This window comes from Eublepharis macularius, chromosome 5 (assembly GCF_028583425.1).
Source record: "Eublepharis macularius isolate TG4126 chromosome 5, MPM_Emac_v1.0, whole genome shotgun sequence".
Taxonomy (NCBI): Eukaryota; Metazoa; Chordata; class Lepidosauria; order Squamata; family Eublepharidae; genus Eublepharis; species Eublepharis macularius.
Window position 1 is genome coordinate 83,949,268 of NC_072794.1, and position 72,089 is coordinate 84,021,356.

The 72,089-nt window shown below is 43.2% G+C and overlaps 2 protein-coding genes across 2 annotated transcripts in view; both read right to left on the reverse strand.

Moving 5' to 3' along the window:
• Positions 1-560: 560 nt before the first annotated feature.
• Positions 561-46,641, reverse strand: PCSK9 (proprotein convertase subtilisin/kexin type 9). The gene is made up of 12 exons (XM_054980757.1): positions 46,249-46,641; positions 40,235-40,426; positions 35,983-36,106; positions 19,393-19,526; positions 17,664-17,805; positions 13,556-13,752; positions 11,768-11,951; positions 5,277-5,447; positions 4,834-4,982; positions 4,529-4,709; positions 3,210-3,391; positions 561-2,824 (listed from the first exon to the last, which is right to left on the reverse strand). Exons 1-12 carry the CDS (start codon positions 46,429-46,431, stop codon positions 2,624-2,626), a joined length of 2,040 nt encoding a protein of 679 aa, XP_054836732.1. The 5' UTR covers positions 46,432-46,641; the 3' UTR covers positions 561-2,623.
• A 25,274-nt stretch (positions 46,642-71,915) lies between these two features.
• BSND (barttin CLCNK type accessory subunit beta) overlaps positions 71,916-72,089 on the reverse strand; it is a 13,418-nt gene continuing 13,244 nt past the window's right edge. Inside the window, exon 4 of the mRNA XM_054981629.1 lies at positions 71,916-72,089. This exon is cut by the window's right edge and continues 467 nt beyond it. The gene's annotated coding sequence lies outside the window, so the exon portion shown is untranslated.

Below are 72,089 nucleotides of genomic sequence, written 5' to 3' on the forward strand. Positions count from 1 at the left end.
AGAAGACCAGGGTCACTATGCAGAGGCAGTCAATGACAAACCATCTCTGTTAGTCTCGTCTTGAAAACCCCACCAGGAGTTGCCATAAGTCAGCTATGACTTTACAGCACTTTCCGCCATTGGTTATGGGGCAGAGCTCATTCCTCCTCCATGGTCCTCTTGAACTTTGAGATCTTCTCACTTAAGAATCAGTGTGGTGGAGTTCTCAGGATGTCAGGCTAGGTGTAGGAAGACTCCCCACTCAGCTATAACGTTTGCTGAGTGACTTAGGGCCATTTATTACCTTAGCCTAACCTTCACAGATGTTTTTAGGATAATGGAAGAGACAAGAGCTGTGCAAGCTGCCTGAACCCCTTGGAGGAAAAGTGGGATAAAAATGTGGTAAGGTTTTACAGATTAATATTCCACACAGCTGTATTCTTTTCATTCTCTAAGTGGATAGTTTCCTCAAAATTATTAGCTGTCAACATTTTGGCCATGCAAAAAGGATTTAACTGTAGGGAACACAGTACTTAGTTAAGTTGCCTTGAATGAATGCTGCTGTTACACATCCCTTATATAAGGTCATTCGAATCTTTAATTGTTAAAAAAGTATTATAAAATGTACTATATAAAAAGAATAGTTTCTAATTACAAAGGTAAAATCTACAACACTAGGAAAGTTTTTCTCTACATTATGCAGCTATGAATTACATTAGGTTGGTTCATGTTCAACCCCAAACAACATACAGAATATTACATGCTATTGGACATTCACGACCCTCTCTTGTCCTCCTGAAGGAGGAAAAAGTCATTTAGAATATTTTAACATAGTAATTAAGCATACAACTAAAGATTTGATTACACAAGCAACTGGCAAATGTAAGAGGCAAAGGAGGGAGGGAAAGCTGGTATCCAAAACTATCCTGCCTTTTTAAAAGTGCCTTAAAACAGTAAACCCAGCTATTTGAACTAAACTCCTGATAGTATGTTACTTGTTTTGACAGTATCACAGGTGCAGCTAAAGGTGATAGTGCTTTTAAAAGCTTTGGGTACTTTTGGGTTGTTTTAAATTAATCCCACATCAGGGCAGTGGGATTCTTGGAGCCCAACAATACAACCCCTTTCACAGACTTTAAATAAACAGATCCTTCTGTCTCTTCAGTGGAAACTCCTTGTTCAAGGTCTTTGATTTCATTGATGTCAGTAATACCTGCCTCACTCAGGACAGCATATGTAAACTACCTGGGCTCATTCCAGTACATAACATTGGCCTGAAGACTGGGTGTGCAGCTTAAACTGCTGGGTCTGATAGTGTGGGTTTCTTGGCAGAGTGGCCAATGGAATTTGGTCTCCACAGCTGCAAGAATCTAAGAGGGAGCTTCCTCCTCTGCAGAGCAAGCATACTGTCTTGTATACATATATGGCTTCCCTAGCTGAAGACTGAACATCCAATGTCAACTTAGACATTGATCATTCTGTTCCTGTTCTGTGCAGAAAGCAATGAAGGCAATTTGGAAACTATTCCTTGGATTGGGCTCTATTAGGCATTTTGGGATTAGCAATGTTAAAGATCTACATTTGGAGCATACATACAAACTGTAGCAGGAGTTCTGAATTCTTGGTGCTTTGAAAGAATGTTGTCATCCAAATAGATTTTACAATTTTCAGTCATTTCTCTAGCATTTCTGGCTGCTCCTGTATCGTTTATTTTAGTGCTGACAACCTTGTGAAGCTCCCTGTGCATGAGGTGGATAATCATAAAACAGATTGTAGGCTAGATTGAGGCTGGGAGGTGCTGCTATACATAGGAACTAACTATAACATGGAAATAACTAAAAACACTGAAGACGCAATACAGGAATTTCTAAACTATGGTCAGGGCTTTCAAAAATACATTTGAATATACATGGAACTTGGTGTTGAGGGAAGAATTTAAAACGTTAATTGATCTTGCCTTTAGTTGTATACAAAATAGCAGCAGCTGGGACCAAGCTTCAGTTTCCTATAAAAGTTTTTGTTGTTGCTACATCTTGCTCCTATTCTTTATCCCTGCACCCTGTTAAAAGACTTTGTAAAAGTTTTTGAAATATTTTGGAAGTAGAAAAAAATAAATTATATATGCTTGTTTCCATTCTTTTGAGTCTATCCACACCATCTTAAGTCAAGCTGCTCCCTTGGATGGTTCATATGAGAATTAAGGGATATATGAACATTATTGGTCTGATACCCTACTGATTTGGATATATTGAACAGACATTGTTTAAGAATGACAGCTGCCACCAAGTCATACATTTTAAAAATCTAGAAGGTATTAGCAGTGCAGCAGACAACTGTAGTACAGATAAATCTCATGGTCCAAAGTTATTTTTTGTGTTGATACTAACCATTAGACCCATCTCCACATAACGGTATGGCATCAAGGGTAGGATTAGGGTCTAAATTTTATATTAATATGGTACTCAGTATAAACATTCAGGACACCACAGTCACTTTCTAGCTTGCCTTAGAACCCCACCTATGAAGGATAATTTCTTCAGGCATAACTGGGAGAGGTGGAAAGCTCACAAGAGTGGTGATATGGGATAGTTTTCTATAGTTTCATGTCATAACGTTGAAACAGGTCCTAAGTGTAGTAGAAATGTCATTTATAATTGGGACTGTGATTTTCGTTATCCAAGCGTCGTCTCCTGCAGCAGATGCCAATAGCTATTGCTCCTTTGCCATTTGGGCTGCTCATTACTATACAGGTGTTGTCTCTGGAGTACACACCAAATGTATTGGGACCATGAGAATATGCACTGCACCCTGTCAGCATCCAGCCATCATCACAAGTCACCATCACCTAAGGAGAGAGATTCAGTGTTAACAAGGGAAGACTTCTCTCCAGATAAGGGAAAGACACTGACCAAATGTATGGTGTTTGGTAATCTCACACATCTCCTGTTCCCTTAAATAGCCACCCATTTCCCTTATACTCCTGTGCCCATCATTACCCAGGGTACCTAAGGCCATCTTTTTCTTCAAACCAATTCCCAAGACCCAGCCTTTCTGTGAAGTCTTGGGCATAATGCCAAGTTCTCATCTCTGATTGGACTGAGAGCAAAAAATGATCAAAAGGTTGAGTGAAAGCTGAGATCCCCATACAGCTCAGAATTTCAAGGACCTCCTGTATGCAAAGTTATAACTTGATTAGGAATCTTTAAACTAAGGGACTGACCCCCACGTACCTTTGCTGTATAGGCCACAGGTGAGTATTCTTGTACCTTGCACTCAAGGCTAGGTGCATGGCAGCATGAAGCATGTACAGTCACATCTGCCTGACTTATGCATTGGTCATAGTTGCTATCTGTCCTTAGTACAGGTCTGATAGTTTCACTGAAATCTTGATCCAAAGAATAGGAGCTGCAACCTGCCAATTTAGATTGCATTATGGCATATCCATATTGACATAAAATAAATCCACTTGTGTCTAGAACTATGAACATCTGGAATATGCACCTATATGGATTGCAAGTATTTAAAAAGTAGTCTTTCCTTGAGTATTTCTTACTATCTAACCTTCAGGAATTTAGGAACTATGCCAATGTTAAAGGCTCATTTCCTATTTTAGATCATTAATTATTGGACACTCAATCCTGGTCCAGAGATAATTGTATGTAGGTGCTTTAACGTGGCCCTTGATGAGAAGGTGCATACGTTTTATTTCAGTATTTATATCCTGCATTTTGGAATAAAAACTTCAAAGTGTCTTGCAATAAAAATGTAAAACAATCTACAAAAAAATCTAAAATATGAGTCAAGAGCGTCTACTGATTAAAAGGTAGAAGCACTAGCAAAATCAGTCACTAAAAGCTATGACATTTTTAAAAGGTTAAGTTGGTACCAAAAGAGTATATTGTAATGGCTCGCTAATCTGGCTATGAAGGGCATTCTGTAACTCGTGCCATCACTAAAAATAGCTAGGCTGCAGGCACATATTGGATGTTGTATTATCATTGTGTGTATTCAAGAAAATTCAATTGTGAATTACTGCTATAGCACATCAAATGTGTGGGTGCAGCCCTGCAGTTTCTGCACATGCATCACTAGTCAAAGGGGAAGGCAAACTGCAAGCCATGTGGCGAAGTGCAGGAATCCACTTCACTGGATTCATATCATGCCTAAAGAAGGGACCTCTCAAAAGCTACACTCTGGAAATCTTGTTGGCCTCTCAGGTGCCACTCGTCTCAGATCCTGCTGTTCTACTGCAGAACAACATGGCTAAATACCTAAAAATATTATGCCATGGCAAGCACCTAATCTGTGGCAATGGTTGGGCACTACATGCAGGGCACCCATGCAGGACATTTGTATGCACAGCACATAGCAGTGCTCACAGATCCTGATCCAGGAAATGAATCCATTAATGGGAGCTCTCTTCCACATAAACATTGCCCTTGCTGGAACAGGGCAGTGGTATCCCATTCTAGAAAAGTATATGATGTAAAAGAATGTATCAGAAGTGATAACACCATGTTCAATTTCAGTATGAGCCATCATTACATACCTGTCAAAATATGTCTGTTCCTAGTGCAGCTGACACTTCTCACTGCTGTATCCGTTGCAGTCTGTGAGTGGGTGTTAACTTGGCAGCTAGCTTTGGGCCAAATGCAACACCTGCCTACAGCATAAACACCTTGGCCTCCAAACTTATTATGAGCCACACACTCCTTTCTGCCTCCATGATCCTGTTTTTTAGAAAGCACAGCAGTGAGATAAGGAATGCCAGAGAACATCGGTATCCTGGCACTTAAATGTGAGCTCGTATAGAAAATAACAGAAACAATGTAGCATGTCACCACAGGACATCACCTCAATGTGCTCGCCTCGTCGCTTGCCATTTTTGGAGATGCTTGAGCAGCTGAACATTTCTTCGTTGCCGTTGCAGCAGGCAACTGCTATCGCTGAATGAGTGGAACCAGATATGGATGACCACACAGAGCGGCAGTAGAGTTGCTCACCTGCAAAACAGTGGCCAGTGGTTATTACTTATACCTAGCAGTATTCTGTGTTCTTTGAGACTGTTTCCTTTCTAAGCCCCCTGGAATGCTGCTCATGTCTTGAAAAGATCAGTTCTAGAGAGGAACCAAGCAGGCTGAAAACCATCACAAAGCTGACTTACAGATGTGTGCTATCATATCTATGGCACCCTTCTTAAGTCTTTCTTGTGGGGGAGGAAAGGTCATGCCTTTTGCCTAATTGGAGACCTATCAAAAATATCTCAAACTTATTTCAGGTGAAATAAGTGCCATTACCTGCTGTGAGTTTGGAGGGGAGGCCAGCCACTCTGTTGGGGGTGATCAGCCTCTGGTCTTCAGGAAACCAAGCCTCATTGATAAGATTTTTGATGGAGAAATGGATCAGCCTCTGCCTCAACTCAGAGACTGACAAAGCAGGGTTGGAGTTCAGAATCATGGCTGCTATCCCTATAAAAACACACACATATTTTGTATTATCTGGCAGGGGCTATTCATATATAAAACTAAATCGAGGTGATAATCTATCTTTTATACTTTCTGCTAAGCAATTTTATAAAAATTCTGTGACTGTGGGGTGCAATTAAATTATAATGGTTTGGAGCCTAATCCAACAGTATTATTAGCATAACATCTAGACTTGTGCCTTCATAGCCCTTCAGGCTGATCATCTGATGAGGAGGGGTAAATGAGGGGCCGGCATCCAGCTCCTTAATCCCCATCCCAAAAAACTGATCAGCAGTATTCCTTTAAAAGCCTATGTGCTCATACACACATTATCTAGGTGTAGAGCACCCACAGGCACATTCAGCTCTCTATTCAGCTAACGAGAGGTGCACAGAAGCCTGCAGGTTTAAAAGCAATGATGCTTTAATTCAAATTAATGTATTTCCATGTATTGTTATTGTATTAATCCAAAGTATTCCAGAACTCAGTATTAAGCAGAATATGGGCACCAAAGTGCCAGTCTCTTGTTGGTTCTTGATTCATAGTTCTAGAAACCAAACTAGAACTCTTGTATACCTGCATTCTCTCTCTCTCTCTCTCTCTCTCTCTCTCTCTCTCTCTCCATTCTCTCCCCATTTATCCACTTCACTTGATCCATGATGTATGATAATAAAGTATTTTATAAGCAGATCTGTTATTAGGCCAACTGGTTTTCAGTCATGTGGTTTCTTCATCCGACATCCATCTTCAGAAAAAAACAAATACAGGACACAATCCAACCAAATTTATAATTTAGTTCACATAAATAATTTCAATTTCATTCGGAGATTTACAGTGCAATCCTAAAGTCACATCCTTCTAAGGCAATTGAAATTCATGGTCTTATAAGAGTATAACACTGCTAAGGATGGAACAGAAAAGTATATACTGATACGTCTTCTACTGAAATCAATTGGATTGAAATTGTTTGGTTGGATTGAGTCCGTAATTTATTGTATATCTAGGTGGCTGACTACTAAGCTTGGTCTGGTGCTATGACACGCAGGAAGATGAGAAGAAAATTTGTTGTCCATGTAGTAATAAAAAAAAAATGGTCCATTGACTGGTCAAATATTTTTAAAGGATTAAAAGATAAGTTACTCATCAAAGTGTTTGATAATAATTCTGATTACAAAATCATATTAGTTAACTGATATGAAGAAATTATTTTTAATGTAACAAACTATTACAACTTCTAATTATTTCCTCTTCTGGGCTCTAACCAATCTAGCTATTCCATTTCATGCCACAGTAACCTTGAGTCTCTAGATTACTGTAATGCATGGGGCTGTTCTTGAAGATGATTTTGCACACAATACTCTCATACTGAAATCTTCGCACTAGTTGTCTGTTGATTTCCAAGTTCAAGTCAAGATGCTGGTTATTACCTTTAAAGCCCTTTATGACCAGGAACCAACATACCTGAAGGACTGTCTCTTCTGATATGAATCATGCAGAAACTCCAGTCATCCCAGCAGATTTGTCTTGATGGTTCCCTCATGTAGGCAGCTGAGGCCTCACTCTGTTCACTCTCAGGCTTTTTCTATGATAGCCCTCTAGTATGGAATGGCTTCCTAAAGTTGTTAGAAAGGCACCCACCCTCCATGGCCTTTAGGAAACTCTGCAAAATGGAGCTGTTTAAGAGGGCTTTTGAGGGCAAACAGTAGCAAATGTACAGCCTGGTGGTTCCCATACCTGGCTTTTATCTAAGCTTTTTGTTTCATCTATTGATATTATTAGAATGCATTCTTGTTTTAACATGGTTTTTTGTTATGATCTGCTGTTTTAAGCGGGGGTAGGGGCTGGAGGCTCAGCCCAGCCTTTAAAGGAGCTGCATGCTGGGCTGTGGGAAGTGCTGCCGAGGGGGCATCATGGGGGCAGGAGATGGCGGACCGCTGAAGGGGCGACCTGCAGGGCTCCCACCCAGCTCTAAGGGAAACAAGCCCAAATGGTTCATCTGGAAATGACCCCAAAAGCAAGGGGGTGCCTCTGAGCATGTGAAGGGGCGTGCATTCTCATGTCTGGAGTCCCGCTGGCTCCTCAGGCCTTGGGCACTGGGGCCCAAGCTGGCCCTCCAGTTAGAAAGGCTGCTTGGTGCGAGGCATAAGCCTTACAGTTCCTCCAAAGGAACCAATCTCTGTCTGGAGATCAGGGGGTGGGGCCACCAGTCATGTGATTATTTTTAAGACATGCTGGAACACCGTTCCACCACATTCCAGCTGAAAAAAAGCCCTAACCAATAGACCATAAGACTCTCTCTGTCATTCCCAACTGCTTAATGAAGACATAAACATGTATTTAGATGAAACTGCCTTCTGAGGCTGAAGCAAAGGGGAAAAATCTACTGATGTGAAGAGAGGGCACCTGAGGGATATTGTATTGCATAAAAGTTATGTCAGAACTTCACATTGGCTTTGCCAAGGCTACAGCACCAAAGAACATGTTGCTATCTATGACTACAGAGCAACTTCTCACAACTTTTCTCATCGTAATTTTATCTTATACTTCGTATTTTTTATTTATTTTATTTATTCACTTTGGATTTTTATTCCACCCTCCCCATGAGGGGCTCAGGGCAGATTACAGCAATTTAAAAACACATTAAAATTTATTTATACAATATAAAACCATAAAAAGTTTTTTAAACATTCAGTCATACACAATATAATAGCCAGATGGCAGCAGACAGTAAGTGCTACTTAACAAAAGTAGAAAGAGATTTTCTTCTGATATATTTTACCTTCACTGGTAAATGGTAGCAGTGGAGTATAAATAATAGGTATTAATGAAGGTTTTTAAATAATAATAATAACAACAATAATAATAACATTCGACAACTTAATGCCCACTCAGAGCGGTTTACAAAGTATGTTACTATTATCCCCACAACAAAACACCCTGTGAGGTGGGTGGGGCTGAGAGAGCTCCAGAGAACTGTGACTAGCCCAAGGTCACCCAGCTGGCTTCAAGTGGAGGAGCGGGGAATCAAACCTGGCTCTCCAGATTAGAGCCCCGCACTCTTAACCATTACACCAAACTGGCACAGGTTTGTTTCTGTGGCAAAACCCCTGATTCTTGAGCGTTTTGGAGATAGCAATGGTAGGCTATAAAATCCCATCCTTCTCATATTTGATGGTATTTGAGGGATCAAAAACTCATCCTCCACAAGGGTCAAACCACATAACGGAAGGTTTCCACACAAGCAGAATGCTAAATAGCTCCTTAAGTGGAGCTTGGTGGCCATTTTGTATGAAGCAGGTATAAGTAATGTATGAAATTGCAGACAAATCTGAAATGGAGCAAGTTCCTAAATGACTGGGTCTTTTATGAGAGATAGTTTAATTGGCTGGTCAGATAATGGGCAACAAGCACTTCTGGTTTGGCATCTGGCTTGGGTGGTAACAGTCCCTCCATATCAGCCATAGTTTTCCCTTCCTTTTCTAAAAATTGTGAGAGCTTCTTCATGAATGCTACATCCTGAATAGGGGATGAAACTACACCCTTCACAAGCTCCCATTGCCCATACTCTGTTTGGAGGCTAGAAGGTATCTGTATTGTACTTGTTGGGATATGCAGCTCAATCACAGCCTCATAGGTTTTGCTTTCAGATCTATAGGACATCTCTCTTACCTTGCACTGACCCAAACCCTCAATACTCTGCAAAGTCTTCGGTATAATTTCAGCATCATATTTCTCAGCCAAGTGGGTAACCAAGATAGCTTTTAGAGGATCTACATTAATATTTTGGCACAAATCATTCAGTCTTTGGGATTCCATTTTGTAGCTTAACTATTTAAGATAATATACAACAACAACCCATTCGCTGACATCATTAATCTTTCCTTGAGTTCTGGGATTTTCCCAGACTCATTGAAGGAAGCAGTGGTGTGGCCCTTATTAAAGAAACCATCACTGGATCCTGTTGATCCAACCAATTACCGCCCAGTTTTGAATCTTCTGTTCCTGGGTAAGGTAATTGGGAGGGCAGTAGCAGAACAGCTGCAGGTATACCTGGATGACACCTCTATCCTGGATCCATTCCAGTCTGGCTTCAGGCCTGGCTATGGTACACAGACAGCTCTGGTCACCCTCACAGATGATCTGAGGTGGCACCTGGATTGCGGCGGGTCGGCACTGCTGATACTTTTAGATCTTACAGCGGCATTCAACACGGTCGATCACGATCTTCTACCCACCACCTTGCCGATGTGGGGATTTGTGGGACAGCCCTGCAAATGGCTGAACTCCTTCCTTCATGATTGGAGACAGAGGGTGGCACTTGGGGAACAGATGTCCGCTCACCATTCTTTGGTATGCAGTGTCCCCCAGGGAGCAATTCTTTCTCCAATGCTATTTAACAACTATATGCGCCCCCTTGCCCACGTAGTTTGCAGCTTTGGGCTGAGTTGTTACCAGTATGTGGCTGACACCCAGCTCTATCTGTTGATGGACAGCCAGTGTGATCTCACTCCAGATTCCTTGGCCAAGGGTCTTGAGGCTGTGACGGCATGGTTACATCAGAGTCGCCTGAAATTGAATCCCCTGAAGACAGAGGTTCTATGTCTGTGTCGTAAGGTGATGGAGCTGGGGACCCAGCTCCCATCCCTTGACGGGATACAAATGAAAGCTTTGTTGATGGTGAGGAGCCTGGGCATGGATGCCACACTTTCAATGGAGGCCCAGGTCATGACCGTTGCCAGATCTACCTTTTTTATCTTCAACAGGCCAGGCAACTGGCACCCTATCTCTTGCCCCAGGACCTGACTACAGTAATCCCTGCAATGGTCACCTCTAGACTAGACTATCGCAACTCACTCTACGCTGGGCTGCCCTTGGGCCTGACCCAGAAGTTACAACTGGTCCAGAATTCAGTGGCACACATTCTTACTGGAACGCCAATTAGATCGCACATTCATCCTGTGCTGTGCCAGCTGCACTGGCTCCTTGTGGCGTTCCGGATCTGGGTCAAAGTGTTAATCTTGGCATTTAAAGCCCTTCATGGACTGGGATTTGCATACCTGCAGGACTGCCTCTCCCATTACATCTCCTGCAAGGTGTTGTGATCTGCAGACAAGCAACTCCTGGTGGTCCCCAGCCAAAGGACATCCGTCTGGCCTCGACCAGGGCCAGGGTTTTTTCTGCCTTGGCCCTAGCCTGATGGAACGCTCTCCAGCTGGAGATTCAGGCCCTGCGGGCCCTTTCTGCAGAGCCTGTAAAATGGAAATGTTCCACCTGGCCTTTGGCTGAGGACCAGTGGGTGTCCCCCTCCCCTCTTCCACCTAAGACCACCACTTTTTTCTGGGACTGCCTTCGGCCATGTGTTATACCCATATGTACGGCCTATATGTTGACTCCCAACTGTTTATTTAACTAGCCTATGGATAAGCTGCCTGGACTATTTTAATGATTATCTTAGGACTGTTACTGATTTTATAGTTTTTGATTAATTTATTGTATTTTATGGATGTTGTGAGCTGCCCTGAGCCCATTCGTGGGAAGGGCAGGGTATAAATCAAATAAAATAAATACACAAAATAAATAAATATTTCACAGATACACAATAAATCCCAGACGAGCCCCCACAAATGTAACTCCCAGAGTCCCAAGGGCCAGGTTCAATTTCTAGAGATATGTTTACAAATTCAAAATGTAAATCCAATTTATTTAAATATAACAGAACACAACTGTGAAAATGTTCACAAAGTTATCAATACTGGTTCACTAACTAGTGACCCCAGAGCAGAGTCCTACTCACAATCCACTTGGTAGAGGGGGCAGATAGTTCTGTGGGTTTGGCCAGAGACTATGCCTGGAACAGAATCCCAAATATCCAGAAGGCCTTGCAACAGCAAGACTCTTTTTGTGAAGATGCTGTATGAATCCTGCAGCTTGCTTGTTGCCCTAGGAGCAGTTTCTCTTTCCTCCTGGCAAGATGTAGGGCAGCTCTGTACTAGGGTGCTGGTCTCAGGTAGTCAATGAAGAGTTCAGTTGTCAGGAATTCCTGCAGTCTGTTAATCAGACCTAAGTCCTAGGCCCCAAACCCTTTCAGTACAGGCTTACATGTGGGCTTAAATTGTGCTATGCAGAACGGGCCACTGTCTGGGTTTTGTAAATGTGAGGGAGCTATGTCTACTAAGAAAGGAAAATATTATTAACTGAAGAGAATCTGAGATTCAAAATGACTTACTCAAAGACAGATGCAATTAGGCACATGCCACCAGAAACTTTTTCTAGGAAATGAAATAAACAGTTGAACTCTTAAACATAGTCTTATAAAATCTCACCTGCTACATGTGCAGCTGCTTGGGATGTTCCACTCTGCGATGTGAAGCAGGTACTGCAGTCACTAGAGGCACTAATTATATCATCTCCTGGTGCAAACAGATCTACACATCGGCCAAAGTTGGTTCCCAAGGTTCCCATGGAAGCAGGTTGATCCTGGGCATTGGTGGCCCCAACAGTGATAATCTATGATAACAAAAGAGTCGTCACAGTCTCTGTCAAATAAATAATAACAGTCTCTAATTTCAGTTTGAACAATACAAGCAAACTATGGGAGCTTGATGGGGAAAACCAATGTTTAAGTCTAAAACAAACACACATTCCATTGCTTTACCTCTTGCCCAAAATCTGGATTTCCTAAAATTTCTCTTAATAACCCAGATAATTAGCCTTTACCTTCAAACGTTTTTAAACCTAACACCATGAGAGCTACATTGAATTACTCTGTTCACAAAACACTTACATAACAGATTAAGTATCACCCTCCCCCATTTTACACATAATTAGGGTTCCCAGGTGCCTGCCAGCAGTAGGTGAACTTCCATGGATTTGCTCCCTCTGAGATTTGTTCCCAGAGGTTGCCTGCCACTGTCAGGCACCTCAGGAGTGCGCGCTGTGTGCATGCTCCCAACTGACGCAGTGACATCACTTCCAGAATTGATATCATGCCGGCTCTGGGGCACATGCATGAAAGAGGACCTTGTGTGGCATACAAGGTAAGTGCCAGAGACTCCACTCTCCCGACAGGAGGTGAGGGGTACCTGGCAACCCTACACATAACAGAAACATAACCAGAAAAGGTTACATAGCTTTGAAAATATAAAGGCAACATAGTCTAACGCAGTCATTGCTCAGCCTCTCTTAGTCACTGAATCCATTTTGATCAATCAACCGTCAATCCATGGAGCTGGAAATTTAAAACAGCACAATGGTCCATTCCACTGTTCAATTCTCCAAAATGCCAAAACGTCTAACATTGTCTGACTGATTCATACATGTATGTATATAATATGGTTCTCCTACATTTGATGACCAGTAGCTGAATGTTAATTGGATCCAGTGAAAGAAATTGTATTGGAGGTGATACAGAAGGGTATCTGTGGTGTTAGATCTATGATGATCTAATCACACATGCCAGAATGCTTGATATTGCAGTCAGTGGGTGATTGAGATGTGTGTGTATGAGACAACCCATTGGCTCCAGTAAAAAAGAAAGCTGCCAGAAACATACAGTAGCCTGCTTCCTCTGGCAGACACTGATGGTCCAAGCCAGAGCCTTGTTGAATTCAAGACAAATCATTTTGGGGTGACTTTTCTACAGCTTAGAATAGTAGACAGCAACTTTCTGGACCCACTATGCCGCAAGCATGTGATAGGACATCATGTGACATCTAGAATTATGTGACAGGAAGGGGAAGAGCCAGAGATGACCTCACTGGTGTCAAGGTCATTGTCTTAAGCAGCAGACCAAATGAGCTGGAACAGGAAACACAAGCCAGAACAAGGAAGTGTATCATACTGAGCAACAACCCAAGAGTCAGACCCATGGAGGAATCTTCTCCAACACTGAGTGAACTCACCTGGTTGTCCTGCCATTCTCCTCAGCAGGTATGCAACAAGTCCTCCCAAAAGGTAGCAAAAAATGACAGTTCTACAGGGGTTCACAACCCAGCAAGAGAGACTGTATAAGCCACCTGAGCGTCTCAACTGACGGGTTCAAGATCACTGCCTAGAGAATAACCATCTATGAACATTGGATGAAACTGACGAACATTTACCTCTCTACATACCTCTGATTCTGATGCTGGTGAATACAGGCAAGCATCCTCTTTATAGTTGCCTGCTGCAGCAATTATCACAACCCCTATCTGCACCATCATGCGACAAGCTGCATTCAAGATGTGGCTGTAGCCACCAGCCAAGGGCAGCAACACGATCAGAGGTCTGTAGGGCTGGGCTGCCAAGTTCTTTTTAATAAACTCTAGACCTGTTGTGCAAAAGCAAACCAACAACTGAAAAAGCTTGGGATATGGGATATATTTTATCTTCTGTTGTAACATATAATAACAACAACAACAATAATAAATGGTAATGAATAAATATAAACCCATTCCTTGTTTAAGAGAAAACCAACCGAGATGTCTCACCAATGCTGTTATGGTGAGGCCATAGGCCTTTTTATAAACTGGCCTGTGGTTCACCTTTTCAAATCCAGCCCTGGGAAGCAGGAAGGAGATGGCAAGGCAATAAAACACCATTTGCTCAACCTGACACCTTTCTTTCAGATGTTTGTATAACTGATATCCTTGGGATAAATAAATGGATGTTGCTTTAACCTTTTGGTACCATCATGTGACTAGGTGCCAGTTTAGCCATGAGGCTTGCCAAAAGTTAAGGCTGTTCCCGATTACAGTCACTAAATAAAGGTGGTCAAAAGACCATCGGGAAGGATAATTCCACAATATTATAGTGCAACAGTTTATAAATCTTTTCAAGTGATTTTAACAATAATACATGATTACATCATATTACATATCATTTCTCATATCATTTTTCAACATTTTTCAGCAATCTTATCGTTCATAATACACAGAAACAAGAGTCCTCTGCAAGAGGACCTGAGGGTGTGACGGCAATGCAGCAGGAAAAGTCTTTAAAGACTCAAAATAACATGTCTTCTTTAACTTCTTTCTTTTTTCCTTTTTTCAAATTTTTCAAAAGCCTACGTAGGATTATCTCCACGTCCATGGGTGTTCTTTCGGCGCGTATATTATGCAACTGTGTACGGAAATAGCTGGTTGCCCCTGAGGAAGTCCTTATGGATGAAGAACTATAGGAAAATCTGCCGGTCTTAGTTCCGGGCACCACTGGGCTTTCCATCTTTCATCTCTGGACCAGCCACGTACCTTTCCATCTTGGCTTTTGAAAAATTGGAAAAAAGGAAAAAAGAAAAAAGTTAAAGAAGACATGTTATTTTGAGTCTTTAAAGACTTTTCCTGCTGCATTGCCGTCACACCCTCAGGTCCTCTTGCAGAGGACTCTTGTTTCTGTGTATTATGAATGATAAGATTGCTGAAAAATGTTGAAAAATGATATGAGAAATGATATGTAATATGATGTAATCATGTATTATTGTTAAAATCACTTGAAAAGATTTATAAACTGTTGCACTATATTATTGTGGAATTTTCCTTCCCGATGGTCTTTTGACCACCTTTATTTAGCCATGGGGCTTGGCAGCCCTTGGTGTGTGTGCTTTGGTGTGGTTCAGGGGATAGAAAATGAAGGGGCCTGATTGTGGGCTTGCCTTCGCCTCTGAAACATTGGGTAGTGGGCACCCATCCCAGGAGTAGGCCGAGGCCTGGGAGTTGGGCAAGTTTAGGCCGCAGGCTTGCACTCTCTGAGGCCTGGAAGGAGGCTAAGCCTGCCTTTGCTGACCCACCACCAGCAGAAAATTTTCCAGGCATTTTTGCCTAATGGGTCCAGGCCCTTGGGCTTTTTCTCTTTCACTGGCCTATTGAGAGGCCTAGAAGAAGCTGAGGCCTGGGAGTTTGGAAAATCTAGGCTGCAGGCTTACATTCTTTGAGGCCTGTGAAGTGGCTAGGCCTGCCTTTGCTGACATTCTGCCAACAGAAATTTTCTCAGCAGAAGGAGAAATGAAAGTGAAAGTGCACCTCACAAGTCCCAGCTGAAAGGAAAGAGAAATAAAGGAGGGCTCCCTTTTATTTAGGGTGAGCTGGCTCTGAGGCTTCTGTTACTCTTTTCTCTTCCCTCCTCCCTTTCACTGCCCCCGTTACCAGCAGGATCAGTCTTACCACAGTTCAGTCGGGGCTTCCGGGGTAGAAGCAGGTCCTCTGCTGCTGCTGGAGGCTGCTCCTTCCAAGCCTGAGGGAGTTCCCAATAATATCGGTCTCTACAACAGGCTACTGCAGTCTCAAACACCGCAACCTCTGGCTGTCTGAGGGGGAGGGTCCTCCCAATCCCAAGGTGGGGAACCTCGGTGGAGTTTTGCAGTTATGGCCATGGAACCTAGGAGCAACCTAAGGCCATCGGCTCTAATGCTTGCCATCGCTCTGAGCGAAACGGGGGTGGGGTAGGCGGTACGGCCTTTCCTTTCCCCTGCAAGCTCCACACTGCCTGTGGCCTCGGCATCCATGAGTACTGGGATTACAGGCATGTGCCGCCATGCCCAGCTCATCTCTGGCAGTTTCTTCTTCACCGGAACCACTGCACTCTGCAGAGTGTTGCTGAAGACGTCCTGCTTGGATGGCAGGGCCAGAAAGACTGGTGATTCCAGGGACAAGCCCCTCCCCTCCAGGATCAAAATCAGCTGACTGACCCTGCCTTTGGAGAGGAGGAGCTGTATCCCAAAAGTAAGGACTGCCCCACTCCTAGGACCATCGGAGAAAGACGTTTCTTTGGTAAAGTTAAGCTGTGCCAATGTTCCTCACTCATAGGCCTTCTGCTAAAGCCATTGCTAGCACTCTGTAGATGCTCAGAGGCTCACCAGCTCTTCAGACAGCTGGTGAAGGCTCAAGCCTGTTTAGTTTGGGTGGTGGCACACTACTGAGCAGAATCAGTAGTCGAGAGAGGGAGCCCTCCTCCCCATCATGACAAATGCAGTTGTATGTCTCAGTGCCACTACTCTGACAACTGTAATCAGGTGCAACATAAAGTAGTGCAGCAATAAAACAAAACTGGGGAAAAGGGGAAAGCATGAGGTGAGAGGAGAAAAGGCAACCTACTTCCAAGGCTTTTCAAAGACCTTTCAGTCACCAGAGGAAGGCTACAAAAGCCCAGTGAGCCAGTTTGGTGTAGTGGTTAAGAGCGCAGGACTCTAATCTGGAGAACCAAGTTTGATTCCTCACTCCTCCACGTGAAGCCAACTGGGTGACCTTGGGTCAGTCACAGCTTCTCGGAGCTCTCTCAGCCCCACCCACCTCACAGGGTTTGCTGTTGTGGGGATAATAGTGACATACTTTGTAAACTGCTCTGAGTGGGTGTTAAGTCATCCTGAAGGGCGGTATATAAATTGAATATTATTATTATTAATTTTTAGTCGTAATGATTTATTGAAATATTCCAAAGCAACCATATGACTTTAGATTCTAACTGACAAGAAATATACATTACTTGGCTCTTTAGTTAAGTATAAAATGCTGCAGTAGATACATAAGTAGAAAAACATTTTCATCACAACTATCATCTATAGCACAGGAGAGAAGTTTGCAACATACTGTCCAGAATTGCAATGCCAGTCCATGAAACCCAGCCCCTATTCTACAGCTACCAGTGAAGCTATAATAGATAATTGTGTGCAGAAACGAGACTGTATAATAACAATAATGTGCTTATATACCACACTTCAAGACAGATCTGTGCCCCACTCAGAGCAGTGAATCCCCACAATACAGCTGGGGACATAGGTCTAAGAAGAGTGGCTTACCCAAGCCCACCTACTGAGCTCATGGCAGTAGTAGAATTCGGACCAGCAGGGTGCTGATTCACTTAATATTGTGACTTAATCACTTTTCTGTGATCTTATCATGCTGAGGTTATAAATCCTTTTATATTTCCACAAGAAAAAGGAGTAACTTGCACAACCATTTCCATGACATGAAAGAATAATGCCAGAAGCTGCCTTCAGGAATCTTCCAAGGGCCCAGTGGTCAAAATCTCAAAAGAACTCAGCCTCTCAGCACATACTGTGTTAAGATTTCTCTTTAAAATGTCCCAAAAGTAGGAGCTGAATTCATGGCAACTGGACAGAATCTAATTTCAGTACAGCTAATAGGAGTCCCTTAGCTTATTTTTGTAACAGCATCAAGATTCTTGCTGGATCTTTAAATCTTGCATTTCAGAGTTTATTTCAGCCATGGAGTAGTTGTGGCTACTCACCTATCAGAGTGCCACTCACAGTGCCCTTCCCCTGGCAATTCAGCACTCGGAGGCTGCAAACACTGGCTCCTTTGGCTACACCAGCATCTCTTCCACTTACAATTCCAGCCAAATGAGTCCCATGGCTATCACACTTACTGGCCTGTCAGAAAACAAAGCTCACTATTGCACATTTTTTCTCATACATACTAAATCATGTCACTTATTACTTCTTCATGTGAGTCTATATACAAAGGAATGATTCACTTCATTAACTTAAGCAGGTTTACAAAATATAAGTAAAGTAAACCAATTGTGAGATAAATGGGATATAAAGTACTTTCTACACCAGGGTATACTACAGAATGGATTAACTACTGCTCTATAGTTAGAAGAATAGATACGCTAATTATAAAGAATAATACAAGTGGTTTCTTTATTTGAATCTACATTTATTAAATGACATCTACAACGCCATCTAAATTGTATTTCTGAATGTTGTCCAGGGGCCCCACAGTTTATCTTTCTATTGATAAAGATCCCATTTTCTTCATTTTAATTATGTAAAAGCTGGCTACACATGCTTGTTCTCTTCTCTCATACACATAGGTACATGGACGTCAACACAATATTTAGTAGGAATCAACTTGTAGAAATTACCAGAAAAATCCCAGTGGCTTTCAGCAGGGATCTATATTGTGCCATGCAGAAAAGGCACCATAGATCTACCTTGATCAGATCTCAGGAGAAGCACACACACAGTTTCTAAATAATAAGAGATGCTGGAATTCTTTTCACCTCAGACATTAGTATTTGAGCAAAAACTCTTTTGTGACAGAAAAATCCAAAGAGCTGGTTTGAATGCTCAGTTTCAGGTGTTAAATTAAGGATGCAAAATTTGGGGAGGAATTATTATGAAAAAAATGCTGCCCTGAATCCCCTGCCAGCATACCAGTTCATTAGCTCCAGCAGCATTAAATGCCAGGAGGAGGGGGGGAGGCATGTGCACAGATTTCTACAATGATTATTTCATTTTATTCAAGATGGTACCACCATAGCACAGAAATTCAGGGATATCGCTGTACAATGTGCATACTTCACATTATCCCTCTCAGAGGCTTTTCCCTCATGTTACTGGAGGAGACAGCAGACAAGAGAAGTGAGTTACAGGTGAGAATGCTGACTGGAGGAAAGAAAGAGGATTCCAACATCTTGGGCAAGAGAATGCCAAGGCCAACCCAATTCACAAATGAAAAGATTCATATAAGTGACACATTGCTGAGTATCAGAGTAGGGTTGCCAGCTCCAGGTTTGGAGAGGAGAGGGACCTCAGCTCAGTATAATGCCGTCTGGTCTACCTTTCAAGGCAGCCATTTTCTTCAAGATAACTGATCTCTGCTGCCTGGTGATCATTTGTAATTCCAGGAGATCTCCAACTACCACCTGGGGGGTGGTGAACGTATATCAAAGTTTCCATTTTTAAAAGCCATTTGTCATATCCACTCATCTTCACAAACATAATTTCTCTGAAGGAATGGCCCTGATGAAGCATACAGACTTAATTATACAAACACAACGGTGTGACAAGGCATAAACTGATGCCTCATCAGGTCAACCTGTCTGAAGAACCTGGCCCCAATTTTTTGCATATCATTATTACTCACAATTCCAACAATATAAATGATAGGAACACACAACTAAAGCCATCAATATTTGTGAACAATGAAACAAAGCCTGCTACCCTACATACCTGCCGATGAAACCGAGTACCATCCTCCTCTGGGACATTCTCAAAGTCAGTCACAAACAATCTGCCTTCTATTTCCCGGTGGTTGCTCTGAACACTAGTATCTAGCAAATAAACTTCAACCAGATCACCCTTATCTGCAAAGAGACATTCACACAATAAAGCCGAGAGAAGTGGCACATGGTTTTTATGCAACGGTTTCCAATAGGTGCTTATCAATAGATGAAAATGCTTATCTTGTATGAGCAGCTTATGAAGGGAACTGGTCCAGTTTTTTTAATATTTTTTATTTTATTACAACAGATGACAAGCAAAAATTCACATAAAGAAACAAGAACATAAACATGAAAAACAAAAACAAAATAAAAGAATGAATGAATGAAAAAGAGCATCAAGGGAAACATACCATTTTGAACATTTTACAAACTCATTGCATAACCAATAACTCTTACGTAATACCCATATCTTTACTAAGTATATAACTTTGACTTTACTGCGAAGATATCCACATTTTTTCCATATTTCAGCCTATTATTTATTGCCTGCCTTACAAATCTAATTTTCGAATCCGCAAATCATTGACTTCTCTTTTACATACAGAAAGTCCATGAAAGGTTTCCCAGTCTTCCCAACGTTGGCTGTCACTTTATCCCTCAGCAACTCCATTAGTTTTGCCATTTCCGCAATCTCCAACATTTTCATTAACCAGTCATCTACTGTTGGATGTTTATTCGATTTCCAATATTGCAGCTATTGTCATATATCTAATCAAAATTCCAAATTCACTTTCTATTGAATTATCCACTAAGCTCAATAGGCACATCTCTGGCTTTAATTGTAAGTTACTCTTTAATATTTTTTGCATTGTTAAGTATATTTGTTTCCAATACTTCATAGCAATGGGGCAGGTCCGCCATATATGGTAGAAGGAACCCTCATTTTTTTGGCATTTCCAACATTTATTTGACACCCCATTAAACATTTTAGCTAATTTTTGTGGGGCCATGTACCACCTGTGCATCATTTTATAAAAATTCTCTTTCAGATTGAAACATAATATAAATTTTAGACCACAATTCCACATTTTCTCCCACTGCTCCATATGGATATTATATCCAAAAATTTTGGCCCATTTAATCATGCAATCCTTCGATGGTTGTTGTGGGTTTTCCGGGCTGTATTGCCGTGGTCTTGGCATAGCATGAAAACCCAGAAAACCCACAACAACCATCGTTCTCCGGCCGTGAAAGCCTTCGACAATACATGCAATCCTTCACTTGTTCTTCTTCCAGTTCCATTTTTAATACAAATTTATACATTCTAGATATTAAGTGATCTTCTTTTGTAAATAACTCTTTTTCAAATGTACTAGTTGTTTCTTCCATGCCATACATTTTAAGGTCATTTTTAAACCTTTCTGATAGTTGCATATATGCAAACCACTGACAATCCAGGCCTTTCTCTTTCAGTTCCTCTCTTGAGTGCATTTTTATCCCCCCTTGTGAGAAATTACACAAATCATAATATTTTAACCACTTATCCTTATCTAATATTTCTCTTTTGAATAGTGCCTCATGTGGTGAAAGCCACAGTGGTGTATTTATTGTTATTCTTGCCTTGAACTTATTCCAGATTCGTATCAAGGCTTGGCGTATAATATGATTCTTAAAGACTACATTTCCTTTAATTTTATCGTACCACAGGTAGCCATGCCACCCATACGTTAAATCATGTCCCTCTAATTCCAAGAGTCTCCTATTCTTTAACGTTATCCAGTCCTTTAACTAAACTAAACAGGCAGCTGCATAATATAATTTTAGCACCCCCAGTCCACCTCTTTCCTTTGCATCTTGCAAAGCCTTTTGTTTAATACGTGGTTTTTTCCTTTGCCATATAAACTTCAATATCTCTCTTTGCCAAAGCTCTAACTGCTTATCAGAGCTTAAAATTGGGATTGTCTGAAACAAAAACAGCAGTCTTGGCAAAACATTCATTTTAATAACAGAAATTCTTCCTAACAATGATAGTTGGAATTTCTCCCATCTTTCTAGGTCTTTTTTAATTTCATTCCATACCTTGACATAGTTATTTTTATTCGTCAATATTATCCCTAAATATTTAACCTTTTTTTCAATTATAAATCCCATTTTTTCCATCAACTAACATTTTTCTTTTTCCTGCATATTCTTTTGTTAGCATCTTTGTTTTTCCTTTATTAACTTTAAATCCTGCTACTTCACCAAATTCCTTTAGTTTAGACATTAATACTTCTATTCCCTCTAAGGGGTTTGTTAAGGTGAAGACCAGTTCGTCTGCAAATGCTCTTAGTTTATACGATTCTTTTTAAACTTTAATACTTTCGATCTTACTTTAATGGCTCTATTTAACACCTCAAGTACCAATATAAACAGGAGGGGCAACAACGGGCAATCTTGTCTTGTTCCCTTTTGAACTTCACATACGCTAGTTAGTTCTCCATTAACTATTATTCGGGCCTTTTGTATATTATGAATAGCTCTCACCCAGGTGATAAAATCATCTCCAAAGTGCATTTCTTCTAGGACTTTTATCATAAATTTCCAGTTTATATTGTCAAACACTTTTTCTGCATTGAGAAAAATCAGCGCTGCTTGTATCTCGTTATGTTTTTCCAAGTATTCAATTATATTCAGCACATTTCTCATATTGTCTTTTATTTGCTTTTTCGGTAGAAATCCACTCTGATCTTTAATAAATTCTTGTAGTACCAGTTTCAATCTTCTAGCCAATATTGTGGCAAACAACTTATAATCATTATTTAAAAGTGATATGGGCCTATAATTTTTCACTTCACTGGTGTCTAAACTTTTGGGATCAAAGTAATATTAGCTTCTCTCCACGTCTCTGGTATCTTCCCCTCTTTTATAATTGCATTCATCATCGATACAATATCTCATCTTGAATAAATTTGTAGTAAGTTACTTTCAATCCATCTGGACCAGGTACTTTCCCTCTTTTTAAATTTTTAATTGCATCTACCACTTCATTTATAGTAATTGGATTTTTCATCATGGCTCTTTGTTCTTCCGATATCTGTGGCAAATTTTGATTCTTCAGATAGTCTTCCAACTTTCTTAGTGATATCTCTTGCTTCTTAAATAACGATGAAAAATACTGAAATACAACTTTTTGTATATCTTTATTTTCAGTTACTATTCTGTCTTTGTCTTGTAATTTTACAATTAACGTTCTCTCTTTTTCTTTTCTTAGCCTGTACGCTAACTATCTTCCTGGTTTATTAGCTTGTTCAAAATGTCTCTGTTTTGCAAATTTCAAATTTTTCTCCATCTGATTTACCATTAAGATTGACAGCTGCTGTTGTAGCATTTTCATTTGATTTAGCAATATTTTATTACTTGGTGTTTTTATAAGTTCCTCCTCTTTCGTTTTAATTCCTTTTTCTAACTGGGTTATCTTTTCTTGTCTTTTTTTCCTGTGCCAGGCATTTAATCATATAAATTGACCCCGCATGTATGCCTTACTGGCATCCCATACTATGCTTAAGTCTGTGCCCTTACTTAAATTCAATTCAAAATATTCCTTTAGTTTTGCTTTACATTCTGCTATCACACTTTCTTTCTGCAAAAGGGCTTCGTTAAGTCTCCATCTATACCTACCCATTCTACTCTTTAAAACTATCATAATTGGATTGTGATCAGCGAATGACTTCAGTAGAATCTCAACTTTCCCTACTTTTGCAAGCAAGCTGCTTGAAATCCAGAACATATCTAACCTTGAAAATGATTTATGTTTTTCTGAAAAGTAAACTCTTTTGCATTGCCATTTTTAATTCTCCACACATCAATCACCCCCAGATATTGAAATAACTCAAAACATATCTTTGGCAACTTCCCTTGGGAATCTTACACACTTTTTTCTGTTTTCCTATCCATTTGTGGTTGTGTCACTCCGTTCCAATCACCCATCAGCCACCAATTGGTATATTGTAAATCTAATAGTTTTTCCATCAAGTAACCATAAAAGTTCACCTTTTCATCAATTGGTGCATATACCCCTAAGACCAATTTTTTCACCATCTAGAGTGATTTCCACCCCCACAAACCTCCCCAAAACATCTATTAATCTTACTTCTGGTTTCAATTGTTGATTTACATACAGTGCTACACCATTTTTCTTTTCATTGTTAGCTGCTATGAATTCTTGACCCATGTTCTTTTGAATTAAGTATTTACAGTCCTTTTTTGAAATGTGTTTCTTGTAAACATATAATGTCCAGTTTTTGTTTTTTCAAATAATAAAAAATCTTTCTTCTTTTCTGTGGGGCATTAAGCCCATTTGTATTCCATGATAAACACTTACAGTTCATACTAAATATTAGAAATGTCCAAACTTAAATCGTCTCTACCTATTCTGGAAGCAGCTGGGAAAGATGCTGGCTTCCAGATAGCTCTAACGCGCCGCCTCTTTCAACCCAGATTTTAAAGGAAACCTTACTTACAGTTAGAGCCAGTGAACGACACATGGTTCAATCAGAAGCAAGATACATCTTTATTGGTCCAGATTTATTCGTAGACTGCGGTGAATTCATGATAGCTGTTGCATCCTTGCTTGAGGGGGTAAGATCCGAACAAAGGGAGGAAGAGGACCATCAACTTTTAACACCTTCACAGGAAGCCTACAATAAACTTCTATATTGGAGGGGGGGGCTACAATTCCCATGAGTACCAATTGTTAAAGGGACAGCACATAGTTCTGACTACACAGATACTGAGGCTTTCTAAGCTGTGGTTGCAGTACACTTCCCGCCTGGATCCTATGGATTCCACCCCAACATGCAAGCTAGTGGAGTATCCTAACGAGTCTAAGCATATACATCATGCAACACTATTCTCAAAACAAAGCAAATATATTGTCGAAGGCAAATATAAGCTAAGGATAAGTGACAGTATGCTGTGCTATATTCATAACTAGGCAAATAAGGGCTAGATATAACATATAAGCAACAAATGGCATGCAAAGCTTGAGCTTCAGTCTTCAAGATCAGTCTTCCGTACAAGCAGGACCACTTCGGTGGCTGGTCTGGTGAAAATCTTCGGGCTGTCGTGTCTGGCTACACGAATGTCAATCCTGCGGACCAACCCGTCCACGCTGGGTAGAACTCGATCTATAAGTCCCATGGGCCACGAGTTCCTAGGAGCGTCCTTGTCTTTCAGGGGGACGACATCACCTTCTCGTAGGTTGGGCTCAGACTTCTCCCACTTGCGTCGGCATTGCAGAGTTGGGAGGTACTCTTGTTTCCATCGCTTCCAAAGGGTGTTAGCAAGGAATTGAACTTGCCTCCATTGCTGCTTGAACATATCCTTAGAGATGAAGTCTCCTTGAGGTGCAGGCCAGGTGCCTGTCTTCTGTGTCAGCAAGGTGGCTGGTGTTAAGATGGTAGGGTTCTCAGGATCAGAGGATACTGGAACTAAAGGTCTGGCATTGATGATAGCGAAGACCTCTGCCAGGAGGGTAGCCAAGGTCTCATGAGTGAGAGAAGGTTTTCCTGCTAGCATAGAGTCCAATATTCTGCGTGCAATTCCAATCATGCGTTCCCACACTCCTCCCATATGAGAGGCTTGGGGTGGATTGAAGATCCATTTGCAATTCTGGTCACTCAGGTAGCTGCTGAGGGTTGGATCAAGATCTGTGCTTCCATTGATTCCTAGCTCCTTGCAGGCGCCAACAAAGTTCGTGCCACGGTCAGACCTCAGTAGCTTGACAGGTCCTCATATGGCAAGGAATCTTCTGAGGGCATTTGTGAAGCTGGAAGCATCCATGGACTCAATCACTTCGATATGTACGGCTCGGATGCTCAGACATGTGAATAACACTGCCCATCTCTTGCTGTTGGCTTGTCCTCCCCTGGTCTTGCGTGTCACTACATTCCAGGGGCCAAATACATCAAGTCCAACATTAGTGAAAGGGGGCTCAGTGCTGAGTCGATCTGGTGGCAGGTCGGCCATCTTCTGCTGCTGATGGGGACCTTTGAGCTTCCGGCATTGTATGCAGGTCTGTAGGACTGCAGTGATGCATCTTTTCGCTCCCACAATCCATAGGCCCGCTGCTCTGATAGCTCCTTCTGTGAAGTGACGTCCTTGATGATGAACCCGCTCATGGTGGTGGCGCACCAAGAGGACAGTCATGTGATGTCGAGCTGGAAGGATGATAGGGTTCGCTACTGTTGAGCCTACATCAGCTGCCTTCAGACGCCCTCCTACCCGAAGTAAGCCATCATCATCGAGGAAGGGGTTCAGCTTAAGTAGCGGACTGTTCTTGGGTATAGCCAACCCTTTCTTGGTGTTTTCGAGTTCTTCTACATAGAACTCGTGTTGTACTCTCTGGAAAATCAGGAACTCCGCCCTGCGTCATACTTCTGGCGAGGTTGGCTCTGTATTCCAGTGGCGAGCAAAGTGGATGAGGCGTGCCATCCCTAGAACAAGTGGCATCCATTTGGAGAATCGTTCGAATCTCTTTGCTTCTAGATGGCGGTCGGTCTCGATTCCCACTTTCATGCAGGTGACTTGAGGCCGAACTTCGTTGTCCTGGTCTGGGTCTAGGAGCTCGTAGTGTTCCTCCTCGTGCTGTACTTGATTGACCGAACAGAGGAGGAAGTCAGGTCCTTTCAGCCAGGAGGACTCAGCCAGCTGTGAGGCAAGGATAGACCGTGTTGCGTGGTCTGCTGGATTCTGATCCGTAGGAACATGTCGCCACTGGTGAGGGCACGTGGATCGTCGAATATGCTCTACTTGGTTGCTGACATACACATAGAACCGACGACTTTGATTGTGTATGTATCCGAGTACTACTTTGCTGTCTGTGTAAAAGGTAGTGGTATCAAAGGTAAGTTCCATCTCTCTCTCTATTATCTCTGCAAGCTCCACAGCAAGCACAGCACCGCATAGTTCCAGACGTGGGATGGTGTGTCCCTGTAGTGGGGCTAACTTAGCTTTCCCCAGGATGAAGCCCACGTAGACTTGGTTCTCCCCGCCAACGACCTGCAGATATGCTACGGCTGCGATCGCTTTTGGGGACGCATCTGAGAAGACGTGTAGCTCTCTGCAGGAGGCGGCAGCAGGTGAGACTGGTACATAGGTGCGTGGGATCTGGATGGCTTGCAGGCAGTTGAGCGAACCTCTCCAGGCCTCCCATTCCTTTCTTTGGTCAGGGGGAAGAGGCTCATCACAGTCTTTGGTACCTAAGGAGAGAGTGCATAGGAGGTGTTTTCCTTGGATGGTCACTGGTGCAGCAAATCCCAAGGGATCAAACAAGCTGTTCACTGCTGACAGGACTCCTCGTCGTATGAACTGTTTCGCTTGGACTGGTGCTCGGAAGATGAAGGTGTCCCTCTTCAGGTCCCAACTCAATCCAAGGCTGCATTGGAGGAGGGGGGTGTCACCACCCAAGTCTAGGTCCTGTAGTCCTTTGGCATGGTCTTCTGGAGAAAATGCTTCTAACACCTTTGTGCTGTTGGATGCAATTTTGTGCAGCCTAAGATTAGCTGCAGCCAGCATTCGTTGTGTTCTCTTTAGCAGGTCCATGGCTTCTTCTGGAGTGGGTAAGGACTTCAGTCCATCGTCCACATAGAAATCCCGTTCCACGAATCGCCTTGCGTCCAGGCCATACTTTCCTTCTCCTATGCGTGCAGTTTGATGCAACCTATAGTTGGCAATTGCTGGGGACGGTCCATTGCCGAACACATGGACTCGCATGTGATACTCGGTAATCTTCTGGCTATGTTGCTCATCACTGAACCATAAGAAGCCCAGGTAGTTGCGGTGACCATCTCTGACGAGGAAGGAATAGAACATCTGCTGGATGTCTGCCATGACGGCTACGGCTTCCTTCCTAAAGCGGATGAGTACACAAAGTAGGCTGTTGGTCAGGTCCGGTCCAGTTAGGAGGGCCTTGTTCAACGAGAATCCTTGAAATTGGGCGCTGGAATCGAAGACCACTCTGATCTGGCCGGGCTTTGGGGGGTGATATACCCCGAAGAATGGCAGGTACCAGCATTCCTCTCCCTCTCGCAGTGGAGGTGCAAGTTCTGCATGCTTATTTTGCAGCATCTTGTCCATAAATTCCACAAAGTGGGCCTTCATCTCAGGCTTCCTTGCCAGGGTTCTGCGCAAGGTGTTGAGTCGAGATAGGGCTTGTTTGTGGTTGTTGGGCAATCGCTGTCTAGGTGTGCAGAAAGGGAGGGGAGCAATCCAACTTCCAGAGTCGTCTTGCTGAAGTTACTTTTCCATTAGTTGTAGGAATTGCTTGTCTTCCATAGATGGGGCGAGCATGTTATCATCTTTGGTTGTTCGGAACACTGTAGTTCCGAGGCCATAGTCCTCTTCCGTTAGTGTGAAGTGTTCTGGACATGGTTTCAAGTGTGAGGCTCATCCGTTATCCATAATGGTTGTGGCGAAGACGCTCATCTGGTTTGGCATCTGTAAACGATCTACACACACATTCCCCACTATGACCCATCCTAGGTCGTACCTCTGGGCATGTGGGGTGCCAGGAGGTCCAACAATCACCTCATGGCAAACTAGCATATCGGTAGCATCTATCCCTAGGAGAAGCAAGATCTGTGCATCTGGATCCAGGGCAGGAAAGTGATCTGCTATTGATTGTAGGTGAGGATGGTGGAGCGCTACGTCTGGTGTTGGAATCTGGTCGCAGTCATCTGGTATGGCATCGCATTCCAACAGTGGAGGTAGAGAGAACTGGATACTGCCGTCAAGAGATTCAATTTGGAACTCGACGGCTCTCCTCCCCGCCGTGCGCGTTCTGAGGGTGTATGGCAGTTCATCCCCTGATATGTTGAAGAGCTCAAAGAATGTTGGGTCAACCAGGGACCGGGTACTGTGGCTATCTGGGATGACGTACATCTTGATGGCTTGTTCGGGTTGGCCAGCAGGAAAGACTTTGGTGAGACATATCTGATGGCAGGACCCGTTGTTGCTCCCAACGCCACACACTTGAGTGCAGTGGGCCGAAACAGGCTTCTCCCCTTGGGAGGCAGGGTTGTCAGGCACAACTGGTTGTGTTGGCGTGGCGTCCGTGTGCATGGCAGTCGAATGTGTCACTGCTGCACTCGTGGCATTTTATATGGGTCTTGCAATCAGTCGATACATGTTCTCGAGATTGGCAACAACGGGAACACATCTTGAGCTCTGAAATCATAAACTTCCTCACTGTCAGTGGCAGCTTGCTGAAAAGTGAGCACCTATTTGCAGAGTGTCCATCCTTGTGGAGTGGACAGAAATACGTAGGTCGTGTCGTTGACTTCTGTGCTGATGGCTGCGCTGGCAACTTCGATGCTGAAGGTTTATTTACGGTGGCTTCAGCTGGAGTCATGGAGACCCCTGTCTTTAGCACTGAAGCAGTTGTCTTGGCTCTGGAATCCCGTGGAGGCTTGTGCCTGGTATCCCGTGAAGACACAGTCCTGATGTCCCGAGAATGAGTCTTCTCATCACGAGGCTCATTGGGATGCGCATAATATCCGCATTGGGAATCATTACGTGTCTCCGCCAGCAAGGCGATGAAACTCACGAGGTACGAGAAAGGAGGGTATACTCCATGATGTGCATGTTTGTAGGAGCTCACCGTGTCACCCCACTTATCTTGAAGTGGGCGTGGCAGTTTCTCTGTGATGCTCCTCTGTGTGTAGTACTGATCGAGGCAAGCCAACCCTGGTAGTGCTGTGTTCTTCTTAGAAGCTTGCAACTCAGTAAGAAGTTCGGCTAAGTCCCAAAGTTTACGTGGTTCATTGCAGGGTATCCTGGGAAACTTATTCAGGCGCCTCATGAGTGAGGTCTCAAGCTCCGATGAGTCACCATAACATTTATCGAGCCGGTCCCACGCTTGCGGCAAGACTGTTTCAGGATCCTCAACATTAGCTGCATGAATGCGGTCCACCTGGGCTGCAGACTCAGATCCCAGCCACACAGCTAGAAGTGTGAGTTCCTCATTTGCATGTAGTCCCATGTCTTTAGTAGCATTACGGAACTTCGATTTCCAAAGTAAGTAGTCCTCTGGGCGGTCTGAAAACTTCTGCATGCCTCTTTCAGCGAGGTCCCACTTTGTCCACCGAGGTGCATACACAGGCATAAGAACAGGAGCAGTGGGCTGTGAGGCTGGGCTGCCAGGAGCAGATGGCTCAGGCAACGGGGGCGTGGCAATAGCGGCTGGAGCCAGGGGCAGAACGCCTGAATCCAGGGTGTGCACAGGCTCCACAAGCACAGGCGAGGTCTGGGCTGGCATGGAAGGCATAGGCTGGGTAGGCTCAGCTGGCTTGAACTCCAGAGCTGTGGGGTCAAGCACTAGTGCGGCGAGGCCTTTTGTGAAGGCTCTTTGTTCTTCTACGTAGGTCAGTACCCGTAGAGTTGGATCCAGCTCCTCCAGCTGTGGTAGGCTGTGATCTGAATCCGAATCCCGGAGGCCATCCTCTAGGGCCTTTGCCTTGGCACGTAACTCTGCTGCTTCTGCTTCCTTTCGGAGTGTCCGTAGCTGAACATCCCTGTCAGCAGCTTCCTTTCATAGCTGAACTTCCCTGTTGGCTGCTTCCTTCCGTAGCTCAGCTTCCCTGTCGGCAGCTTCCTTCTTCCTTCTTGGCAAATTCAGCCCTCTTGGTTGCCGCAGCAGCTTCTGCCTTTGCTTTGGCCACCTCCAAGGCAAGCAAGGAGGTATTAGACCGACAAGAACCGCTACTGCGCTTTGAGGCTGATTTACTGTGCTTGGACAATGAAGTTGTGGAGGACGGATGACTGGACTTGCATGAAGAACTGGCTTTCGAACGTGGTTCACCACTGGTGGAATCAAGAAGTTTTGCAGTCTCTTCCTCGATGCGCCTATCCAAATTGCACATGGCGTCATCAACAAACTTTTCCTGAGCGTCATTCACCTCTTGAAGGTGTTGCTGTTCAGCCAATGCTTCATCTGTGTCCAGCTGATCCAAGATGCTATGGACACATTCCATATGAGCCTTCCAGTGCACAAACTCGCTAGCCAGAAGTCTTCTCAAATCGTGCAGATTGTCCGCATCAGCTGCCTTATCCAGTTTGTCCAGATACTCTTGTATCCATATCCAATGTTTTTCAGACTCTTTGAGCCTTTCTGCTTTCTTGGCGGATAACAACTCTCGCATCTTGAGTGTCAGTGTTCTTTTCCATGGTGGACGTGTGGACTCAGCTTCATCATTGCCATTGGAGGACGTAGTGGGTGAGTTGGCAGGATCAGTGATATCCCTTTCACCCACCGGATTTCCCACAGGAGTTTCCATTGCGGCAAAAAAAAATGTTTGAAGCTGCAGTACTACTTCAGATCACTAGGATGGCGCTGTTACAGTGGCACTGTTGTGGTAGTGCAAGCACGTGGCTTCTGTATAGCTTAGACAGAAATGTTGGCTGCACTTCCGAGGTTGGCCACCAGGGGCACAGTGAGTGAGCTTTATAAGAATTCAGTTGTAGTTGCTCTAAGTGACCACTAGGGGTGTGGGTGTGCTCCTTAGCCGTGCCTACTCTTCTTATGGTGAACGCCTTTGCAGGTTCCCCTTGGCAGCTTTGCAATTCAGGGTTCTGTGTTGAGGAGCGGTTTGCGCACAGCAACTTTTCCCAGCTTAGGGCTGGATTCTGGAGATGCTTTTCAAACGCGTGTGCTCTTCACAGTTTGAATCCCTTTGTGTGCTCAGCAATTGGGACTGGGGAGAAAGCGTGCTGGGTTACAAGAGCAGGCTGGCATGAAGCAGAGCTTAGAGCAATACGTTAGCGGTTAAAGCTGTTTTGCAATTCAAAGGCATGAGGTACATTCAAAGCGGAGTTTGAGAGAGGTGATCCGTACTGGGGCTCTCCTCCACTTTAAGTCAAGAAGCATTTAAGGCATGCAAACTTTCTTATTTAACTTGCATAGAATCTCCTTCTCCAGCTAGCGGAGGTGAGCTCGCAGGCTGATCAGTCGAATTAGCAACTGAAAGGCTCCAGTAGAAGTGTTTACAGGACAAAGGAGAAGCCTTATGCAGCCAGGAGGAGAGGGAGCTAAGATTTTGCTGTCTTTCCCATCTTCATGCAGACACGCACACACGTAATTTTTGATCTTTGCAGGAGCAAAACATTGTGATCTTTGAAGGTGCAAGACGAGCCATTACATGAATTCACTATTCTGGAAGCAGCTGGGAAAGATGCTGGCTTCCAGATAGCTCTAACGTGCCGCCTCTTTCAACCCAGATTTTAAAGGAATCCTTACTTACAGTTAGAGCCAGTGAACGACACATGGTTCAATCAGAAGCAAGATACATCTTTATTGGTCCAGATTTATTTGTAGACTAGCGGTGAATTCATGATAGCTGTTGCATCCTTGCTTGAGGGGGTAAGATCCGAACAAAGGGACGAAGAGGACCATCAACTTTTAACACCTTCACAGGAAGCCTACAATAAACTTCTATATTGGAGGGGGGGACTACAATTCCCATGAGTACCAATTGTTAAAGGGACAGCACATAGTTCTGACTACACAGATACTGAGGCTTTCTAAGCTGTGGTTACAGTACACTACCCCTTTCTTCTTCTTCTTCTTCTTCTTCCTTCTGTATTTCTACCCTTGGATTAAGGTCTTTCTCTTCTGGCATAAACTTCTCCAAAAATTTTCTTGCTTTCTGCACTGTATTTATTCTGTACCTCTTCTGCTGGAATCTAAAGCTCACTCCTTTTAGATTCTCCCACCTAAAGTTAGTTTTTCTCTGTCTCAATATCTGTGTGAGAAATGTGTAATCTTTTCTTTTTCTTAATATGCCCATTGGGATCTCCTTCATAACAATTATCTCTTTGTCTTCTAATGCTTTAGCAATACAGCATCTCTAGTAGCTTTCTTCACAAATTTAATCAGAACATCCCTTGGTACTTTGATAATTAAAGCATATCTAGAGTTTATCCTGTAGACAGAGTCAATTTCTGCATCCAGTATATCTATCTCTGAGTCCAGGAAGTTAGATAATTCTACAACCATCTTATCTCTAATTTCTTCATTCTTATGTTCTGGAACTGCTCTAAAACTCAGCCAATTTTCTTTCCTCTTTAATTCTAATAAATCCATCCTGTCTTGTTGCTCATGTAATTCCTTATTCATTATTTCACTTTTAACCTCTACAGTCTCTGTTCTCAATTTAATACCATCCACCTCCTCTTTCATTTGTTTAACAGCTTCCTTAAAGCCTTTAATTCCTTTGATATATCCAATTTTAAAGAGTCTAAGTTATTTTCTAATCGTGTACATCTTTGCTCCAACCTTTTCTCCATACCCTCTAACAAACTCTTTATGGTTTCCATCCCTGGTGGTTGGGGTGAGGCTGTGGATGGCTTTTGAATGTCTACTGAGTTTCCTCTGCATCTCTGAGCTGCTGCCATTAGTATTTCACAATGAAATCGTCTCTTATTTTCAGTGTTCTATTCATAAACTTCTAAACAAATGACTTAAAAGCTTATAAACAAAAATATCCAGTAAATGGCAGTGTTGACTTGGTTTCCTTCAAGTTGTTTTTACATAGCTTGTAGTTCCTCTGTTGCCATTTTTATTCCTCTTTAATTTCACTTAACCGTCTTTTCACCTGTTTTAAACTTTCTTAACTGTCTCTCCTTATGGCTTTGCTGTCTGTATGATGTAAATCCTTCAGTGTTGCTCTTAGTAGTTCTATAATGTCAGAGAACTAAAGATATAACACCTCACCATCTTTGCAGATCTTTCAACAAAGCTGGCTGGCGGATTTCTCAAGCTTTCAACTCTCCTGTGCTGTAATTTCCGTCTCTTCTCAATACATCTTTATGGCTTTTAATGGCCTTCATGACCCAGTTCTAATGGCTTTTCTCCCCCCTCAAATTTGGTTGCCCTTAATATCCTTGGAGAACATGGGCAAGTGTCTGTCCAGGTCTTCACAGCTTCCACCTCAGCCCAGGTCATACAGAACTTCTCCTGCATTCTCTGAGTCCAGGGAACATGTAAGAAGATTAATGGACCATCCAAAAGTCCCCCTCTCCATGGGGTCTTTTTACCAGAGCAAACTGGCACTTTTTCTCCAAGTTCTGTCAGGGACAAAAACCCCACACAGCTTTAGGATGCCATATTGGGCGGGGCTCCTCCCCATTAATCAGAAATAGTAACTGATCTAACTAGCTAGGATGGCTTTAGATTGAAAATAGGCCATCTCTCTCAGGAGGAGATACCTGCCCAGCAAGTAGCAGACTATGAATGAAAAGGAATATTGAACTTAACATGAGTTCCCTTCTTTCTTACAGATGGAAAGGCAGGTGGGGACGGGGGTGTATATGGAGTTTTACTGTATTCTGTGTAATTTGAATTTGTAAGCTTCTTGAAATACGGGAAAGGCAAGCTATAAATATTTTAATTAATTGATTGATTAGGTGAATCCCTGTGCTCCTGTGTCTGAAGGCAGGGTTTAGTCTTCTGAGAGACGGAGGTAAGGACCCCACCCTCCAGAATGAAATGTAACTTTGTTTTTGTTTTTTTTAAGGAGTTTTTGAGGAACTCTTAAGAAAGTGTTGACTTGAAACTTAAGGTAAGTTTATGGTCACTAAACAGAGAACAAGGGTAAGTGAATAAAGAAAGAGAATCGCCAGCATGCAGAACAACAATCCCTGGGGACACTGCAGGCATCAACTAGGGGATCAAAATCCATAGTAATTCTTGATTGATTAGATCTCTCTCTCAAGAAGAGTTTGGACATTCATGGTAAGACCAAGCCCAATTTTTCTTTTTCCTCCTGTGAGGAAAGGCAGTCAGCAACAGCAAGCCCAAAAGCACACCTGGGAGGTTAAATGATTTCTGGTGCAGCTTGCTTGCCTCCCAAGCTCTTAGGCCACTTGTTGGAGCATTTTCCTACCCCACTCAAATCAGCAAAATATTCAGTTCTTGAGTTATTACTAAATGTACTTCCTGGATGAGGGCCCACAATGGCTCCTGTATTCTTTTGAGTGGGGTTCTCATATAGAAAGCAGCAGAAGTAGTCTCTATCTGTACAGAAAGAATCACTATGTGGCTGCTTGGGTACTGCTGTTGTTCTAGTAAACTACCTCAGCACATTCCAGAGTCTCTTTCATCAACATGAATGGGGACATATGCTTCTTTTGGATTCCAATAAAATGGCATATAATTCTAAATTGTGCTTCCATTTATTCTTTGAATAGTAATCAAATAACTTGAAAGATTTTTGCAATTAGAACACTTACTAGCAAATGCTCCCTTTTTTATGTGATTACTAGATTTTGGGTACACTATAATCCCTCTTTTTTCCTCCATTCAAAGAAATAATGGCAAACTTCCTTATCAGGAACACATTCTAAAGTTAGCATAAAGTCTGTGTGGAGAGAATGGCCTCTCAAGAGCCCAATTCTGCACATCAGGGAATGAGGAAGTTACTCAGCGAACCTGGGTCCCCTAACACATTTTGACTCAGAGCCAAGCTACAAGTGATGCCTAACACAGGTTGGACACTTGTCAGCTTCCCTCAAGTTCTGATGGGAAATACAGGCGTTTTGGTCTTGCAGCTTGGCTCTCCATTCAATTGAAGTTGACAGAGCGGCAGTCTATGGGAGGGAGAACATCCAGTTGGGAGGGGAGTGCAGGCATCGGGCTGTCACCGGGCACCCCTCTTCCCCTCCAATGGGTGTGTGGGGGGGGGGGGTCTGTAAACTTCAGTTAAATGGAGAGCCAAGCTGTAAGACCAGGATGCCTACATTTCCTGTCAAATGAGGTGAGCTGACAAGTGTCCAACCTGTGTCAGGCGTCACTTGTAGTATGGCTTTCAGTGTGAGAGTTTACACTCAGCTTCCTCTCTCTTTAGTCCCTTAAAGGCTGTAACACCGTTTTTGGGTTTCTCACTCCTTCTGTACTCCTAGTAAACATGGACCAAACAGGGCTTTAAGGTGATTCACAGAGATCTTATTGACAGTATTTAAAATTAAAAGGAACAGACCAGGGCGGTGGACATCCTGCTGACTTGCTGGCTGCAAGGTAGCAGCAGCTAAACTCCAACTGATCTTTTTCTTTTCTTCTTGCAGGTAAGGAAAAATGGTTTGTGTGTAGTTTTTTTAATTCTTACAATTAGCATCTCCCTATTTTGGAGGCATTTTTTGTTGCTGTTCTCATCACTGCATCTCTACAGTGGGAAAAGCTCCATGTGTGCAATGTCAGCCTTTCATGCATCTGTTAAAGAAGCACAGGTGAAGAAGGTTTTATAGCTATGTATGGATACTGTAGCTCACTGATGAGCACCGAATCAGAACAGAGTCCTGCTTTTCTTTAACTACTGAGCTATTTCCACAAAGAAAAAAATGTAAACTCAAAAGACATGATTCTTCTTGACTCAACTTTCTCATTTGTTTTTCATCTCTGACATCTAGCTATTGTTGGTGAGGCCCTCTAATTCTTCACAGGGCAGAAAGGCGAATAACATGTTCTCTGCAAGTATATTTCCATCAGATTTAATTCCTGGCACACACAAAAACCCTTTCACACACTGCGTACTAATGTTAGAATGTTGGAAGGAAGTGTACTTACTGGGAGGATTGTACTCATTCGATTGGTACTGCTCTGGGATTATTCGACCAAGGTTCCAGGGAATACTTTGAGCAAATACGTACGAGTCCTCTTCTATGTAATCCACATGTGGAAGCCTCAAAGCCTGCACAAAGGAAACAAGAGATGGAAAACTTGCTGTTTGCAAGATGCTTGGTTGTGTACGTATAATTCATGTACCACAACCATTGTTTTTAGCACAGGGATAACATTAATGATGTATAAGGAGCAGCTTTATAAGGAGCACTAGGAGTGTGCACCCCAAAAAGATTTGGGTTTCCTGCTTTGGGTATGCTCTGTAAATATTCAGAGCACACCAAAGATCAAAGCAGCACTTCCCGCAGGCCTTTTCATCCAATGGGAGGGGGGAAGAGGGAACTCCCTCTTCCCCCCTACCATTGGGTGAAAGCTGGGGTGGAGTTTTGAAAGCTCAAAGCAGCCCTGAAAAGTGCTGGTTTGAGCTGTCAAAGCTTCCAGGCTGGCTTTTTCATCCAATGGGAGGAGAGAAGAGGAAACTCCCTCTTCCCCCCACCCCTCGGGTAAAGAAGGGAGCTTTGAAAGCAGTGGCAGCACTTTTCTTGCCATTTGCACAAGCTTCTCAAAGTGTTCCAAAATGCTTCGGAAAGCTTTGCTTTGGGATTCCCTAATAGGCTCAGCAATGCTTTTTTTTTTTTTTTTGTAAAATCTTTATTGTTATATTCCAAGAAAAAAAACCCGTCACCACAACACCCGTGTAGGGACAGCCAGGCGGTAGCTACATAAATATTATTCCATACCATATTGTATCATATTCACAATTACTCCCAATACAACTCTATTGCCCTATACATCATTCCACATAACCTTACAATCAAATATACTTCTCAATTTCCTATTAACCAACTAATCACCCCAAATTGTTGAAACGATTCTAAATACCTCACTATCCTTCTAAACCAATTCTCCTCTTGTTCCCTAACCTTTAACCCATTCATTCTATGTATCTTCATCGTAAGGTACTCTAAAACTATTATATTATTCATTTTATCCCTCCAGTGATTAATCATCAATTCCTCAGCTTCTTTCCAATTCCTTGCTATCACCTGTCTTGTAGGCTCAGCAATGCTGGCGCCGATTTGGGAACCCCAAATCTATACAAATTGGGCCTGATTCAGGTTAAAACCCGAATCGGAAACCCAAAGCACACACCCCTATTCAGCACTATTGTAGACCCTGTGACAGGAACATACATTTACTTATATGGGAATAACTGCACATCCCCATGGTACATAATCATATCATACATGTTTTAAGACATCTGTTCTGGAACACAAATATAATGACTCAGTATGTAAAATATAAAATCACATGAGTAATGTAATGATTGAAGAAACCTCATGTCAGAACAAGAGCTCATCTAGCTCAGTAAGTCTACTTTGATGGAGGATGGCTCTCAAGGCAATAGTCTCCCCTAGCCCTGGAATTGGAAATCCTTTTGTTCAGACTCTGGATCCAGATTCTGATTTAACAAGCTTATGCATGTAACACATGACTCTCCCTATGAAGAATGTTACCTTCTCCTAGATATGTATACTTACCAAGCCCTTATTTCACTACAAATTCTATAAAGGATGAGGAAATGCTGTAGTACAAATAGTAAGGGAATCCAATTGGTATTATACCAGTTCTGACATTAACTCCTTTAAAGGAGTTCTCATCCAGTATTAGCATTTCTGTTTAAAAATTCTTTGGCTCAGATGCACTAATATCTCTGACCACTGCAGCGTTGACATTCCTATCTCTAAAACTGGGTTTTTCTAGAATGTGTTCCATATGTTTAATTCCAAGATTATGATCTGCATTTCTATAACTTGATGGCAGTTTCTGGACAGGCTAACCTTTGTATGCATTTTATTGGTTCCAGTCTATAGTTAGGCTGACTATCTTCAGAAATTTCATTTAAGAAAGGGAGCTCACTAGAAGGCAAGACAACACAATAAACCCCAATTGTGCTATTGCTGGTTTGCTGACTGATGTATATATTCAAATGAGTTTGTTCCATGTCAAATTATATAGGTTGCCATCTTCTAGTATTTCTCAAATGGTGGAGGAAACGATGAGGGGCTCAGCCATACTGGGCTTGATATTAACCAATAAGAAAGAGTTGGTTGATGGGGTAAAGGTGGTAGGAACCTTAGGGAGAAGTGATCATGTCCTAGAATTCCTTTTGCTATGGGGTACCAAGGTAGTTTGTAGCCAAACGCGCATGTTAGACTTTAATAAACTTTAGATATGGTGAGAGTTATTCTATGGACAGGAATGTTGGAAGGGAAAGGAGTAAGTAAAGGGTGGCTCTCCTAAAAGAACTCTTGCAGGCTCAAGCCATCACCATTCCAGTAAGTTGGAAACGTGGTAGAGAATCTAAGGTGCTCCTGCATTGGGCAGGAGGTTGGTCTGTAAGATCCCTTCCAGCTCTATGATTCTATGATTCTATTACAGATGCTGCAATCAGTGGATGTTGTTTTTAAATAAGCTTGTGCAGAATTGGGCTGCAAGGTTGCAATATTAAACACACTTCATAGGGAGTAAGTGCCGCTGAAATAAAGTATGTGATCCTTCCTTACTTTTTAGTAATGATCTGTTTGAAGTCTACCCACACAATTAGTTTTCACTGTTAGGAAGATGGATTATTTTACAGTCAGTTACTCAAGTCTGTACTACCGGGAAGGGAAGCTTATGTATTTCCCTGTCAAAACTCCAACAATATGCAGAGTTGCTTGTGGGTGTTTTTCCCCCCAGAGATGAACTTTTGGGGAAAAAATGACTTTCCTGAGACCATCTTCTGTTTAACAATGTATGAAAATTTTCTTTAACACAAATTGAAATCTGCTGTATAGTATTTACTAGAATAATAATCACTGTCTGTTTCATATTCACAATCACTCTTGCAGAATAAAATGGACATTTTGTCCATAAGTATGCATTATATGTCCGGGGACAGGAGGGATTCACACTTACCACTTTTTAAACACCTGGTAATAACAGGGTTGTTAAATTAAGTTAAGGAAGTTTACTCAATTATAAAAACATTTCTTGTTTTGTTGTATTTTATGCTTTATGTTTTGCCAATCATCTCAACAGCTATGACTGAAAGGCAGTCTAGACATTGAAAAAATTAATCACTGTATCTAATTTTCAACATCGCCAAATCTGTGGATACTGTGGAGACTGGAGCCATGAACAGAGAAGACAACAATTTCTAGAAACCTGAAAAATGCCTCATTTGCAGATAATTCTGAAATGTGTAAAAACAAATGAGGGTAACCCCCACCCCCGAATTATAGCAGCGCCTATAGCTTTAAGAAATGAATGCCCTCAGTGGCTGTTGCTAGGAAACTACACAGTACTGCCAGACCTAAGGCATTGGTTTCTTTCAGTAAAAGGCAGGGGGAGGGAACAGGGCCCTTTCCAATGTTGTTTGGGCTTCTAGTGAGGACTCACGAGAGCCAAACTGGGCAACAGTCAGGGCCAGGTGACTTACTACTATGCAAACTGCATGACTCGCCCAGAACTGGCTGCTTGCTATTGTCCCACCCAACAAAAGTTGGTATCGTGTAGTGGTTAGAGTGTCAGACTAGGATCTCAGTGACCCAGGTTCAGATCACCACTGTACCATGGAAGCTTACACATTCTCAGCCTAACTTACCTCACAAGGTTGTTGTGAGGATAAAATAGAAGAGAGGAGACTGATGTAAGCTGCTTTGGGTCCCCATTGTGGAGAAGGCAGGGTATGTATAAAATAATGTAGCCAAAGATAGGGGTCAGATAAAAAGTGGGTGGGTGGATGGGTGGTAAGGAGAGAAGGAAGCAGAGAAAGGTAAAGATACAAGGTTGCCAGGAAGAGGAAAACAAGAAATATTGTGGGGAAGGGTTACGGGGGAAATGAAGTGCCCCTGCAATTCCTTGGGGGCTCCTCACTGTATAATTGGGCCCATTTCAACAACTGGCACTGCACAACTGGACAATAGTGTTCCCAGGTAGAGGCTGCCAGTAGTAGGGTAGGAGGAAAAACTGAAGACCAGGGGGGAGGCAAGAAAAGGTAGATTGGCTGGTAGGTGGGAAGGGGAGAAGGGAGCAGGAGGAGAGGCTATGGGGGTGTTCAGGGAAAGGAAATAGTGGGGAGAATAAGATGTTCCCACAAGTCCTTGTGGGTCCTCCACTTGTAATTACCATATCAATGGGAAGAGGGACTTACCATGTGCAGCAGATCACTGCTCATCTTCACGACAAAGCCCTGGAATAACTCCTCAAACACATGTAGGATTTTGGTTAGGTAGCCACGCTTGGCAGCTCTTGCTTGCAGATGCTTGGCAGTTCGAGCTGTTTGAAGTTTAAGACCTTCCTCTTTAAGCACCACAATATAATATCCAGGCAAACGCCATGCATCCTGTGTTTAAACATGCAGAAACAGGCAGGGGAGAGAGGAGCAATGAAACTCTGCTGACTTATAAAAGTATATGAGCCACTGACACAACACACTGGCCTGGATGACAATCCACTATCCTTAAAATGCGTACATAGCAAGATTGTTCTCCAACCCATACCCATACACAGAATGCTATATTTGCTATATGCTCACAACCCTCCTCTTCTTTCGTGGTATTTATGAACACCAGATTGGAAAAGGAGCCGAGATTCTTCTCCATGGTATTCCACACCTGAACAGAAGCTCTTCAGAATACTCCAGCACTTTAGTTAAGGGTAACTTTATATTTTTGTGTATGTCCTGAGGGGAGGGTTGATTTTACGACTCTTTTCACACTCTTGCCTTGCTCCTGCTCTTTTCAGAAGTGAAAGGCTAGCTCATCTTTTTTTGACCTGTTGTTGCTTGTTTCATTAAGCATCTCTGCGCTGTACTCAGATTTCTCTCCTGCATAAATGGTTCACACAGCCCACCCCCAAATGGGAAGAGTTCTAATTGGCAGAAAGATCCTGTGAAAATGCTGAACTCATTAACCTCTCCTGCACAGACCAGTTTCACCAGTTCAGTTCTCATACTGCAGTGGGTTTTTTTCTTGACCACCTGCACCCAATTTGCCAACATGAGAAGTCACTCCAGGCACTATGTGGCTTTTCTGCAGCTTTCCTGGGAACACTTATACTCCTGCTTTTTAAAAAAATCCATTTTCCAGTCTGCTGTTTCTCCATGCATACTCTTTATCCCGTTTTTTAGCGTTCCACTCTCTTCTGCCCCCCACCCTCTGCCAGCCCACTTCATTGTGATTGGCCACTGTTGTCTATCCAGTCACTCTCTTCCTTTCCTTTCTATTCCTCCCTCCTCCCCTCTTTCCTCTCAATTTTCCTTTCTGCTCATTTTTGATTTTTTTTTAATCCAGTGTAAGATCAATGCACCAACTGGTTGAGAGGGAGAAATCCAGGAAACAGATTGATCCAGCATTCCACCAATGCATTGTTTCATCATATGTGCAAAAAAAAAAAAGGAAAAAGGAGGGGGAGGGCTGGTGCTGTGACATCATTGATAACAGCATCAGTGATGAAAGTGCCAGCACTCATCAATCCTGATGCATTTTGACATGGTGCAAAGGAAAAAGAATGGCACCACAATAACCAAACATGTGAGGTGTGAAAGGGCCCAGATTCCATGCTCTTCAGCTTGACTTCTGGGATAGTGAGGAACCAAGTTATGTCCCTGGTGCATATTGTACACAAACTGCTAAAGCAGCCAACTAAACTGATAGGCATGGTGGAAGGCCTTCACAAGGAGCAGAAGAAGCCATAGCAGGCTGGAGAGCCCAGGGAGAGAGACACACACACACATGGTCCACAAGCCTGCCAGAGGAAGAGCGCTGACCCTAGCAAGACAGCCCTTGGCCTGTGCATTGTAAGGCCAGTACACACACACCCTCACAGGTAGCCGCTGCTGGGGAAGTAAAGTGGTGAAGGGCTTGGGGGAAGGCTGCCACAAGGCATGCCTCCATCCTTGGAGAGGAAAAAGCCACAACAGGCTGGAAAGCCCAGGAGGCTGCCTTGCAGGCAAGCCATACACACACGCATGGTTCCCAAGCCCATTGGAGAGCTAAGCCTTGATAATCCATTTTGCATTTGTTGCTCTGGGTGATCCTAATCACTGTGATTATAAATGGAGTGATCTCTATTTACATGGAGTGGAAGAGATGCCTTGGGTTTCAAATCATCCAGAACCTTTAGATTGCATGTGTATAGACAGACTGTGAAGCATGATGGATGGGCTGAGAGCTCCCAAGGAGTTGGAGGGAGGGGAAGGAGAGGAACCAGCAAACCAATCATTATGCAGGGGGGTGGGTCTAGGGCAGGTGGATGAAAGGCGCATGTTAACATCTGCATGGGAGTCAGACCTGGCATGGTCTTGTATTTAAGAAAAATAGTGAGAAACCAGCATCCATTTAACTTAGGAAACTCCCGTGATTGTGCTGGGATGGCCTCTGAAAATATCAAATGCTGTGCGTATATCAGAAAAACATCTGAAACACTACAGAGCCAGAAACGAAGCAAATATCCAGTGCGTAAAAGGTCTACCTTTCATCTCTTCTGACCAGAAGTAGCTCTGTGAGTATTCTTCTCATAGCTTTCTCCTCGGGAATATTTTTCCTCAGTCTTGGCTCCTTTTTTCCTGTCTTCCCTTAGACTTCCATTTTTTATGTTAGGTGAACATTTGTCTTTGTTTTACTACCTTGAGTAATTATTTTCTTTATTTAAAGTTTGTTGGATTTGTGGAAGCCAGAAGCAGCTTTATGAGTGTTCTCCCCACAACTTTCCCCTCAAGAATATTGTCCTCATCTTTAGCCTTATTTTTCCTATTTTAGTTTAAGCTTTATTTTCTGAGTAATGAAATTGACAAACTTCATGTTACATATGGATATCTACACTAACAAACCGCTAAATTACTGTTTTACAGAATGCAGCCCCAGGGAGCTGAATTTGAGTGGAGGAGCGGTGTAGAAAAGTTGCTTATCTCTTCTCCAACTCCAGTTTTCCACAAGCCCCCGAGGCTACTTCCTTCCCCTGATGGTATTTCATATGTGGAATCCCATGAGAAAAGGGGGGAGGGGGGCGTTAACCAGAAAATATGATCAGCCAGGATGCATGCCTCTTTCTCCCTTACTCCCCAAATTTCTTCATTCACAATCTAGATTTCACTCAAAATCTAAATTTCATATGTGGGCATAAGTTAATGATTTGGTGTTTCATTACACACACTGGCATGTAATGTAGTTTTCCCCATAGGAGAGGGTTAAAGAGTGACTGTGGCTTGGTTCAGACATAACAAGTCAGGGTTAAGTCATGACGCATATGTCCATATATCACACAAATCTCATTAGCAAAAAGAACTTCAAACCATAACTTTGGAGCCTAACTAACCATAAGGACATTTGGACTACCATATTAACCACAGTTAGTTTACTTAAATCATGGTTCTGTGTTCTGTCTGAACTAAATGTCTAAATTTTTCCCATGTCACATTTTTCCCATGCTCATGTGATCAGACACGTCTTGCAAGTTCATGTTGGGAACTCAGTTCCTAGGCACACATAGGCCTGATTCAGATAGGGACCACAGTGCACTAGGAGAATTGGTTTCAGCCTCCCCTTATCCGCACCATTTTTCTGGCCTGAAACAATTCAGGAGGTCACTATTTCCATGTTGAGGAAACTTAGACACACCCCAACACTGCATGTGGAACCCCCAATGTGGCAAACAGCAACACCATTCGGGGTTCTTTCAGCACTGAGAGGGGGGAGATGAAGCCCCTTCTCCCTGAATTCCACAGTTTGGATCTGAATTAGGCCTGTATGTGAGCGGGAATTGTGTTTCCAGCATGGAACTCCAGACGCAGTCTGATTGCATAGATCTGAGGGAAATGTAATGTATAGTTAGTCCTTGTGAGACTGAAAGCCTCTGTATATATAAAAGCACTTGTATAAGAACAATTTACAAACTCTGAAAAACAAATACTGCTAAATCTCAATGCTAACCTTTCTTTCTTATTCTAAGACCCATTTTCACAGTAAAGCAGAGATAAGCAACCTCTTTGGCCTGTGTGTTGAAAATAATTTACCTGTGCGAATGTTGCTGTGCAGGCAAACAAAAGGTGAGGAGGGGAGATAGGAGTTCTTCTACCTGACCAAACGTGTTGGGATCAAGATAGACCCTAGCAGCACTACCAGCACTTGCAGGTCTTTCCTTGGAGCCAGATGGCAACTACACACATCAGGCGGAGGGGGGTTACGATGGGCCTAAGTTATAACATCACCTTCCACAATGCTGCTGGCCCCTATAACATTGCCAGAGACTCAGGGGCTTGGGAGGAGAACTGGCCCTGTGCCCCAAACAAAATGGTCTGGCATACCACTGCTCAGCGCACGTACCAAGGGTTGCCAGCCCCTGCTCAAAAACATGTTCCTGTTGTCCACCTTTGCTTCTAAGAAGTTTAAAGTTTGGATTTCCCCTGCAGCCTTTTGATTTTAATAAAGTCAAAAATGAACAGACTGAGAAGTTAGGAGACAATTTTTTCAAATAATGAGCATGCATTCTGTGTATCTAGAAAACTTGATGTTGCTTGATTTCATCCAAAAGCAAATCTATAGAATATATGCATTAAAAACAGCCAATCAGTCTCCTGATCCAATGCTGTATGCATACCCAAAACACATGACAGGTCAGCTGTAACAACACCCCCCATGCACCAGCATCCCACACATCCTACAGTCATTCTTCTAGCTGGAGCCACCAGTTCATGTGAAATGTAAGGATCAGAGGCACTGAATCCACACAGTAAGCAAGACTTAAAAGCAGCCTAAAGATAAAACAAAATAAACACACAATCCGCACAATTCAGGATACATTCCCTGGCTACTCCTTAGATGTGAAATCCATATGCAAAACAAAAAGTATTTTAAATGGTCACTGGTTTCAATAGATCACATCCCTTTAAAGATGACAAAATCTGAATTGCCACAAGCATCCCAGAAAACAGGTGGGAGGAAATGATATGAATGTGTGCTTGTGGTAAAAATGTCTGAGAGCTGATGCTTTAGGATTTACCAGGTAATGTTTCGACTGGCAAAAGATTCTATCAGAATTACTTAAATCAATCAACCTCTTTTTAAAAGCATCACAATTTCATACAAAACAGAGGTGAAGTTTTTTATATTAGGATAATATTGCTTCATAAGAATAGACAGAACAAATCCATGACTTTAAAGGGAAAAAATATTTGGTACAAATTTCAACACAATCCTCCCCCCGCCCCCCCCCCCCCGCCTTTGCCTAGGCATAACCTTTGTCACATTGTTACTACCATGATGAGAAGTCCTCAAGTACTGAAGTGGCATTGGGGTCCACCATGCATCGCTATGCTGCTTTTCATATCTGCACTCTGCCAGGTGCCTGAATGTGACAAAATCCCAAAGCAGGGACGACCAACCCTTACCCAAACAAAGAGATGCAACCTTTGGACACACACCCCCCTCCTGCTGGCACTGTGCTTGAATTTATGCCAGTGCTCCTCCCGGGCATCTTTTTTGAAGACTCGGGCCCAGCGGCCCTGCCCTGGAACAAGAGACTCGAGAGTCGAGGGAAGGCAGTGCCTCAGGCACGTTCCTAGACGGCCTTCCTCGCAGCGGAGCGGACTAATCCCAGCCCCCACTCCTCACTTGAGATTAGCGGACAGCGATGCCAAGATTTCTGGCAAGCTTGAGGGCCTCTGGCGCTCTTGAGAAAACGCGAGTCCGGGGCACGTAAAAGTATTCCAGAGGAAGCTTCCGTGAGTCAGAAAGCTCCCGTGCGTGAAGGTTGGCAATGGAAGAAATTGCCCTCGTCTTTAAAATGCCTCCGAACTCCTGATTCGTCTTGCTGCTTGCTACTGCCTAACGCGGCTCCCCGTCCGGAAGGCTCTCTCTCGACCCTCGAAGCAGAGCGATGAGGCTTCTGGCCCCAACTCGACGGAGTTGCTCTGGCAGGGCTACCGTCACGCCGTACATCGCCCGCTCAAGTGCCAAGGGCGATGCCAGCGACTTTTGCCTGGGGGCGCGGCTGCTCTCCCCGCCCGTCCCCAGGCCACGGAAGGCGGGCTTGACTGCGACACGACTTCTCCACGAGTTCACCCCGGCACCTGAGCGCCCACCTGGTTCTCCGCCGGAAAGCAGCGGCGCGGCGCGGCGCAAAAGGCGGCGATGCCCCAGCGAGTCCCGCTCCCCCCTGCCCGGTCACCTTATTGCTCCTGTGGAAAGCGGCGAACCCGCTCCTGCCTTTCCCGGCATCGGTCTGATTCTCCTCCTCGAAAGCGAGGGCGCCCATCAGGCCGTCGTCGTCTTCGTGCGGACTGGCGGCGGCCGGAGCGAAGGCGGCGAGCGCGGCGAGCAGCAGCATTGGAGCGGGAGACCAGCCGCCCATCCTGCCCTACAGCCGCCTCGGGCCGCGGCGAGGCTTGACTCCGGAAAGCGCGCCTAGCCCAGAGCCTGGAGAGGTCGCTTCTTCGCCGGCTCTGCGCTGCCGGTGGGTGGCTGTGAGTGCGACGCCCCGGTGCGAGGGCTCGGCGCCTGGGACGGGCGCCCCTCTCCCTGGCGCGCACACGCGCGCGCTTCGCTTCCACTCCCCTCTCTCCCCCGCATCCTCGCGCGCGTCTCTAAATCTTTGGGCGTGGATGTGCCCGATCACGCCACTAGTGTCCCATCGGACCATCCTATCTTGTTGAACATTAATTGGAGTTTCTGCCCCTTTTTGCTTCCCGGGCGTCATATTACAAGAGCAATTTCCAAGGCATTCCCCTGCATCGCCCAAGCAAGGCAGCTCCCTAGGGGTGCTGTATGCATGAACATGCCTGGAGGGCTTAAGACTCAAAGCGGGGAAGCGCTGGAAGAGTACGCGAGGCATTGCAGGGCAAGGGGTGCTTGCAACAGGCGTCTGTTTTTTTGTGGGCAACAGAGGTGCACAATGCACTTGGCTGACTCCAAGCTAAAATCAATGACGGCTTCTACAGCACTTTCAGCCCGGACAAGGATTTATTCAGCAGCCCACAATATTGATTGATACCCAAGTCAGTAAAGCCCCAGCCCAGCACGATAACCCCTGAAACTTAAAAAAAAAAAAAAAGTTTTCAGAAATCTGTGCTCAGTAACGGATGATTAGTAGAATCTAACAAAAGCATATTAATCATCCTGACTTTTGTACCACTACTCTAGAGTAATCGGTTTCAGGATTGTGGCCAAAAGTGACAATGCTCTGTAACAATATGAAACAAACACAGGCAATAAAGCTAAATATAACCTTAATAACCATGATATTTTGAGTGATATTTGAATATTTTTCACAGTATTTCAAATTACTTAACTACTTATTTATTCCGTAATTTCTTGCAGAGCCTCTGATGATGACCTGCAGGACCCCAGAGATCCGGGGAAGCCTGGCTGGGAAATGCTGGTCTGCAGACCCTGCAACATGGCTACCCACCTAAAGCTGGTCTAAAAAATGTTTGAGATCACAGGTTCAGAATAAAACCACGAGTATATCTTTTTGAAATAGCTACAACAGAAAAATGCAAAGTGTCCCTCTTATACTCCAAAATGGTGCGTATAGCCTATTTCATCCAGTACAGCTCATTCCATGCACAATTTGCTGCCTCCACAATGTTACCTTCTTGCCAAGACATCACTGCGGGCAGGACTGTTGTGTAGATCACTGGTTGGTTCATTTGCACACATGTACCTATAGTTGTTTGTGCTTGTGCTCCTCTTTCTGGCTGATCCTTTCCTGTTTAGCACACAAAACAATGTGGCCACTATGGAAATCAGGACCCTCATACTGGCACTTGCATGGAATATGCTGGCAGGAGTGATGATGGTGCTGGATGGAAGGAACATCAGGTTGCTTTGAAGTTTTGACTGAGGTCCAGCACTATTTTTCTTTCCCATCAGAACCAAGAATAATGTCCTTGAATATGTGATTGCCTGAGTTTGGTAAGGAGGATGAATAATCAAAACCAAGATCAAGGCTCCACTGACCCAAATCAGCTCCTGGAGGTTGTTTTTTGCCCTGTTGTGGGGCTGAACATGCAGCATTCAGTGCACACACACACTCACTCAGTGGGGTTTTCTTACTCAAATACCTCATAGAAGGGGGTTTTGGGCTCCCCAAAATTTAGCGCTCTCCAAAAGAGCCTCATGGCACAGAGTGGTAAGCGGCAGTACTGCAGCCCAAGCTCTGCTCACAAGTCACGACCTGAGTTTGATCCTGGCGGAAGCCGGATTCAGGTAACCGGCTCAAGGTTGACTCAGCCTTCCATCCTTCCGAGGTTGGTAAAATGAGTACCGTTTCCTGGGGGTAAAGTGTAGATGACTGGGGAAGGCAATGGCAAACCACCCTGTAAAAAGTCTGCCAAGAAAATATCATGATACAATGTCCCGCCATGGGTCAGTAATGACTTGGTGCTCGCTTTACCTTTTACCCCGAAATTTCCCAATTTTTTTCCAGTTTTTCCAATTGAAAAATTGGGAAATGTTAGGAAAAGGTTTTCAGGCTTTTCAGTATGTACTTCAGGCTAAGTACATACTAATAATTAGTGAAGCACTCTTGCTTACAAGCAGACCTTATAAATGAGTTTGCAGTTGATTTTTCCTCTTAGTAGAAGCAACTGATATTCATCTTTTGGGCAGAGGAAAGAAGGTCACTGAATCAAATGCATCCAAAACTGTGTTGGCCTTATATTTGCAAAAGGAGTTTTGGCTGTTTGATGCCCAGCACATTTCTTTCCTCACATGGTCTGAAATTAGAACATCCAGGCAATTCACTGTTCCTACTTTGTCTGCACCAGTGGCTCAGAATAAGACACTGATCTTCATGTTGTCGAGAAGGACACTTGTGGGTTCTCAGTTTCTGAACCTGACCATCAACTTCAGTTAAAATCATAACCATTTCAGGATTCCATCACCTCCCAGGATCCTTAGCTTTTCAGCTTGCCTCTATTACATGGAGAAGGAGCCAACCTTGCAAAGGAGGCATCAAGCCAACAGCAACAGCTGTGTGAAATTGGCCATGAGGGACAGGAGTTAGGAGCAAACCTATTATTTGCTCCTTTCATTTTTCATTAAATAATTTGACTTCAAATGAAATGCAGGATGGATTCTACATCCTCTTTTGTGCTAATTAAAATAAATTTTAACAAAAATCTCTCTGATCTTCCAAATCTAGATCAAGTCCTAGTCTGTTCAAGATTGTGTAGACCAGGGATTCATGAGTTCATTCATAGTGGATTTCTTTTATTAAAAGATACACTTTGTTATTACTGTCCATCTGAGCAAAACAAGGATATAATCAGTAATTTGATAATTCTTTGCTCATGAAGGCTGTAACACTTTAATTTTGGGACACATTTTGGAGACCCTTTCAGCATGGTCTATCATCAGGAAGGCTTCACTACAAATTATTGGATAAAACCAATTTGCCTTACATTGATAAATGACTGAATTACTCTTTTGGTTCATTTTTCCAGTTGCCATTTCTTGCACATATGTCCACAATAATTATATGTCCTTTATCAAACCATCTAGTTTCCATGGATTGGTTGCACAGCAGGTTATTGTGGTGTTTCTAACATGGCATATGGAATAAAACTATAGATTTCTGCCCCACTTATTTACTAGCCTAGCTGATCCTTACAGCTGAGGGCCTTGTACAGCATGGCATCCATTCAAGATCAAGTGCCACTCAAATTATCTATTGTGTAAGGTGCCAATGGTTGCAGTTGGCTTGCGCATAATGTGTGTGGATGGCCTTAACAATAATTTTTAAAAGATTGTGTTGCAGTTCCCCTGGAGAAAATTGCTACTACGGAAGGTGGACTTTATAGCATTATATAGCCTGCTGAGCTCTAACTCCTTCCCAAACCCTGCCTTCCCCAGACTCCACCCCAAAATCTTGAGGAATTTCCCAAACCAGAACTGTTAACCCTATAGGTAACCCAGTAGGCTGAAGTTCAGTGGAGGATAAATTAGGAGGACTAGTTCTAACAGGTACATCAGTCTACATTTGCAAAAGCAATTAAGAATCCTGTAATACCTTAAGTTACATACATAAGCAAATGACAGAGAGATTTACAATTCATTCATTTCATCCTACCAGTCTCCAGTTAATGGTTGGCTTCTGCATTATTATGATGGTTTTCATTCTCCTTGCATTCTCCTTTGCCCTTTTGCACAGTCCCAGTGCAAACTACTCAAGTACTGTATTGCCTATATTGGTCGTCTGTTCCTTATGTGAGGCTCCAGGGATTGACTGGGCATTCTATTTATTTGCCAGCCTGATTGTTCTGGGTGATTTCAACATTTATACTGACTGTCCTTGTCTAGGCCAACTCAGAATTTCATGTCTTCACTGACCATCAGTCTTTTTAAATTGTAACATGCTCCCATCTTGACAAAGGACATACCTTATACAACTTTTCAGCAGAAGGTCTAGCTTGGGGTCTAGAGGTTCAGCCTGTGCCACGATCCAACCACTGCATCCTCAAGGCATGGGTCAATATGGCACTGATGTTTGGCAGGGGCAGGAAGGGTGGTTAAAATGGTAATGAGACTTCTGGTTCTGACTGGTTTCCAGAATTTCCAGGGGGAGAGTTAGGATCCAAAAGGATAGGTCTGTTGAGAGTGCAGTGGAACTTGAAATGAAAAGCTATTGGAAGCTGTTGATGTAGTTCCTCCCCTCCACTCAATTTCCTGAAACAGGATCCAGCACCCTTAGTGAGTGATCTAAAGAAGGCCAGGAGATGTCCAGAATAGCGTTAGTGGAAAACTTGAACTGAATCAGAGAGAAGTATAGAGCTCAATGAAGGATCTATGAGGTTGCAGTGAGAGCTGCAAAAAAAACCCTGCATCTCTGCTATCGTTGTATCAGCTAGTTTATACACTACTCGGTTATTTAAATTATGTTGTTGATTCCAAAGACTGTCTCTCTAAATTCATAGGATCTGATTATTAGTTATGACAATTTCACAAAGTTTTTCACTGAGAAAAACTCTCAGATATATTCTGATTTGTATGCTGATTGTAATATAGTCCAGACAGAAGAAATATCTAGTGCATAGTGTGGGCTATTTATGGATCATTTTGACTCCATTATCCTGATTTACACTGACAGGATTTTGAAATATCTGAAGGCCACCATTTGCACTCTGGATCTTTATCCATCCTGATTGCTGGAATCATGTAAGTCCTTGATATCCATCTTTAGTCAGTCACTGACTCAGGGTGCCTTTCCTTGGCCACTCAAAGAGATGGTTTTCTTTCCATCGTTTTTACAGATGTGGCCAGTTTTGTGGTCTCTAATTTGCCCTTTCTAGGCAGGATGATAGAGAGAGCAGTTGCAAAATAACTAGAAGTATTCCTGGGTTATTCATCTGCTCTAGACCCTTTCAGACTGGTTTCAGACCAGGTTACAGGACGGAGTTGGCACTGGTGAGTTTAGCTGCTGTAGCATAGTGGCTATGTGGTTGGGTTGCAAATCATCACTCTGCTGTCTTGACTCCCACTACTGCCACAAGCTCTGTAGGCAGTCTTGATCAAGCCTTTCCTCTCAGCCCCAGCTCCCCAGTTGTATTGTGGGGATAATAGTAACAACGACTTTATTCACCTCTCTGATTGGACACTGATCTGTCGAGAAGGGCAGTATGTAAGCACATCATCATCATTATTATATCCATTTGAATGTAGACAAGGTCTATGCCTCTTTGTTGCTTTTACTTGTTGCTTTATCAACAAACTGATACTGTTGAGGAGTTTCCAGGATGACATGGAAAGGTAGTATGGGGATAATGCTTGGAACTTTTCAGTTTAGAAATCAGACAATGGGGGGCACACCATGATAGACGTTTCTAAAATTATGCACAGGGTAGAGAGAGTGGACAGAGAGAACGGCTAGAATTCAGGGGCATCACAGTTGATGGGAAGTAGATTCAGCACAGGCAAAAGGAAATATTTCTTTATACAATGAGTGATTATATGATGTGGAATTCAATGCCAGTGCAGGTAGTGATGGCCATAAGCATAGTTAGCTATAAAATGGGGTTAGACGGGTCCATGGAGGTTAGGTGGCTACTAGCCATGGTGACTTAAGGGAAGCTCCACATTTACAGGCAGTGAACCTCTGAATCTGAGTGCTAGAGGGCAACTTCAGGGGAAGGCCTCAGCATCTGTGCCTTGTTGTTGGCCCTCCATAGCAACTGGTTGGCCACTGTGTGAGACTGGATGCTGGATTAGATGGGACATTGCTTGGATCTAGCAGGGCTCTTCTTATGTTCTTATGGAATGAAAATAAGACAGCAAGATTTATTTATCGTTATATAAATCTGTGCAGCAACTGGTCAGCTGACTGGAGCTTATAGCCAGTACAGCATGAAAACCAGCTTTGCCAGCAGAGGGCAGACTGCCACAAGATTACCAGTTGCAGGACCACAGACTGTATATGAGATGATTTTTCCTCAGAAGAGAATAAGACTAGCATTAGAAACAGCTTTTAGACTTCACTTACTTTTGTCTCATATTTATATCCTGTCCTTCCTCCAAGGAATTTAAAGCAGTATAGATGAGGTTACAACATTTTGTCCTCACAACAGCCCTTTGAGGCAGGTAATGCTAATAGTTCGGATCCTGTTCTGCATTTAAATATAGCCCTTTCTCAAAAAGCCCTCCTTTGACCCAGCCTCTCTTTCCAACTGTTGTCCAATTTCCCTTCAGCCATTTGCCTCTGAAGTCCTAGAGTGTGCTGCTTACTCCTATTGTATACATTTTCTGCTGCCTCATTCCATTGCATTCTATCTTCTGCCTTTTGCAATCATTTTTATTTATTAATTATATTTATACTCTACATTCCAGCCATGATTGGCTTCCATAATGGCTTAAAATAATTAAAATTCAACACAATGGTACAACATATATGAACAAGGAACCCTCAAGGACTCATGAAGGAAACCCTACGTCCTACTCCCCACATTATTTTCAATTTTCTTCCTCCTGACAGCTGCCATATTCTCTCTCCTTTCTTTGCTTCATTTTCTCCTTCCCAGTCACCAACTATCTGCCTTTTATCCCCCCACGCAGTTTTCAGCTTTATTTATTCTTTATTTATTATTACCTTACCTTTGCCCCCTATGGGGACCCAAAGCAGCATACATCATTCTCCTCTCCTTCATTTCCCCCTCACAACAACCCTGTGAGGTAGATGAGGCAAGAGTTACTGTCCCAAGGTCACCCAGGGACCTTCTATGGCAGAACAGTGATTTGAACCTGAATCTCCCAGATCCTAGTCTGACACTCTAATCGCTACACTACATGGGCTCTCAGATTTCCCTTCCTCCTTCCCCTGACAGCCTCTCCCTGGGAAAAGTCTCCCCAGTTTACACAAGTCCTATGGTAGCAAGTTGCTCAGGTGAGTTGTGCAGTGCTGCTGCTAAGACCAGGCGAGCTTCATGATGTCAAGTTATTCAGTAGCCACTGCCAGACCTGGGCAAATTGCCTGGTAGCAATAACCTGCAGCTCCTCCCCCACCTGCAGTGCCCCTGCGTCTGCCTACCTGGATGGAGTGGCAGTGGCTCAAGCTCTCCTGCGCTCCTCCCCCACCTGCCTGCCTTCCTGCCTGGCATCTGTGGCAGTGACTCTGGCTGCCCCCTCCACATACTCACCTACCTGGCACAGGCAGCAGCATCTCTGGCTCTTTCTGTCTTTATCTTGCTCCTCTACCTGCCCCTCAGGCACCCTAAAGAACACTGGGCTTGCTCAGACAACATCTCTCTTCTGGGGGGATTTAATTCCACCCCCCTCCATTTTTTCATATTTTCCTGTAAACCCGAGGGAGTCCGCCAGGTCTGCAGAAGAAAGTCTCCTCCTTTTTGGATCTGGCCTTATTCTCTGGGTCTATCAATCCTCATGAAGACCAGGTCAAGCATCAGATGTAGGATAATGATGGGTATGTGGAAGGCAGTCTCTTCTATCCCCCAACATAATCCAGGATCTAGGCTCTTTTCTCCAGAAGGCAGGAGGCAAAAGGAGACACGGGCTGGCAGGTGGCACAGAAACAGCCCTTCTGTGGATGTGCTCTTATCAAGAATTATGAATGACCCCTTCACTGTGCCAAATCCCTCTTGAACTTTTCTGCTAAATTGCTTGCTCTCTCCTGCTTGATTCAGTTTCTGTGACCCAGTCCTCAACTGTTTCTCTCTTTAAGCCCTTCTGCATAGACCAGTCTTTTGGTTCAGTTCCCATACTGCAACATTTTTTCATGACCATCTGCACCTGATTTCCCATCACAAGTGGTCACACCAGCTATTATGATGCTCTTCCATGGCTTTCCTGGGAGCACTTATACCCCAACTTTTTTTTAAAATCCATTTTCCAGGCTGTTGTTTCCCTGTGCACACTCTTTAGTCTGTCTTTTAGCGTTCCACCCTCTTCTACCACCCTACCACCCTCTGTCAGCCCACTTCATTGTGATTGACCACTGTCGTACATCCAGCCACTCCCTGGGCGAATCCACATTACTCATTCTAAGTCGCATGTTCCCCGCATTCCCCACGCAATCCCGAGTGCCGGTCACATTACCTCATTAAACAGACGCATTTCATTCGCATTTCTCCCGAATATGTGGTCACAGGTTTTCAACGGGAGTTTCACGGTGGCCGTGAACGGGCCAATGCGCAATTTACGCGTTTTTTTTAAAAACCACCCCCCTTCCTGTCTCTCCAGCCGTTCCAAGAGTTCCTATTGGCTGATTCAACTTGCAAGTGCTCCGTAGTCTGCAAAAGACTGTTTTTGACTTCATAGCATTGGATTTATTGATTATGCTGTTTCTGAATCAAATCTGGTAGTTTGAAAAATCATTTTGGGGTGAATCCATCCTCAGAACGGACTCGCGAAACTTCCTTTTTAACTGTTTTTTATTTTTTTTATTTTATATTACTGTAATATCGAAATTACAATATCCGTATAAGGAAATACAATATCCTTATAAGGCAAGATCAAAATAACGGAAAAGTAATTTTAAAAAAAAAGGCAGGAAGATTTGTTCCCTCCCTCAAAAGCGGAAAATGCGGGTGTGGGGTGAATGCGGATTCGGCCAGTGACTATTGGGAACATAATGACACTCCAAGGAAGTGAAACTTCAGTAAAATTCAGGCACTGAACTGTCCTGCATAGTAAATGCCCACGAAAGCTTCCCACATGCTTCCAAATTTCCAAAAAAGAAACGGGAGAGAGACATCAGTGCTGTCAGTGGGGGAAAGAGAGGCATCATTATCTTCAGTGATGTTTCTTTATAAGGCAAGATCGAAATAACGGAAAAGTGCGCTCAAAAAAATTAAAAAAAATGGGTGGGGAAAAAAGGTCCCGCCCAAAAAAGCGGTTTTCGAGCAGCCGTGTGACCGGAGGGACACGCGAGAAAGACGGATTGGAAGCAGGAATGTGAACGAAGAGGAAAAAATCACAGATTGGAGGCAAACGGAAGATATCCGATAAACATGCGGGTAATGGGTGAATGTGGATTCGACTCCTCTCTCCTCCTTTCCATCCCTCCCCCTCCCCTTTTTTGTCTCCATTTTCCTTTCCATTCTTAAAAAAATAATAATAATCCCGTGTTGGATCGATGCACTGATAGTTTGAAAGCATGCAGGAGGAGAGGGATTCCCCATTGCTTTTTTATTGCTTATTCCGCCCCCCTCCCCACAGCTGTTATTTGTGCTTTTTAAATAAAGCCTTTGTTTGACAGTCCCTCCTCCTTTCATTATCCCTGCCAAAAGTGCTGCATGGAGAGATAGCAGAAGTTTGAGGAAGCTATTTGAGGCACTTTGCCAGCTGCTCAGAGGAATTTTTAAAAAGAACCTGGCTTGTCCACCCCACCCTCCGCAATGCTAAAAGATCCATACTTTGAGAGCAACTTCTGCTCATCCATAATATTTATGTTCAAAACCATCAATGCATCAGTTTAGTATTTTTTTTTAAAAAGAATGGCACAAAAGTTTATCTGTGGGCAAGGGGAGGTGGTGGGAAGAGTGCTTCTAGAAATTCTGGTTTTAAAAAGAAAAAGAGGAACACAGCTCAACCAGCCAATCAGGATCAACAAAGGGAAGGGCAGAGAGGTACAAATCCAGGAAATAGGTTGATCTAGCACTCCAGCAATGTATCAATTCAGCATATGCACAAAAAAGGGGAGGAGGGCTGGCACTGTGACATCATCAATGATAGCATCAGTGACAAAAGTGCCAGCATTCATGGATCCCAACACATTTTGACATGGTGCAGACTCAAAAAAAGACACCACAGTGACCAAACATGAGAGGTACATAATGGCCTAGACAAGCAGATTCCATGCCTTTCGGCTTGACCTCTGTGATAATGAAGAGTTATGTCCCCGGTGCAGAAGTGGTTTTTATCTAATTGCTCATTCATTGTTTCCATAATAGGAAATCGTTTCTCTACTTTTCTCTCTCCTAAGGATCTGTCCATGGCCCTAGTTTATTCTCTTTCTATACGCAGTTGCTGGGTGACTTCCTCAAATTCTATGGCTTTCAGTACCGCTTGCATATCTCCCCCAGCTCTACATCGCTAACCCTGGCCTTTATCTTTCCATCTAATTATCCTGCACTACCAATTAACTGTTTGATATTTCTGCCTGATGTCTTATTACTGTTTCAAACTTACCATGTCCAAAACAGAACGTCTCATCTTTTATCTGAAGCTTTCCTCTCCATGGCTATGATCCACTGGAAATTTCCACTGACAGAAGGGATTTCTCTCAGTAAAGCAAGACAGTCTCCTCCACACTTTCCAGTGTGAAATGCCCCCAGTGCCCCCAGCGTTACTTGTGGGGAACAGGGCACCCATATAAACAGTATGGAGGGATTGAAAATCTGCAGGGGGGAGGGGAATGGTGAAATTGTCTCCCCTTCCATCCTTCAGTGGATCTAAGCCTTTATGTAATATCCTTATGCATTGACACAGTGTCACTATCTACCCTATAGAACCAGCACAAACCCATAGCTTTGTTTCTTTTCTCTCTCTTTTACTTCCCACTCTCATGAGCTTCCTCCATTGCACTGTAAAAATAGAGTCCTTTCACCCTGTCTCCTCAGAAAAAACTAGCTCATATTTGAATTGTCTCTTACTGTAACACGGCAAACTCCTCCTCTCTGGTCTTCCATTACCACACCTCAACCCCCATCATTTCCATACAGCATTCTGCTGCCTTAATCATTCATAGTAGGCCTGATACGGGGCAAGTGGAGAAAGCAGGAGCTATATCTCTGCCCTTAAGAACACAATAGTAAATTTGATTTACTATCAAAGAATATTCACTTCTTGTACTACAAGTTTATCTCTTCAAGTAAGTCCTGCAGTGTTATGGTTGTGAATGTGATAACTGATTACACATCACCATGATTTCTTATGTACAAATGGACTTATGTACTAAGATTCAACATGATGTGGACATTTTCCCTACCCCAAACTTGGAAATAAACCAATCTTCTGCACTCACTCACCAGATTATGCAGCTGTCCACGACAAAACCAGGCCTTATTACTAGGGCATAATCATCTCAGTCAGGTACTTCACAGACTGCCTAAGAAACTCAGAAATTGTTTTTTAAATGGCCCCTTTTTAATTTCCTCTCAGGTGAGTTATTTCTGGTAATGCTATGAAGTCTTTTGTTTCCAGTATTCAATGTCAAGGTTATTTCCTAGGACTCTGATTATTGCCTCAGCCTTTCTGGCAAATAGACAGCCAACAGTTTGAGATTTATTTTTTGCCTTAAAAAAAAACCCTTCACACAGGAATGTCTCTTCCTACAATATTTGACCCCGAGTCTGAGCTACTCACCCAAAAGCAGCCTTGTCTACATGGCACATACCTTTATGGAAATGTGCAGTATGCATTGATGTAGTAAAATTAATATTCTTGAAGATGGAATCCTACTTTGTAGTAACAGCAAACATGCATCTAAAAAAGTGTCCTGCATCAGGGAGAGGCAGAAAGTTCACTAGTAGTAGACCACTAACCAGAGTCTGGCAAACCACCCAGTAGTGTTTGGTTTCTGGGTATCTTGCAAAAGGCACTGGACTAAGTGGACATTGGTTTGATCTAACAAAGTAGTTTCTTTCTACTAAGAATTCACTTAACACAGCTACACATGCCTTACATATTACAATAAGGATGAACACACGTGTATTGTTAAGGTAACACATATTGTTGGACAGTAATTGTTTTTTTTTTTTTTATTTTTTTTTTTCATAACTTGGACAGTAATTGTTAACAGTTTTAAAAATATATACAAGACTCTAAGCCTCATCTTTGTTCTGCATGACATGAGATATCCCTATCTAGCTTCAGTGAGCAAAGTCAATATTGTTTACCAATTGATATTCATAGAAATCATGGGAAGGAGTGGCGACAGAAAAAGACAGTGCCAATACGTAAAACATAGTGGATGAGAGAGGGCTCTCTTCTGGGCTCATCTAAGAAGCTTTGAGATAGTTTAAAGAGCAGGCAGAAGATCACAAGAGAGAGACTACTCACTCTGCAAACAGTTAAAAGTAGCTCTCCGCCCCTTCTCAAGTGCATCTACAATCACGCTTAAGAGCTACCACAGAAGTTTCTCTCCTCTTTCATGTCAAGTTAAAGACTCATACACTCCTTTGTTCAGGAGTGGAAAATGACAGCCCCATCACCATGTTTTAGTGGGGGAAATCCCGGTGGGCCGTTGCCCTAAGTCCCTCCCAACCTCACAGTGTGTCCAGTGAGGAGGAGTACAGGTGTCACCGGCAAGGGCAAAGCTGCGAGCCACGGTGTCCATGTTCCTCCTCACCCTGGCCAGTGAAGAGGGGCATGAACACAACGGCAAGGCACAGCTAGCGAGGAGGATCATGGGCACAGCAGTGCCTGACTTCATCCTACTGGCACAGGTGTGGTGTGGCCAATGAGGAGGAGCATCAGATTGCCTGAGCTCCTCTTTACCAACCCCACTGTGCCTAAGCTGGCAAGAAGGAGCACAGACACAGCAGTACCTGGCTTCACTCTGTGCTGGCTGATGCATAGTGTGTCTGGAGAAGGGAAGCATGACAGTGCCTGCCTTTGCCCTGCTGGTTCATGCAAGGTGCAGATGGTGAGGAGGGGCACAGTGGTGCTTCTTTTTTCTCCGTCTGGCTCTTTGGCCCTCCATGAAGAGAGGGTATCATGGTGGAAGGAGGGGGCATTTTCTTTTTTCCTGGGCCTTTGTGGTCTCCCATTCTACCCTGGGCCCAGTCATGTTCTGAAACACTGTCATGTTTGTACAAGCTGCCATTTTGTGACTCGATCCATCCATCGAGCTACCATTTTGTGGCCTGTAGCACTAAAGACTCTCGAAAAAACTAATCAGGTCCTACAAAACAAAAAAAGCCAGCCTTCCCATGGTTTAAAGATGTTGACAAGTCTTTTTAATGAACTGGACAAATTAACGTGATGAAATCTGGAGTTCCATCAAGATCTTTAGATTTCCATGATCCTCACTAGGGATGTGCGTTTCGGCATTCAGAATGCCAAAAGAATGCCGAAACAAAAGTGTTTCGGCTTCTTTCGGGGAATACCGAAACGTTTCGGGGAATGCCGAAACGTTCCGGGTAGCCGAAAGAAAAAAGCCGAAACGTTTCGGGATTCTTTCGGCTTTCTTTCGGCTTTTCAATGGGAAAATGCCTCCGTCTTCCCGGACGTCTGGGGGAGGCATTTTCCCACCGAATAAGCCCAAAATTGGTGGGGACCTTCCTCTAACCCTTCTCTAACAACCACCCAAGTTTCAGACAGATTGGACGTTGGGGGGCCATGTTATGGCCCCCAAAGCAGGTCCCCCCATCCTCCCATAAGAAAGCGAAGGAGCAGCATATTGTTAGCATGCTGCTACTCATCTTCTTCATTATTTCCTATGGGGAAAAAATGAAGAAGCAGGCTTCCTTTGCCAGGGGTGGCATTTTGCATGCAAAATGCCCCCTCACCCTCAGGGGCCCTTCTCCCACCCCTCCTCCCACCCCCCACCAAGGCTCAGCCTGCTCCCACTTGGGGGGGGCATTTCATGGCCTCCCCAAGTAGGTGCTCTAATCTCTACCACTGACAGCTGGGGGAGGCTTGTGTTGCCAGGGGTGGCATTTTGCATGCAAAATGCCCCCCAGCCCTCAGGGGCCCTTCTCCCACCCTTCCCCCCACCCCCCACCCAGGCTCAGACTGCTCCCACTTGGGGGGGCATTTCATGGCCTCCCCAAGTAGGTCCTCTCAGCCCCTAAAGTCCACCCCTTACAGCCCCACACAAACCCAATTCCCCCCCAGCTGCCACACACAGACCCAAATCCCCACATTAGCCCCTCACAGACCCAAATCCACCCCCACCTGCCCCACACCCATAACCCCAGGAACAGGCTGGCAAAGGCCAGCCCTCTCCCTTTGTTCCCTATGCTGGGAACTTCTAAACTCTCTTTCCATGGGCAATTCTGCACAGCCCAGGGGTGCCACAATGGTGGGCACACTTCTGAGTGCCAGCTGGTCCCTGTGAAAGAGCACCTGAACCACAGACGCCCTCCCTCAAATTCCCCCACCACCTACAGAGATGGCTGGCCAGCCAGCCCCATTGTTCCCTATGATGGGAACCAACTGCACAACAAAGAATAAAACAAGAACAACACAAAATAAAGTTTTTAAAAAATTATTTTCTCCCTTCCAAAGTACAAGTAGGCAAAGCATTATGACACATTACACCAGCAGTCCCCCACACAGAAAAATAACACAACTCACTTAATATCAGAGAATCACAAAGCATGATTCCTGTCAAAAACACTTTATTTCTTGAACAGCTTTAGGTTACACAGCAGGGGGGAACACCAAAGGGCATGGCAGCACTATCTTACACAAAAATAACACAACTCACTTAACATCAGAGAATCACAAAGCACAATTCCTGTCAAAAACACTTTATTTCTTGAACAGCTTTAGGTTACACAGCAGGGGGGAACACCAAAGGGCATGGCAGCACTATCTTACACAAAAATAACACAACTCACTTAACATCAGAGAATCACAAAAACACAATTCCTGGCAAAAACACTTTATTTCTTGAACAGCTTTAGGTTACACAGTAGGAGGGCACAACAGGGCATGATAGCAATGTACTACAAAAAATAATACAACCCACTTCACCGTTTTTGACAGCAATTGTGTTTGTGTGATTCTCTGATGTGAAGTGAGTTGTGTTATTTTTGTGTAGTACACTGCTTTCCTGCTCTGTGGTGCCTTCCTACTGTGTAACTTAAAGCAGTTACAGAAATAAAGTGCTTTTGACAGCAATTTTTTGGGGTGATTCTTTAATGTGAAGTGAGTTGTGTTATTTTTGTGTAAGATACTGCTTCCATGCCCTTTGGTGTCCCCCCCCCTGCTGTGTAGCCTAAAGCTGTTCAAGAAATAAAGTGTTTTTGACAGGAATTGTGCTTTTGTGATTCTCTGATGTTAAGTGAGTTGTGTTATTTTTGTGTAAGATAGTGCTGCCATGCCCTTTGGTGTTCCCCCCTGCTGTGTAACCTAAAGCTGTTCAAGAAATAAAGTGTTTTTGACAGGAATCGTGTTTTGTGATTCTCTGATGTTAAGTGAGTTTTGTTTTAATTTTTCTGTGTGGGGGACTGCTGGTGTAATGTGTCATAATGCTTTGCCTACTTGTACTTTGGAAGGGAGAAAATAATTTTTTAAAAACTTTATTTTGTGTTGTTCTTGTTTTATTCTTTGTTGTGCAGTTGGTTCCCATCATAGGGAACAATGGGGCTGGCTGGTCAGCCATCTCTGTAGGTGGTGGGGGAATTTGAGGGAGGGCATCTGTGGTTCAGGTGCTCTTTCACAGGGACCAGCTGGCACTCAGAAGTGTGCCCACCATTGTGGCACCCCTGGGCTGTGCAGAATTGCCCAGGGAAAGAGAGTTTAGAAGTTCCCAGCATAGGGAACAAAGGGAGAGGGCTGGCCTTTGCCAGCCTGTTCCTGGGGTTATGGGTGTGGGGCAGGTGGGGGTGGATTTGGGTCTGTGAGGGGCTAATGTGGGGATTTGGGTCTGTGTGTGGCAGCTGGGGGGGAATTGGGTTTGTGTGGGGCTGTAAGGGGTGGACTTTAGGGGCTGAGAGGACCTACTTGGGGAGGCCATGAAATGGCCCCCCCAAGTGGGAGCAGTCTGAGCCTTGGTGGGGGGGTGGGAGGAAGGGTGGGAGAAAGGCCCCAGAGGGCTGGGGGGCATTTTGCATGCAAAATGCCACCCCTGGCAAGACAAGCCTCCCCCAGCTGTCAGTGGTAGAGATGAGAGCAGAGCACCTACTTGGGGAGGCCATGAAATGGCCCCCCCAAGTGGGAGCAGGCTGAGCCTTGGTGGGGGGTGGGAGGAGGGGTGGGAGAAGGGCCCCAGAGGGTTGGGGGGCATTTTGCATGCAAAATGCCACCCCTGGCAACACAAGCCTCCCCCAGCTGTCAGTGGTAGAGATTAGAGCACCTACTTGGGGAGGCCATGAAATGGCCCCCCCAAGTGGGAGCAGGCTGAGCCTTGGTGGGGGGTGGGAGGAGGGGTGGGAGAAGGGCCCCTGAGGGTAAGGGGGCATTTTGCATGCAAAATGCCACCCCTGGCAAAGGAAGCCTGCCTCTTCATTTTTTCCCCATAGGAAATAATGAAGAAAGATGAGCAGCAGCATGCTAACAATATGCTGCTCCTTCGCTTTCTTATGGGAGGATGGGGGGACCTGCTTTGGGGGGCCATAACATGGCCCCCCAAAGTTCAATCTGTCTGAAACTTGGGTGGTTGTTAGAGAAGGGTTAGAGGAAGGTCCCCACCAATTTTGGGCTTATTCGGTGGGAAAATGCCTCCTCCAGGCGTCCTAGAAGACGGAGGCATTTTCCCATAGAAAAAAGCCGAAAGAATGCCGAAATAATGCCGAAAGAATCCCGAAAGCCGAAAGCCGAAAGAGATTCTTGTTTCGGCTTTCGGCTTTAACGATAGAGAATCTTCTTTCGGCTTTCTACTTTCGGCTATAGCCAATAATTTTTGGCTTGCACACCCCTAATCCTCACCTCATTTCCAAAACAGATGATATACGAGATTATATGCTATGGAATTGGTGATGAAACATTTTTAGATGATCTTTTAATAGTTCAAATCCTCTGCAAATACAGGTTATTGCTACACAATCAAGTAATCGGGTATACAACACTGATTTGCAGATACCAAGAATCTATTCTATACTGTTATGCTTGGATCCTATAGTTCATAGGTAGAATTCCACATGCAGAACAGAATTTTCCTGTCTCTCCCCTCCTGCTGTAGCCTTCTTTGTCCCCTGAGAAGCTGCCATTTTGTGACTGAATCCATCCAGTCACAAATAGTGTCAGGACACAGCAAGGTGGGGTAGCTGTCAGGAACTGTGGCTTCTGGTGGAGCCCACTGCTGCAGTGCTAACTCCCTATTCATGCATCTCCTCTGATACCCGCACTCACACCCTTCCGCTGCCTGCTTGTGGGTGCTTTTGTCACCCCTATTCCCAGCTCCATATGCTGCCTAGCAGTGCTGGACAAGGACACATAGGTGGTGCACAAAGCATCAGCATTGCCGTTGGCCATGGCAGTGGCAATCCTAGCTCCACCCACCATCCAGCACTATCGGGGAAAGGGCACGCAGGCAGTTTGGGTAGCTGTGACTGCAGGTGGTGAGAGAGCTTGCAAGTGGACAAAGGAAGGATGCACAGGCAGGTGGGGGCATGTAGGTGGGAGGGCAAGAAGGGGAGCCTAGTAGTAGACATAAGGTGCCCCTCAGCACTCTCAGCCCAGGGAATCAGTCTAGAACCAGCCCTAACATAACATATAATATCTCCTATGGTGCGAACAATCATATTTCTTGGAGGCTAAGATATCTGTTTTGGATGATGGGCCAAGCAGGTCTAAACAGGTGAATTCATTTTTCTGTGTTTTACAGAGCTAATCCACTGTGTGCAGTGTTTAGGAAACACTTTTCTTCTGTCCACACCCCACAACTACTCCTCAAAAATGTATACACAATCCACCTGGCCCTGACATTGCTTTAACCTTCCAGTGTTTCTATATATGAATAGAGGATTAAACCTTGCACGTAATGTAGTGCTAGACAATCAGAAAATTTGCTAGTGTGGCATAGCTCTATTTTTCTGTATTTGGAATCTAGCTGAGATGCAGGAAATGAATGCAAGAAGCAGTCAGTGAATAAGGCACTGATAAATCAAACACACATACAGAGAGAGAGACTTCCCATGTATGCAAGGCAAGCGAAATTTGATCTCTGGTTATTTTTTGTCTTGGGTACCTTTGTGGAAGGTCAAGCTACAAATCAAACAAAAAAAACATAAATAAGAGAGAGGGTAGAAAGGAATACTGATTTTATAACCCTGCCTCTTTTTGTTTTATTTAACTTGTAGCCTGACTTTCCACAGAAGTATCCAAGCTGCAGAATAATTAAACATAGAACTTTATTTGGCACACATACACTGGATATGAGTTTGATAAAATGGTGAGATTTAATTTGGATGTTTTTACAAATGGTAGCTGACCAGTGGCTCTGGCAACACTGGATAAAAATCACAATACTATATCCCTATTCACTTTGTTAATACTGAGGAACAGAATTGTTACAACAGGCAGGGTTTTGAAGAGCCATAGAAGGCAAGATGAGGCAAGATGACAGGGTGATCATAATTCACACATTTTGTGAAAGTAAGAAGTGGATCAAAGCTATTCAGCTTGCCCAGTGGTGGATGCATGACATTTTCCCTGTGATATTCATGAAAGTACGTAGGTGGATCTTCTGCAAATGTGGTTGGTGCTGCAACCTCTGTGAGCTCAGACAGAGTTTTGAAGGACACTTTGCAGTCATAAACTGAAATGTTTTATTTAGTATAAACAAGTCATTTAAAGAGAGTGTTTACATGGTGTACAAGCAGGATTAGCTCTGTCAAAGCAACTTACAGAAAGTATAAAATGTTTTAGTAAAGCTTTAGAGCAGGGGTCCCCAACTGGGCACCTTTGAAATTCTAACACAGGGTGGTGGGCACAAACACAAAATGGCTGCTGCAAGAGGCAGAGCCAACCACCAAATATTAGAGAGTGAGGTTATGTATAACTCTAATAATATCTTTCCAACATATAAGGCTAGAGCCCTGCTTAACACAATGCCTTTTAAAATGAAAATATTGTTTAAAAATATTTTTTTGCATATACACAGCTTACCTTCAGTCATGCAGTGAAGATCTTTGTGCTGTAGTGGCAGTTGCTGCCTAAGCAATATTTTTAAAGATCTGCACGGCCAATCAGAACTCCAATGGCCAATCAGAAGTCCTGCTGGGAAAAAGCCCTCTCTGGTCCTGCCGCCTTTCTAAAACGCTTAGTGGGCACCAGGAAAGGTGCTGGCGGGTGCCATGGCACTCACAGGTTGGGAAGCTCAGTTTTAGAGCTAGTGACATGGAAGAAGTCACATCAGTAAGAGCTGTGGCCTCTTCTGACATTACATTGTTTGTTTCCCCACTACTGCACCACATCATATGCATCTGCTTTATCTTTGGTCCATTTAGTTCAGTATGGTCTACTCTGACTGGCAGCAACTCTTCAGGGTCTCAAACAAAAAAAAAGATTTCCGCAACGCTTGCTAACTGAGATCCTTTAACTGGAGACACAGAGGTTAAATCTGGGCCCTTCTCCATGCAAAGCATATGTTCTACTGCCACAGCCCTACCATCATTAGCAGCTACCTACAAGGTAGAGCATATTAGTTTCAAGCCATGGGGTAAGTTAAACTACATGTTACTGAAGAGGGGGGGACACAAAATACGACCACTCTTTATGTCAGGAGTCTTGTTTTGAATGTGTAGTTGTAGTGTTTATATTTCAGAAGCTCAGCTGTCTCCCTGTTCCATGCTTCTGCACCCTGCTGCTGTTTCCTTCTGCTCCTGGTCAGTTTTCCCAACACACCCCAGATTTTTTATCCGGGTGACAGACCAACGTCTTTACTGTGTGAAGTTGGGGAATCATGAGAATTGCACATTGTGGGTCCACATCTGGGACATTGTATCTGGCACACTGTTTTCACTAATATATGTTGTTGTTGTTTTACTAGCTAGGGAAAAACCTAATTCTAACAGAGACAATACAATTTTATCTCATGGAGGATGGGAGTTATAATGACACATCTTTCCTTCCCAGAATAAGACCAGGAGGGGGCCACTGTTTCATTATTTGTCTTCACCTACAATTTGTTATGTCTCAACTATTTGTGAGAGACAAGAAAGAAAATTTACTTTAAAAAAACCCTATTAAAACATAAGTACAAATAAATTACAGACTCCAGACAATGGGAGGTGTTACCTGCAGAATTAATTCTTATTAAAACTTAACTATCTTTCTATCTGAAGTACATTATACAAAAATATTAAAATAGTGAGTGAAGTAAGCAATCACTCAAGCAGACCATACTTCAGTATATAGTCATTCTCTTTTACTTTACTTTTCCTTAATGTGTTCTGAACCCTGGCACAGCATCCAAGTTCTGGAACAATGCCCAGTAAACCACAACTCAAATTAAGCCCTGTTTAATACCACTGTTAATTGGCAAAAGCAAACTCATTCACTTAACTTCCATCCCCTTAAGTTTTCTAAAGAATCAACAACAAGTGTTCTATGACAGTTCAAGGACTCTGTGTTCTTGTGGAAATTTCCAAATATCTTCAGTCTGTTTGTATGCTTTAAAAAGTAAAGGGGATAACTCATGGCTATAATACCTCATAGTACAGAGAAGCACAATACAACAATCTCGGTGGAGAATTGGTGACAAGAGATGGATTTTTTCCCCTTCCACTATCAATACATGCTTATATGACAGAGTGGGGATTGTGATTCTTACTGATGACTGTGCTAATTGACATGGCCAAAATTAAAACCTCAGCATGTGGCAATATCAGAGAAAATGACTGCACATTACATCTTAGTACATGACGTTGCTGCCATATGCACACTGTGCTCTAAACCATAGCCTATGTGATTGATCACTTACTTGTTACGCAAGAATTTGGTACTGCGTGCCTCTTTGATCCGCCTGGGCAGATCAAAAAACATAGCTTCCTCAGGACCAAAAGTTTCTGTGAAACAACTCAAGTGAAGAAATAGAATGCCTCACATATTCAGCCAAGACTCCTATTCAAGAAGGGCCACATTTTATCCTGTGAATCAGCATTCCAGAGGGTGATAGCTATAACTGATAATTAACCTAGAATATAATATTGTATGTGAACCATAAGGTGATGATTCTAAGCCAATCCCATTGAAATCCATGGATCTTACTTCAAGACAATTGTGTTTGAGGCATGAGTGCAACTCAGTCTTAATTGGCCTAAGCTTCAGATGGCCTAGTTAAGGAAGAGCGGGTGCCAATCCCTTTGCTATATATTGTCAAAATCATGCGCACACCCCCTCCCCGGCTTATGAGCCTGGCTTCCCCTCTATGCAGAAGTAGCAAGCTGACAAGCCAAGCAGTCTGCAGGCTTTGGAAACTGACATAAATCACTCCTGATTTTCCACTGCAGTGAGCTGACCTCCAATGGCCAAGAGGCATGAATCAGAGCAGAAAACAGGACCTCAGTGCAAAGATGCTGAAAGCACATGATCAGCCTTCTGTTTGGCTGCTGCTCACATATGCCAGTGGCTTCAACGAGATTACACTAGTCAAGGAAGCATGAGCACTGAAATGGCTGGACATCCAGACAGAAGTGCTTTTTAACCTATAACCATTTTTGACGTTAAAATAATATTGAAGTAAGATTTAGCACCATTTAGGAAATGTAAGAGGTATGCATGAACCAGTGATTTTATCTTAAAACAATAGTATTATTATTCCTGTAATTATGAATGGTGAGATGAAAGAACGCCCATATATTGCAGGATACATACAGAGAGACATATTGTCCCTCTCTGTACAATCTTCTTTTCACTGGGGCCTGGTCGCCTCATTGTATGTGTTCATTGCTGTGAGTTGGAAGATTAATTTTTGCAGAATCATTTTGTAGCATTACCTCATGGTAACTCAGAAAATACATCAAAAGTCACTATCTAAATTTCTGAACTGAAGCAGGATTCAAACTGTCCTCAATAAAACAATTGTCTTCCAGTAGGCAAAATTCTCCCTTTATATGATACTCAGAAGTGTAGAAATATAAGGAACCCTCAAGTAAACACTAGAAGCATCCCCCCCACCCTTCTTCCAGGATCATCTGCCAATGGGATGCGGGCTTGCATTTCCTGATAATGGATGAGGATGGGGTTGCCAGGTCCCTTGGAGCCCAACCTGGGGACTGGGGGAGTCATGGGGGCACGGGGGGGGGCCTTACCTCTTCCTTGTCGCACCAGGAATGACATCATTCCCAGTGCAACAAGGAAGGAAACAGCCCCAAACGGGACTGATTTGATGAGCTCCTGTGCCTGTTCCTTGTACTTTCCCCCTGCTGGCCAGGTGAATGGCGGGGGGGGGGAGGCTGGGAGCAGGGATTCCCCACTCCCACTGGAGGACTGGTAATGGTCCTGCTGAGGGACTAGTAATACTAGATGAGGATGATCTTTTGTACAAAATCAGCTTTCTTCCATACGTTGTTCATCCACTTGTAACTATATCAACCATTATAACCAGTTGGTTTTGCTCTCCTGCTTATGGGGGCAGGGGAAGATTCATCTCATCAGTTGTCAAAATCTAGTACCTAATGAAGGGAGCTCAGACTCTCAAAAGCTCATACCTTGGAAATCTAGTTTGTCTATTGAACCTGGATCTTGCTCTTCTAGCATCTAGCACGTTATTCAAAGAAGAAGGCCCTATCAAGATGCAATAATCAAACAGGAAATTTGTCCATGACAGGAAGCTTATGTGCCTACATATGTTTATGGTTAACAAATATTTCAGCTTCATGATCATTTTTTCCCTTTCTCTAAACTTCTTGTGAGAAGTGTATGCAATCATCCTTCCTCTGATGAAAGCTTTACAAGTTTCCCATTCAGTAGCAAGAGTACAAACAGTTCTTTGGTTAATATTAAAATACTCTGAAAGCTTAGCTATCATCACTTTGCTACATCTCCTAATCCAGACCTCTATCGAGAGTTACGAAAGGTTAAATATGAGTTGAATAACATATTGTCAGTGAAAGCAGAACATGCTTTGATGTGTTTGTGCCAGTCATATTGGGAAAGGGGAGAGCAAACAGGCAAATTATTAGCTCGTTTAAGGCAGGAAAAGAACAAGAATTATATTCTTTTGATTAAAGATGAGAAGAATGTAATGTACACTACCTCTATTGAAATAAATTTACAGTTTCAAACATTTTATCTTGAACTGTATAATAACAACAAAGAACCATTAGGGAAATACTTGGAAGCGTTTTTCTCTCACCTTGATCTTCCATGTTTAGATATTGCTCAGTAACAGCTTCTGGCTGAACCTTTGCATATGGATGACATTAAGGCTGTGATAATGAATATGAGCACTGGCAAATCTCCAGGCCAGATGGGTTCCTTATTGAATGGTATAAAACCTTTTCTGATTTTTTTAATTCCAAAATTATATCAGTTGTATAATGAGATTTTTGAATCTGGTGTATTGCCAACAATGTTACTGCAGGAATGCTTATATTCTTTCACTTGAAGCTAAAAAAGCTTTTGACAAAACATATTGGAAATTTATTTTTGCCACACTGACTAAATTTGGCTTCACTCATGAATTTTTGAAATGGATTAGAATTCTTTATTCATCCTCCAGTTCTAGGATACAAACCAATTATATATATATATATATATATATATATATATATATATATATATATATATATATATATATATATATATATATATATATATATATATATATATATATATATATATATATTGCATCCTTTCCTCTTGAAAGAGGTACTAGACAAGGTTGTCCTCTTTCTCGTCTTATTTTTTTATCTATGATTGAAACCTCTGGCTTGTGCTATTAAATAAAGTAATAATAACCATTATATATCAGGATTGGTGCCATTGGGAGACAATATATCATAGAGTGTTATTACTGATGGACATTTCAGAAGGTGCTCAGATGCTATTACTTATCTTGGAATATTGATTCCAAGGAATATTAAGTACATGATTTCATTGAATTTTAATAAGTTGATTTTGGATTTATCCTTGGATTTGGATAGATGGGCAGTTCTAAATTTGTTATGGGATAAAGTAAATACACTTAAAATGAACATTGTACCTCAAATTATATAACATATATAATGTTATTATATATGTCCTCAATTAACTTCAGTTAGTCATAGAATCTGAATGTGGATAGTAATACCTTAAGACATTGAGGTGTGTTTCTTTCCCATTAACTTGGATTCTTAACAACAGTTCTGTCTTATTAGGGCACCACACAAAAGGAGAAGGAAAGTAAAACAGATTTGTGCCTGTCGCAAATGACAGTTTTTGTTTGTCATGTCTGAATGCAGTCAGACATATGGCACCTCTGCTATGTTCTTCTGCTATGTTTTAAAAAATGAAAGTAAATGAAGCATATTCTTATCTACCCCTCAGTTACCAGGCTCAATTCAAGGTCATGACTATTACCTTCAAAGCCCTTCATGGCCTTGGCCCCTCATATCTGTGCAACTGCCTCTCCCCCTGTGTTCCACTGTGGCGGCTTTGCTCATCTGAACAGGGACTTCTACAGATACCTCCCTGCAGTTGGGCTAAATCAACAACTGCCTGTCCCTGTGTTTTCTCTGGGGTAGCCCCCACCTTATGGAATGGCCTGCCTGAGGAGGTCAGGAAAGCTCCCACTCCCCTGGATTTCCAAAAACTATGCAAAACAATTATTCAGGGGGGCTTTCAACTCAGATTATAGGCCTGTGTCATAAGGAATATCGCAAAGAGATACCTTGGTATGAGACACAGATTATAGACTAGATTATTGGGTACTGCCTGCTGATGTGGATATACTTCTGCTTGGTAGTTTAACATGGCTAAATATGTCATGTTAGTTATGTATGCTTTAATTCAGAAAGGTTTCAGCTATGAACTCAGTTTTATGCTTATTTTCAAATTTGCCATTACCATACCCTATTATATCCGTTTTCATTGACTGCCCAAACTGTTAATCATATTGTATTTTTGCTCTGTGAATGTCCTAGCTATTGATTATATTGTATTCACTTGCAGTTTGTAATCCACCTTGGATCTCAATGAAAAAGGTGGACTATAAACAACAACAACAACAACAACAAGGCCTCCATATTTTGTGACCCACTGAATGCAGCCCCTTGGCAATGTATTATTCATCAAAAAGGCTTTCAAAAGTTCTTTCCCCTCCCTCAATCTCTTCTTGTACACACAGGCAGGCCACGATACATATGTATGTGTGGGCCATCAAGTCACAACAGACTTATGGTGAACCTTGCAAGAGGGTTTTAAGGCAAGTGAAAAGCCTTCCTCTGCAGAGTCTTCCTTGGTTGTCTGCTATTCAAGTACCAACCATGCTTAGCTTCCAAGAGCTGATGAGATCAAGCTGTACCATGCCACCTTCCTGCCCAGGCCAAAATATCAGGAGGTATCCTTTGTAGGGATACCATATGTGGATGGTAGACTGTGTTGATCTTGGTGAATCATACAATATGTATGTGCTTTTTATTCCATGCCACATGATTTTTATATAACCAAAATGAAACATACACCTTGAGATTTAACCCACACCCCCACACACCATCACCACCACCACCACCACCACCACCACCACCACCACCACCACCACTTTTCTTTTATTGTTAATAGGTGCAGCACCTTGTTTCTACTTTTTCTGCAATATTGTTTCCATTCCTTTTTGGTTCTCAAGCAACATCAAACCTCTGGAGTACAGGAAAAATATGAAACCCTTTTCCTCCCACTTCCTTAGTTTAAAAATGAAGCTCAGCTCCTGTTGAACTGATTGGCTGAGACTTTCCCCCGGTATCCCTG

Bases quoted from the DNA above. Each gene is read 5' to 3' on its own strand.
- PCSK9 (XM_054980757.1), bottom strand. From the start codon at position 46,431: ATGGGCGGCTGGTCTCCCGCTCCAATGCTGCTGCTCGCCGCGCTCGCC. The intron at 36,107-40,234 runs GTAAGTCCCTCT...TCCTTTGTGCAG, and splicing joins GCAGTGATCTGCTGCACATG to GCTTTGAGGCTTCCACATGT. The intron at 5,448-11,767 runs GTGAGATTTTAT...GTGTTTTTATAG, and splicing joins AGCAGCTGCACATGTAGCAG to GGATAGCAGCCATGATTCTG.